This window comes from Oncorhynchus gorbuscha, linkage group LG06 (genome assembly GCF_021184085.1).
Source record: "Oncorhynchus gorbuscha isolate QuinsamMale2020 ecotype Even-year linkage group LG06, OgorEven_v1.0, whole genome shotgun sequence".
NCBI lineage: Eukaryota > Metazoa > Chordata > Actinopteri > Salmoniformes > Salmonidae > Oncorhynchus > Oncorhynchus gorbuscha.
In genome coordinates, this window is record NC_060178.1 from 15,678,532 (window position 1) to 15,750,620 (window position 72,089).

Here is a 72,089-nt window from a genome sequence, read left to right on the forward strand (position 1 = left end):
GTGGCTGTATTGTCTCTCATGAGTTTCACAAACACTAAACGAAATGGACCGGTCATAGCTGGTATCTTCCCCAACCATGTACACCTTCTCCAAAACATGTACATTGTTCAGTTCTCAAGTTTTATGCTGGAGAAGAAGTTCTTTTGTTCTCCTGTGAAACATTTTATCTCTATATACCGTCTTGCCATGAGGAAGAGAGTCTCCTCCAGGAATTTACGACCTGAGATAACAGCTGCCTGGGTGTAGGCGAGAGAGGGAGGGGGAAGGCACGCTATACCCAAAGAGGGCCATGTCATGACACCTTTTATTTATTGATTGATTTGCTGACACCTACTTTATTGAGGGAAAATGTACTTGCTAAGGCTGTGATATGTAGTTGACTCACCCAGCTACACTACATGACCAAAAGTATGTGGACATCTGCTAGTTGAACATCTCATTCCAAAATCATGGGCAATAATACAGAGTTGGTCCCCCCTTTGCAGTTATAACAGCCTCTGCTCTTCTGGGAAGGCTTTCCACTAGATGTTGGAAAATTGCTGCATTGCTTCCATTCAGCCACAAGAGCATTAGTGAGGTTGGGCACTGATGTTGGCGTTACAATTCATCCCAAAAGTGTTTGATGGAGTTGAGGTCAGGGCTCTGTGAAGGCCAGTCAAGCTCTACCACACCAATCCCGACAAACCATTTCTGTATGGACCTCACTTTGTGCACGGGGGCATTGTCATGCTGAAACAGGAAAGGGCCTTCCCCAAACTGTTGCCACAAAGTTGGAGGCACAGAATCGCCTAGAATGTCATTGTAAGTTGTAGAGTTAAAATGTCCCTTCACTGGAACTAAGGGCCCTAGCCCGAACCATGTAAAACAGCCCCAGGCCATTATTCATCCTCCACCAAACTTTACAGTTGGCACTATGCAATGGGGCATGTTGTGTTCTCCTGGGATCCATCAGACAGCCAAATGGTGAAGTGGGATTCATCACTCCAGAGAATGCATTTCCACTGCTCCAGAGTCAACGATATTTACGCTCTACACGCTTCAGCACTCGGCAGTCCCGTTCTTCGAGCTTGTGTGGCCTACCACTTCGCGGCTGATCCGTTATTGCTCCTAGATGTTTCCATTTCAAATGAACAGCACTTACAGTTGACCAGGATACCTTTAGCAGGTCAGAAATTTGACTAACTGACTTGTTGGAAAGGTGGCATTCTATGACGGTGCCACGTTGAAAGTCACTGAGATGTTCAGTAAGGCCATTCTACTGCCAATGTTTGTCTATGGGGATTGCATGGCTGTGTGCACGATTTTGTCAGCAACGGGTGTGGCTGAAATGACCGAATCCACTCATTTGAATGGGTGTTAACATACTGTTGTATATATATAGTGTCTAAAGATAAATGCAATACTTGTAATTCGCTCTGGATAAGAGCGCCTGCTAAATGACTAAAATGTTATTTATTTCATCATATTGAACTTCCACACCTTTCTGTTCTTGTCGGTCTGTTCATATAGTCAGCCATAAATCAATTATCTAAGTTATTAACTGTCAGGAGGCATAGATAGGGTCATTCTCTGTTCTTTGTACTGTATGGTCAATGCCTACTAGGCTAGCCTGATCCTATGCCTGCGAGATCAGGATTGGCTTGCGAGATCAGGTTTGGCTTATGCAACTTCAAAATGGATGTACAATTTCATGATTTAATTTATTATATTAAATCATATGAAAGATACTGTAAAATAGAATCTGAATGGATATTTGTGTAAAGATTCCCCCCTCCCCCCGGGTGTGTCCACCTCTGAATGCTTGGCTATGAAAAGCCAACTGACATTTAGTCCTGAGGTGCTAACCTGTTGCACTCTCTAGAACCACTGTGATATTCTTTTGACCATACTGGTCATCTACTGTATGAACGGATGAACATCTTGAAGAATGAGTTGCCCTTAAAAGGCCATGTACTCTAATAATCTCCACCCGGCAGAGCCAGAAGACCATTTGCCACCCCTCAGAGCACGGTTCCTCTCTAGGTTCTTTCCTAGGTTCCTGCCTTTCTAAGGAGTTTTCCTAGCTTCTGCATCCGCATTGCTCTCTGGGGTTTAAGGCTGGTTCTGTATAAGCACTTTGTGACAACTGCTGATGTAAAAAGGACTTTAAAAATCTATTTGATTGATTTATTTGCTAATAACTACTTTATTGAGGGAAAATGTACTTGCTATGATTGTGATATGTGGTTGTCTTACCCAGTTATCTCAAGATAAATGCAATATTTGTATTTCGCTCTGGATAAGAACGCCCGTAAAATGACTAAAATGTTAATTATTACATCACACCTTTACGGTCTTGTCTGTCTTATAAATTATTGAGCCATAATTCTTATCAATTTTCTAAGTTATTAACTGTCAGGTGGCATAGGGTCATTCTCTGTGCTTTGTACTGTATGATCAAAGACTATTATGCTAGCCTGATCCACATGTAAGTTTGAGAGATCAGGTGGTTCGTACGAAGCTTAAAGACTACAATAGCTATAAGCAATATACTATTTTAAAATGCTACATTTGGCTCTTTTTTCATTAGTGATGTGCAATTGTATTAATCCTCCCAGCTTGGTTGGCTTGACTTCCACTTCTGCATAAAATCACATCTCCTTCCAACAGTTCATGTTACCTTGAAAGCCTTGTGCAAAATACAAGTCAATTTACTCAGCTATGGTCAGTTTTTAAACATATTAACCACTATATCCTTGAATGTTGATCCCCAATTCACCACATGTAAATAGGTGATTGGTCATTGAATTACTGATGTAGAAGACTCACTCACTCAGTTACTTAGGTATACCCCTTTTTGTCCTTCGCAGGTCATGAGTCACAGCATAAACACATTACCTTAACACATGGTGACACACCTTTAACTCTGTTAGGCGAGGGAACATCACCTCCAAAGCCAAATTTGTCATTGAGGTGTGATGAAAGATGAACAAGGGATGAAGAAAGTGTCATTTCCTGCTAGACCTGTTTGTTGACCTGTCAAGGCTGCACATATTTAATACAAAGATGAACTCTTGAATAATAATTTCAGGATTATTTCAACCCTAAATGGAAATTTAAAAGGATTCCAATTAGTGTGGAATGGACAGAAAAATACCCCTAGGATGAAAGATGAACATGTCAGAGATGTAGTAACTAAGAGAAAGTGGTCGTTCCCTCTCTTCAGATCCTTTTTGAGAGTTTTCCAAATATGCATTGAAACAAAACTATTTGAGAAAAAGTGAATTATGTTGGTTTCCAGGGTTATCCTTTAATTCAAGGACACCGCAAAAGCCAAACACGGATACAAACGACAACCCTTCCCACACAATAACACAAAACGACTCATTTCTCAAAAGTAGATCGGTATCTAATGCTATGCATCATTAGCCAGTGTACAAGCCTGGGGATTAAAGGTTATAAATGTGGAGTGAGGTTACTATTTAACAGCCCACTAAGGAACTAGCTACAGATGAAGCTGTGTGTTAAAGAGATAGGAATGTTTTATCGTGTCTGTTTCTGTGACAACAGCACAGGGAAAAGGAGTCAAGAGTTCAAAAGAACCCAAGCTGCTTCCTCAGGCCTCTTCAAAGGTGAAATTTAACAGGTGATAATTATCAGTAAAAAAATGTGTTTTGTTATGCAGAGACATGCACATCAAGTCAGCAGACACCTGGAAAACATTGAAATGACATCAGGTCTATACATATACACAGAGGTCTCAATGAGAATGCTCATTATCTCAAGAAAGGAAAAAGATTATGCTCTCAGCACGGTCTAGAATCTAGATGCTGCTTCAAGCTATTATTTGCTTCAGATCAGTGTGTCTTAACATTGACTATTTTGAACACAAGGACCTCAAATGGGAATATCTATAACAGTCCATTCCCTATAATTTCCTGAATGTTCATCTGATCAATATGTGTTTAATATTTTCTAAAGCTTCCAACAATAATTTCACAGGGCCAAATCCTTAATTGATATACACAACTTAGACTTCTGAGTAAAGCATATGAGGATGTGATTTATTGACATTTGAACGAAAAGTTACACGTAGAGGAGGTAGCATTTCACCCACAGTAATAAATGGTTCATCAGTGGAGCAGGCACAGTATGGTGTTTATAATCACACATATATAAATATCACCGTTTTCAGAGATAACACATACAATGGCTTCAGAAAGTATTCACACCCCTGGACTTTTTCCACATTTTGCTCTTACAATGTGGGATTCAAATGGATTTGTCATTTTTGTCAACAATCTATGTATAAGAAATACTCTCATGTCAAAGTGGAAGAAAAATTCTAACATTAGTAAAAAATGTATTTATATTTTTGTTGTTGTTGTACTCTTACCCCCACTTTCTTGATATTCAAATTGGTAGTTACAGTCTTGTCCCGTCGCTGCAATTCCCCTACGGCGTCAGGAGAGGTGAAGGTTGAGAGCCATGCGTCCTCTGAAACATTGCTTCTTGACACACGGCTCACTTAACCCCGAAACCAACCGCACCAATGTATCGGAGGAAACACCCTCCAGCTGGTGACCAAAGTCAGGTTGCAGGCGCCTGGCCCACCACAAGGAGTCACTAGAGCACGATGGGACAAGGAAATCCCGGCCGGCCAAACCCTCCCCTAACCCAGACGACTCTGGGCCAATATTGTACCGCCTCAAAGGTCTCCCAATCACAGCCGGCTGTGACACAGCCTGGGATCAAACCCGGGTCTGTAGTTAGGCCTCAAGTACTGCAATGTAGCGCCTTAGACCTCTGCGCCACTCAGGAAGCCGCACTAATAGCTCTTGATTAGATAGTATTCAACCCCCTGAGGAAATACATGTCAGAATCCCCTTTAGCAGTGATTACAGCTGTGAGTCTTTCTGGGTCTGTCTCTAAGCACTTTACACACCTGTAATAAGGCAGCCTCCCGCACATTTCAGTTGAAGGCATTCAGTTGTACAACTGACTAGGTATCCCCCTTTCCCTATTGTGAAACATTTGCCCATTATTTTTTAAATTATTCAAAATCTGTCAAATTGGTTGTCAGTCAATGCTAGATTGCCATAGATTTTCAAGCAGATTTAAGTCAAAACTGTAATTGTGGACACTGCGGAACATTCACCATCTTCTTGTGTAGATTTCACTTTGTGTTTTAGGATTATTGTCTTGCTTAAATGTGAAATCCTCTCCCAATGTTTGGGGATAGCAGATTGAACCAGGTTTTCATCTAGGATTTAGCCTGTGCTTAGCTCCATTTAGGTTATTTTTTATCCTGAAAATCTCCCCAGTCCTTAACGTTTACAAGCATACACATAACATGATGCAGCCACTGCTATGCTTGAAAATATGGAGAGTGGTACTCAGTAATGTGTTGTATTGGATTTGCCCCAAACATAACACTTTGTACTTGGAACAAAAGGTTATTGCTTTGTCATATATTTTGCAATATTACTTTAGTACCTTGTTGCAAACAGGATACATGTATTTTTATTCTGTACAGGCTTCCTTCTTTTCACACGGTCAATTAGGTTAGTAGTGTGGAGTTAAAAATACAAATTTAACCAGGCAAGTCAATTAAGAACAAATTCTTATTTACAATGATGGCCTACAGGGGAACAGTGTGTTAACTGCCTTGTTCAGGGGCAGAACAATAGATTTTTACCTTGTCAGCTCGGGGTTTCGATCCAGCAACCTTTCGGTTACTGGCCCAATGCTCTAGCCACTAGGCTACCTGCCACCGCTGAGTAACTACAATGTTGTTGATCACAGCCGTTAAACTCTGTAACTGTTTTAAAGTCACCATTGGCCTCATGATGAAATACCTGAGTGGTTTCCTTCCTCTCTGGCAACTGAGAGGAAGGACACAGATAGTCATAGGTGTGAGGTACAGAGATGAGGTAGTCATTCAAAAATGATGTTAAACAATATTATGCAACTAATTATGTGCAAATTTGCAATAACAAAGGGGCTGAATAATTATTGACTCAAGACATTTCAGCTTGACTTTTAAAAATTAACTAGTAAATGATTATGTTTTGTAACATCGAAAAACAATTCAATTTTGTCCTTTTGGGATATTGTGTGTAGGCCAGTGACAAAACATCTAAATGTAATCCATTTTAACTTCAGGCTATAGCACAGAGAAATGTGGAAAACGTCAGGGGGTATGAATACTTTCTGAAGGCACTGTACATTACTACACACAGGTCTCACATTCTCTCTCAAGGCCTCACTCTGGGCATGCCCAGTGACAGACCGTTAAACAATAAAGATTTATGGCTGGCCAGGTAGACAGGATAAGAGAGCGGTGAGCGCCTGAAGAAATGCCTTTAGTCAATTCAACACTCACCAGAGATTACTAAGCTGTTCGACATGATGAAGAGGTTTCTGAGAGCTGTCTGGAACTACCACAATCTCCTCATCATCATACTCACCCCTGTGCTGCTGCTGCCTCTCCCACTGGTCATCCAAGGAAAGGTGAGGGAGAGCATACCCTTCTCTCACACACACACACACACACACGCACACATTTAACATTTACATTTTAGTCATTTAGCAGACGCTCTTATCCAGAGTGCCTTACAGTTAGTGCATTCATCTTAAGATAGCTAGGTGAGACAACACATCACAATCGTATCAAGTACAATTTCTCTCAAAGTATTTATCAGCAAAGTCAGTGCTAGTAGGCAAAGACAAATGAATTGTTTTATATTTTTTGGGGGGGGTGTGTGTCTGTGGGAGTTGTCTAAGATACTCTTCAAAAAGGTAGGATTTCAGACACAACACATACCCAGAACCGGACACTCAGGACAGGACTGACCATTGATACACCCACACAAAAAAAACTTTTAGGTACAAATGTTGTTACATACTGTAGTCACAACACATTATCATACTGTAACACTGACACATCCACAAACAAATGAATGAATACATGCTGTGGTACAGAACATGTGAAGTTCATCACAATTTATTGGCTTATCTTTGTTTGTACTTGTATACGCAATCCAGGTTTTAGCTGCCATGTATAAAAGATAAAAAATAAACATTGAAAACCAACCCCACAAACATAATCATTTAATTTGAATGCATCTATTAAAAGTCTGTATTTTACAACGATTTGAACAAAAAAACAGATTGAGTTTTCACGTTATGTCTCGTTAGAAACAACAGCCCAGAGAAATGCGATATCATTCATTTTAGACATTTAATGAGGTATTTAAAAAATAAAATCTGGATTGTACAGTAGCAACCAAAAACACAGTCCAGGACATTTGTCTCAGGGGCACTGAATGGTATTGACAGATCTGCATTTCCAAATGAACAATTTCCAGGATATGGCTTGACCTGAACTGCTATATCCTCAGCCTCTCTCTCCCACTTATCACATGATATGTCAGGGCATTTCTTGATTCATATAGCCTAGCCTACAGTATATACACACTGAGTATAGCAAACATAGGTTTAGCTGGTCATTCCATGACATAGCTTTCAGCTGGATTCACCAGGTCTGTCTATCATCCCTTATTGATGTCACCTGTTAACTACAATCAGTGTAGATGAAGGGGAGGAGACAGGTTAAAGATTGAGATATGAATTGCGTATGTGTGCCATTCAGATGGTGAATGGGCAAGACAAAATATTTGTGCCTTTGAATTGGGTATGGTAGTTTGAGTGTGTCAAGAACTGCTACGCTGCTGGGTTTTTCACGCTCAACAGATTCCTGTGTCTATTAAGAACGGTCCACCACCCAAAGGACATCCAGGCCAACTTGACAACTGTGGGAAGCATTGGAGTCAACATGGGCCAGCATTCCCGTGGAACGCTTTCGACACCTTGTAGAGTCCATGCCCTGATGAATTGAGGCTGTTGAGTGCAAAAGGGGGTGCAACTAATATTAAGTTTCCTAATGTTTTGTACAGTCAGTGATAAAGATGAAGCCTAGGCTACTCACAGGTGATGGCCAATGTGCTCATGCCAATAGCCTATCTCAAAATAAGCTACTTTGTAAAACATTGCTGTTCACTCAGAAGAGCAAAACAAATGTTGAGGATGCTTTGGAGGGGCTTCTACAAAGATATTAGTCTTCTCTTTTCATCAGTAGGCATTTGCTTTCCAAATGGTATGCCTATGTTTTTCTTGGAATTGTATTTCTCAGGATTGTATTTTGAAATTTGCAAAAGGCAAATTGACAGCCGCAACCAACCATATCAATATAATGCATAGATGGCAGTTCCTATTCAAGTCAGCACTGGCAGTCAAAGTGCTTAACAGTCAAAGTGCTTGGGTTAGAGGTTCCAAATTCCTTCTATGGGTTATATGTCTATGGCCACAATTTGTTCTTATTTGGCATGCTCGCTGCCCAAATTGCGGCCTTCATGATTAAGTGCATGTAATACAACTTAATCTACAGCACATTTTTTGAATCTATTGATTCTCTGTGACTAAATTATGCTCCCTGGTGTAGTATTTTGAATTACGTCTGTTCAGACATGAGTAATATAATTTTGGGAATTTAAATTAATAATAATGTCGGTATAATAAACCTGTAAAATGTGTTTAATTCTTTCTACTTATCAGGGGCTGCTGCAGCACACCTACTTTACTATTATTTATTTTTTTAACCTCCCAATTATCCAATTCCGTTCTGGTGTCATCCCTGCAATTCCCCAACGGGCTCGTGAGAGGCGAAGGTCGAGTCATGTGTCCTCAGAAATATGACCAGCCAAACCACGCTCCTTAACAACCGCCAGAAAGTCAACCGCACTAATGTGTCGGAGGAAACACTGTTCAACTGATGACCGAAGTCAGCCTGTAGGCGCCCGGCTCACTACAAGGAGTCGCTAGAGCGCAATGAGCCAAGTAAAGCCCCCCACTGGCCAAACCCTCCCGTAAACTGGACCACACTGGGCCAATTATGCGCCGACCTATGCAAATCAAATCAAATTTTATTTGTCACATACACATGGTTAGCAGATGTTAATGCGAGTGTAGCCAAATGCTTGTGCTGTAACGTCGTTCTTCGTTTGTAGAAAGAGAGTCGGACCGAAATGCAGCGTGGTGGTTACTCATGTCTTTAATGAAGAAAGCAATACATGAAATAACTATTACAAAATACAAAACAACAAACGGAACGTGAAATCTAATTACAGCCTATCTGGTGAAACTACACAGAGACAGGAACAATCACCCACGAAATACACAGTGAAACCCCGGCTACCTAAATACAGTTCCCAATCAGAGACAACGAGAATCGCCTGACTCTGATTGAGAACCGCCTCAGGCAGCCAAGCCTATACAACACCCCTACTCAGCCGCGATCCCAAATACTACAAACCCCAATACGAAAATACAATAACCCCAAGTCACACCCTGGCCTGAACAAATAATTAAAGAAAACACAAAATACTAAGACCAAGGCGTGACATGTGCTTCTAGTTCCGACAATGCAGTAATAACCAACGAGTAATCTAACTAACAATTCCAAAACTACTACCTTATACACACAAGTGTAAAGCATAAAGAATATGTACATAAAGATATATGAATGAGTGATGGTACAGAGCGGCATAGGCAAGATGCAGCAGATGGTATCGAGTACAGTATATACATATGAGATGAGTATGTAAACAAAGTGGCATAGTTTAAAGTGGCCAGTGATACATGTATTACATAAAGATGCAGTAGATGATATAGAGTACAGTATATACGTAGATATATGAGATGAATAATGTAGGGTATGTAAACATTATATTAAGTAGCATTGTTTAAAGTGGCTAGTGATATATTTTACATCAATTCCCATTATTAAAGTGGCTGGAGTTGAGTCAGTGTGTAGGCAGCAGTCACTCAATGTTAGTGGTGGCTGTTTAACAGTCTGATGGCCTTGAGATAGAAGCTGTTTTTTTAGTCTCTCGGTCCCAGCTTTGATGCCCAGCTTTGATGCACCTGTACTGACCTCGCCTTCTGGATGATAGCGGGGTGAACAGGCAGTGGCTCGGGTGGTTGTTCTTCTTGATGATCTTTATGGCCTTCCTGTGACATCGGGTGGTGTAGGTGTCCTGGAGGGCAGGTAGTTTGCCCCCGGTGATGCGTTGTGCAGACCTCACTACTCTCTGGAGAGCCTTACGGTTGTGGGCGGAGCAGTTGCCGTACCAGGCGATGATACAGCCCGACAGGATGCTCTCGATTGTGCATCTGTAGAAGTTTGTGAGTGCTTTTGGTGACAAGCCGAATTTCTTCAGCCTCCTGAGGTTGAAGAGGCACTGCTGCGCCTTCTTCACGATGCTGTCTGTGTGGGTGGATCAATTCAGTTTGTCTGTGATGTGTACGCCAAGGAACTTAAAACTTACTACCCTCTCCACTACTGTTCCGGCGATGTGGATAGAGGGGTGTTCCCTCTGCTGTTTCCTGAAGTCCACAAGCATCACCTTAGTTTTGTTGAGTGTGAGGTTATTTTCCTGACACCACACTCCGAGGGCCCTCACCTCCTCCCTGTAGGCCGTCTCGTCATTGTTGGTAATCAAGCCTACAACTGTTGTGTCGTCCGCAAACTTGATGATTGAGTTGGAGGCGTGCGTGGCCACGCAGTCGTGGGTGAACAGGGAGTACAGGAGAGGGCTCAGAACGCACCCTTGTGGGGCCCCAGTGTTGAGGATCAGCGGGGTGGAGATGTTGTTGCCTACCCTCACCACCTGGGGGCGGCCCGTCAGGAAGTCCAGTACCCAGTTGCACAGGGCGGGGTCGAGACCCAGGGTCTCCAGCTTGATGACGAGTTTGGAGGATACCATGGTGTTAAATGCTGAGCTGTAGTCGATGAACAGCATTCTCACATAGGTATTCCTCTTGTCCAGATGGGTTAGGGCAGTGTGCAGTGTGGTTGAGATTGCATCGTCTGTGGACCTATTTGGGCGGTAAGCAAATTGGAGTGGGTCTAGGGTGTCAGGTAGGGTGGAGGTGATATGGTCCTTGACTAGTCTCTCAAAGCACTTCATGATGACTGAAGTGAGTGCTACGGGGCGGTAGTCGTTTAGCTCAGTTACCTTAGCTTTCTTGGGAACAGGAACAATGGTGGCCCTCTTGAAGCATGTGGGAACAGCAGACTGGGATAGGGATTGATTGAATATGTCCGTAAACACACCAGCCAGCTGGTCTGCGCATGCTCTGAGGGCACGGCTGGGGGATGCCGTCTGGGCCTGCAGCCTTGAGAGGGTTAACACGTTTAAATGTTTTACTCACCTCGGCTGCAGTGAAGGAGAGTCTGCATGTTTTGGTTGCAGGCCATGCCAGTGGCACTGTATTGTCCTCAAAGCGGGCAAAAAAATTATTTAGTCTGCCTTGGAGCAAGACATCCTGGTCCGTGACTGGGCTAGTTTTCTTTTTGTAATCTGTGATTGACTGTAGACCCTGCCACATACCTCTTGTGTCTGAGCCGTTGAATTGCGTTTCTACTTTGTCTCTATATTGACGCTTATCTTGTTTGATTGCCTTGCAGAGAGAATAGCTACACTGTTTGTATTCGGTCATGTTTCCGGTCACCTTGCCCTGGGAATGAACCAGTGGTCTGTAGTGACGCCTCAAGCACTGCAATGCAGTTCCTTAGACCGCTGTGCCACTTGGGAGGCCAGCACACCTACTTTTTGAAGCTATGAATTCTATTCATTTTGCCATAGGTCGGAGAGACATTTTTGCAGTTTTGAAGGCAATTTCCTGCAATTCTACAAATCTTGCCATGACTTAATAGGACATCTGAGTGGCAAAATCAAAATGGGGGCCTCCTGGAGGTCAGGGCTCCTGGGCATTTGCCCTGCATGCCCGGTCAGTAATTCATCGATGACTACAAATTTAGATAGCTGACTAGACTAATTTACCTATATATATATAATATATTTTTTATCAACAATAACTAAAACAATACTTGTCAACAACCATATTATTCCTGACAAAATGTATGGCTTGTATCCCAATCGACAAGGACACAGCCTTTTGAGGCAACATTTCTAGGCAGGACATCAAAGTTGGCATGTCCCAATCCCAAGGTACACTCCAATAGTGCAGTGTAGTTCGCTTTACATTAAAGATTCTGACTTTTCATGTTAATACCTCTTAAACGTAATGTGTAAGAATGATATACATACTCCAAATCTGCAGATGATAGCGAGCAAGTGACACCCCTTGTTTTTGCAATTAGGTGTCATATTTTATTTTTGGAGTCAAAATGTAGCTAAAACGTTGCTCTCCTCTTCTGAGGGTTAAGGGACCATCATAAAACTGCAACACTTCGCAACCACATGACATATGGTTCACATAATACTTCCTTAAAATGTCAATAGCTTGCACCCCAAAGGATTTAAAATAAGACAACCAACTGTTGCTAGTTCAGGGACATCGCCTGTCCAATCAACGGTAATTACTTTAGAATTTTTTACTTTGGCTATTTCTTTTAATTTAATTTAATTATATGTCAAAAATACTTGCTTAAATCTTCAATAACTTCGACCCCCTAAGGACTTTCATGAATAAAACCAACTTATTAGTTCAGGGACCTTGTCTGTATCTTGTCTCTTCAGCAAATACTTTAGTATTTTTTCATACCACCTTTAATTATTAGTTATCAACGAATACAAAACTATGTTATCCTGAAAATGCAGGTGTGATAGTTATATTATGCCAGCAGCATACCACCCTGCATACCACTGCTGGCTTGCTTCTGAAGCTAAGCATGGTTGGTCCTGGTCAGTCCCTGGATGGGAGACCAGATGCTGCTGGAAGTGGTGTTGGAGGGCCAGTAGGAGGACCTCTTTTCTCTGGTCTAAAAAAAAATGTCCCAATGTCCCATGGCACTGCCATGTGTAGGGTGACGTCTTTCAGGTGGGATGTTAAATGGGTGTCCTGACTCTCTGAGGTCATTAAAGAGCCCATGGCACTTATCGTAAGAGTAGGGGTGTTAACCCCGGTGTCCTGGATAAATTCCCAATCTGGCCCTCAAACCATCACGGTCACCTAATAATCCCCAGTTTACAATTGGCTCATTCATCCTCCTCCTCTGCCCTGTAACTATTTCCCCAGGTCGTTGCTGCAAATGAGAACGTGTTCACAGTCAACTTAACTGGTAAAATAACGGATAAATAAATTAATAAATATTAATTAATCACAATGTAAGCCTACTCTGTCATGTTTGTCATTTATTATCATGTCTTGTCCCTGTGCTCCCCATTCTATTCGTTTCCCTCTGCTGGTCTTATTAGGTTCTTTCCCTCTTTCTATCCCTCTCTCTCCCCCTCCCTCTCTCACTCTCTCGCTCTCTCTTCTCTCTATCGTTCCGTTCCTGCTCCCAGCTGTTCCTATTCCCCTAATCATCATTTAGTCTTCCCACACCTGTTCCCGATCCTTTCCCCTGATTAGAGTCCCTATTTCTTCCTTTGTGTTCCGTTCCTGTCCCGTCGGTTCCTTGTTTAGAATTCACCGTGCTGTGATTGTGTATCGCCCTGTCCTGTCGTGTTTTTGCCTTCATCAGATGCTGCGTGTGAGCAGGTGTCTCTGTCAGCTACGGCCTGCGCCTACCCGAAGCGACCTGCAGTCTGTGGCCGCTTCTCCTGTTATTCCCCTCTACAGACTAGAGGATTTCTGTTATTCCCTGTTTGGACATTTCCTGTTAAGGATTCAGGATTTGTCGTTTTCTGTTTGGACTTGAATAAACTCTGTTTCTGTTAAGTCGCTTTTGGGTCCTCTTTCACCTGCATGACATACTCATACAAAAAACATTGGCACCTCCAATGCAAGATTAGCTTCACAGTGAAACACCACTATTCTGGCTATTAATCATTTTTAAAAAGTCAGTAAAATTGCTTATTTAGCCATCTCAAAAAACATATTCTGTATCATGCATGCAAGTCTGTCCACAACGATGGAGCAGCAGACCAAGCAATATGCTTCGAGGAGGACCCTATACCGTAGAATAACTATTCTGGTCGGTGTCAACTTAATTCATGAATAGGTCCTGAGATCGATTCTGTTACTTGTTATTCATGTCAGATATTTCCATTTTGGGATAGTTGTTCACTAAATTGCTAGCACTAGTTGCTCAAGCTGCTACAGTGGCTACAATGTAAACAAACGTCTTGTGGTCAGTGTAACGCGAGTGTCTTCTCATGTGATGCTGCCTTCGAATCCCGTCCCAAATTGCAGTTGCCAACTGGAGTGCTACCTAGTAAGGTAGTTGCCTTTGGAAGCAGGTAGGCAGCTGAATTTGGATTGGGGGACACACACACACAGCCTATGATGATAACGAGATGCCCTTATGCCAAAATTATGCCCTGATGCCAAAATTATGACTATTACAAATTTCTTTTCATTTCCGCTGACGAAAATGGGAAAAGACAATAATTCCACGTGAGACTAATGGACCTTTGACTTGACATGAAGCTCATTTTCATATTTTTTCCCAATCTGAAGCATGTTGTTTCTTTCCTTTTGGCCTCTTCTAGGTGTCAGAATGTGCGTTCGTATTGTGTGTCATGGCAGTGTACTGGCTGACAGAAGCCCTGCCACTGGCAGCCACCGCTCTGTTCCCAGCCTTGCTCTTCCCTTTCTTTGGCATCATGAAGTCCTCTCAGGTGAACATTGCACAATTTTATTGCATTCAAGTGTGTGTGTGTGCAACTATTTTAAATTATAATAAAAATCTGCAGAAATGTTGAATGTATTTTCCAGGAAGCCGACGTTATCTCACTTTCATGTTTGATAGAACATATGACAAAACTCCTCTGGTTTGATTAATTCATCCATAAATCTATAAAAGCAGGAGCATTTATTACATTATTATCATATCACAGTCAGCTTCTAACTCCTTATGCCCCGCTCACGTTATGTAGGAAACTCAAAAAATGTCCAACTTGCTAACTTAGTTGGATCCTGAGTTTTCCACTTGGGAGGTACCAGAATCAACCAATAGGAAGCTCTATGCAAATAATTAACATAACATTCATTTTAATTTGGAGCACCTGAGTTTCAGACATGACGTGAATGTAGCATTAGTCTGTAATAATCTGTTTATGATCTATTTTTTTACTAACAATCTCAGTGCCCGGCACTGTATGGTTTTATTGGCTTGGCAAAATGACATAGAAGATGTAATGTTCTTTCCATCCTTACTAGACTAATTAAAAGTCAGTATTATTTTTGAAATGTCCTCTTAACATTTTGATAGATGTCAAAATGGACTGCTTATCATGAAATGTCAAATCTTCCACCGCTCTTTTTTGCTGCTGTTCTCCCTCCTGCCCTCTCTCAGGTGGCTGGGGTGTACTTCAAAGACTTCCACCTGCTGTTGATCGGAGTCATCTGTCTGGCAACGTCTATAGAGAAGTGGGGTCTCCACCGGAGGATAGCACTTAGTCTGGTCACTCTGGTCGGTGTCAATCCTGGATGGTGAGAACTTTCTCTCTGCCGGCCACTCTCTCATCGTCTGTTCCAGACCTCAGTTGCAGACGTGTGGCTACATTGACAGGCGATACGCACAGAACGCATCAGGAGGGAGATCGGTTTGTTGTTTTTAAAGTCTCTGAAAAAGTGTTCTATTGAAAACGTTATTAGCTACCTATTGAATTTGGATCCAGCAAAATGGTTAGCCTCAGTTGTGGGGACTGCTACTATCCATCCAGTAATCCTGCCAACCAAAAGTCTGAAGAGCTGCTTGGAGTAGCAGGTAGCTTAGCTGCTAACTAGCCATCAAGCCAGGAAGGTTTCCAGGAAGGTTGAACCCAGCCTGCGATGCGATTAGTTCTTTTGGCAGGGACCACGATTTGTCCCGGGTTGTGGCTGTCTAAATCCCTACTGTTTGTTGTCGTTTCCATCTGCCCTGCAACCTGCCCTGTTTGGAACTGTGTGGAGTGCTAGCATTAGCCTACACTGCCACCATGACATCCAAAACTAAATCCAGTGGGAGTAATGGAGAAGACAGTGTTTCTCTATCACAGGTGAAGGATCTTTTTAAAAGGGTTCAACAAGCAGTTGTTATAACAAAATGAAAATACCTTCAAGAGCTTTGTCCAAATACTAATGGATTTAACTAACAATAGAATACACGATCTGGCCAGAGAGGTCCAGGATCTTAAGAACATTTTGCAGAGGTGGATGTCCTGAAAGAGACTTACAGTTTGTTGTTATATTGCTGCAAGTCACGCAAGATGACATCAGCACAGTCGGTGAATCATTATTAACCTCTGCGCACCAAACCCGTTAGCGGGATGAAATTCGACAACATACGGTGATCGCTACATAAATAGTAATATTAAACATTCATGAAAATACAAGTGTCTCACATGTTTCGAAAGCCTAGAATCTTGCTAATCCAACTGCGTTGTCAGATTTAAAAAATGATTTACTGCGAAAGAATACGATGCGATTATCTGAGGATGGAGCCCTATAAAAAACAACTTTCAACCAGCACAGGCGTAACAAAATCACAAACTGCAATAAAATAAATAATTTACCTTTGACGATCTTCCTCTGTTTGCAATCCCAATGCTCACGGTTACACAATGAATGGTATTTTGTTTGATAAAATCTATTTTTAATAGCCTAACAAGAAACATTTTGTGAACCGCTTGTGTCGTGAATTACGTCTCATTCCATTTTCAACGACACATTCGATGTAAATACACACACTAAACGTGACTTTTCCAGTCATGTTTGGTTTCATTGCAATCATAACACTACCAAACCTGATGGGTCATTTTGCAGGATGTATTGACTGAAAGAAACCGATTTGAAGACAACAAGTAATGACATCATTGTGCACCAATGATATGACCGCTGTTTCGTTGATTGACTGTATTTTAACCAAATGACCAGTGATCATCTTGAAATCTAGCTGGGTAGATAGCTAATGAGCTGAGGTAAACGGCAATATGTAATGTTTATGTGTTGGAAGACCAACCCATGTAGTAAACTCCGGCGTAAAGAGGTTCATTCGCCATTGAAGATTCATACTGGAAGGACCCACGCATGTTACGCACAGCAGTGTTTTGGTAAAGCGCATCTTCAGCTGTTTATATATCAATCGGACTAAGTCAGGTAAAGCTAAATCTAAAGCTAAAGTCTAGATATACAGATGTACACAATTTTAGAAATTGATCGGGAAAGTGAGAGAGATTGGAGGACGATTCATTTAGCGATTCCCAAATCGAGGAATATTCTTTGAACGGAGAGGACATCGTTTTTGGACTGGTAAGTTTTTCTCATGCCAATGCCGTTGTTTGAAATTAATAATATAAAATATTATTTGTGAAATTAAATATCTAGTTGAGGCTGTTGAGGGGAGGGCAGGCCCACAACAATGGCCAAAGTGAAATGGAGACAGCAGATACAGCTGGTCTGTTGTAATATAATAAAGACAGTAGATCTAGCTGGTCTGTCATAATATAAAATAGACAGTAGATCTAGCTGGTCTGTCATAATATAAAATAGACAGTAGATCTAGCTGGTCTGTAATAATATATATGAGACAGTAGATCAAGCAGGTCTATAATAATATATTCAACCTTATGTTCCCTGTACTCTATATATATCTGTTTATTATACCTCTTGATACAGGGCTCATATGTGAAATTATTCTAACTGAACATTTTCTTTCACAGTGACACTGACTCCAAATGGGAGCCCCCAGTGCCAAGGTGTCCATCCCCCACTGAAGCTGGTTCATCCAGCTCCTGCCACAAGTGGTGTTCATCTGCCCAAATGTATTTCTGCAGGCATGGATGTGCCTCAGGGCCAAAAGGGCACAGCATGGAGACATCGCTGTGTTCTTTGCAAAATGAAGTCCCCCATCACCTGCACCACATGCTTGGTGACCCTCTGCTTTACAGCAGAAAGAGACTGCTATGGCACCTGGCATCAGCAGCACAATATTGTGTAGAGGACTGAGGGTCTTCCAAATATTGAAAGTGTTATTTTATAAATGTATATATTTTTTTCATGTTTCTTCTCCATTTTTTGGATGGGTGTGTTAGAATACCATTTTAGTATTTTGTATATAGTTATTCCATTCACCAATTTGGCCACTTGGGTACATTTGGGCTACTTGTTTGGGACACCTGGGTGACTTCATGATACATGTCATGTCGCACACTCATTTTGGAAGTTATCATTCTGAAACTTTGCACAAGTACTGTTGCCCTCTTATATTTTTTCACTGAAATTGTACGCATCATCCTATCTGAATGTTTGGTTTGTCTTGTTCATTTTAAAGATGATGACGCAACAATAAAAAATGTATGGTGTTTTCATTGTATTATCTAAACCAGATCTATTGTGTTATATTCTCCTACATTCAATTCACATTTACACAAACTTCAGAGTGTTTTCTTTCAAATGAAACCAAGAATATGCATATCCTTGGTCAAATCAAATCAAATTTTTATTTGTCGCATACACATGGTTAGCAGATGTTAATGCGAGTGTAGCGAAATGCTTGTGCTTCTAGTTCCGACAATGCAGTGATAACCAACAAGTAATCTAACTTGTTGGTTATCACTGGGCCTGAGCTACAGGCAGTTAGATTTGGGTATGTCTTCAGGCGGAAATTAAAAAGAAGTAGGGCGGTAGCTGTAAGAGATTTAACCTCTCAACATTGTCATCTCAGATTTTCAAAATATGCTTTTCAACCATAGCAAAACAAGCATTTGTGTAAGAGTATTGATAGCTAGCATAGCATTAAGCCTAGCATTCAGCAGGCAACATTTTCACAAAAACAAGAAAAGCATTCAAATAAAATCATTTACCTTTGAAGAATTTCTGATGTTTTCAATGAGGAGACTCTCAGTTAGATAGCAAATTTTCAGTTTTTCCAAAAAGATGATTTGTGTCGGAGTAATCACTCCGTTTTGTTCATCACGTTTGGCTATGAAAAAACAAAACAAAATTCAGTCATCAAAACGCCAAACTTTTTCCAAATTAACTCCATAATATCGACAGAAACATGGCAAACGTTGTTTAGAATCAATCCTCAAGGCGTTTTTCACATATCTATTCGATGATAAGATTACGCACCAATTTCGACGGAGGACACCAGGCGGACACCTGGTAAATGTAGTCTTTTATGGTCAATCTTCCAATGATATGCCTTCAAATACGTCACAATGCTGCAGACACCTTGGGGAAACGACAGAAAGTGTAGACTCGTTCCTGGCGCATTCACAGCCATATAAGGAGACATTGGAACACAGCGCCTCAAATCTGTCTCACTTCCTGTTTGAAGTTTCATCTTGGTTTCGCCTGTGGGATTAGTTCTGTGGCACTCACAGACAATATCTTTGCAGTTTTGGAAACATCTGAGTGTTTTCTTTCCAAAGCTGTCAATTATATGCATAGTCGAGCATGTTTTCGTGACAAAATATCTTCTTTAAAACGGGAACGTTTTTCATCCAAAAATGAAATACTGCCCCCAGAGGTTCAAGAGGTTAATGACATCCTCTTCAACAAGGACGACTCGGAAGCTGTGTGCCAGATGCAGAATGAAAGCTGCCAGAGAGCATGGGGACATTGCTTACATCCACTATGAAAGGCTCACTGGCTGTGTCCGAATACCCACACTAAGTGTGCTACATACTTAAACTGCAAACTATTTACTCATCACTATGCCACAGCTGCAATGCAGTAGCGGCTCCTGATTGTCTGAGTAGGTGGCGAGGGGGCCGAGTGCGTGTAGATTTGCATCACATTAACCAGTCTGATAATAGCAAATTTACAATTTGATTCATTTCTTTAAACGCTAAATAGAATAGAAACAAAGAGATCTTCTGTTGAATCTGACAATTAATCTTAATGGTTGTACAGTCGTCTCAAATAAAACTGTGAAGGACCTCGGCGTTACTCTGGACCCTGATCTCTCTTTTGAAGAACATATCAAGACCATTTCGAGGACAGCTTTTTTCCATCTACGTAACATTGCAAAAATCAGAAACTTTCTGTCCAAAAATGATGCAGAAAAATTAATCCATGCTTTTGTCACTTCTAGGTTAGACTACTGCAATGCTCTATTTTCCGGCTACCCGGATAAAGCACTAAATAAACTTCAGTTAGTGCTAAATACGGCTGCTAGAATCCTGACTAGAACCAAAAAATTTGATCATATTACTCCAGTGCTAGCCTCTCTACACTGGCTTCCTGTCAAAGCAAGGGCTGATTTCAAGGTTTTACTGCTAACCTACAAAGCATTACATGGGCTTGCTCCTACCTACCTCTCTGATTTGGTCCTGCCGTACATACCTATACGTACGCTACGGTCACAAGACGCAGGCCTCCTAATTGTCCCTAGAATTTCTAAGCAAACAGCTGGAGGCAGGGCTTTCTCCTATAGAGCTCCATTTTTATGGAACGGTCTGCCTACCCATGTCAGAGACGCAAACTCGGTCTCAACCTTTAAGTCTTTACTGAAGACTCATCTCTTCAGTGGGTCATATGATTGAGTGTAGTCTGGCCCAGGAGTGGGAAGGTGAACGGAAAGGCTCTGGAGCAACGAACCGCCCTTGCTGTCTCTGCCTGGCCGGTTCCCCGTTTTCCACTGGGATTCTCTGCCTCTAACCCTGTTACGGGGCTGAGTCACTGGCTTGCTGGGGCTCTCTCGTGCCGTCCCTGGGGGGGATGCGTCACCTGGGTGGGTTGATTCACTGTTGTGGTCGGCCTGTCTGGGTTCCCCCACCCCTTGGGTTGTACCGTGTCGGAGATCTTTGTGGGCTATACTCGGCCTTGTCTCAGGATGGTAAGTTGGTGGTTGAAGATTTCCCTCTAGTGGTGTGGGGGCTGTGCTTTGGCAAAGTGGGTGGGGTTATATCCTTCCTGTTTGGCCCTGTCCGGGGGTGTCCTCGGATGGGGCCACAGTGTCTCCTGACCCCTCCTGTCTCAGCCTCCAGTATTTATGCTGCAGTAGTTTATGTGTCGGGGGGCTAGGGTCAGTTTGTTTATCTGGAGTACTTCTCCTGTCCTATTCGGTGTCCTGTGTAAATCTAAGTGTGCGTTCTCTAATTCTCTCCTTCTCTCTTTCTTTCTCTCTCTCGGAGGACCTGAGCCCTAGAACCATGCCCCAGGACTACCTGACATGATGACTCCTTGCTGTCCCCAGTCCACCTGGCCATGCTGCTGCTCCAGTTTCAACTGGCCTGGGCCCTAGGACCATGTCCCAGGACTACCTGACATGAGGACTCCTTGCTGTCCCCAGTCCACCTGGCCATGCTCCTGCTCCAGTTTCAACTGTTCTGCCTTACTATTATTCAACCATGCTGGTCATTTATGAACATTTGAACATCTTGGCCACGTTCTGTTATAATCTCCACCTGGCACAGCCAGAAGAGGACTGGCCACCCCACATATGCTCTCTCTAATTCTCTCTTTCTTTCTCTCTCTCGGAGGACCTGAGCCCTAGGACCGTGCCCCAGGACTACCTGACATGATGGCTCCTTGCTGTCCCCAGTCCATCTGACTGTGCTGCTGCTCCAGTTTCAACTGTTCTGCCTTATTATTATTTGACCATGCTGGTCATTTATGAACATTTGAACATCTTGGTCATGTTCTGTTATAATCTCTACCCGGCACAGCCAGAAGAGGACTGGCCACCCCACATAGCCCGGTTCCTCTCTAGGTTTCTTCCTAGGTTTTGGCCTTTCTAGGGAGTTTTTCCTAGCCACCGTGCTTTTACACCTGCATTGTTTGCTGTTTGGGGTTTTAGGCTGGGTTTCTGTACAGCACTTTGAGATATCAGCTGATGTACGAAGGGCTATATAAATAAATTTGATTTGATTTGATTTGATTTGAATAGGAATTGAGTTACAGGCATACTCAGGCTAGTTATAGGCAGACTATCACATTCAACCTATACTGAGTGCTTAATTTGAGCCGGATTCTGCCGGAACAGAATCTGGCACCTCTCCGTTTAGGACTGTTTCATCCGGAACCTAAACTCAGCAAAAAAAGAAACGTCCCTTTTTCAGGACCCTGTCTTTCAAAGATAATTCAAATAACTTCAGATCTTCATTGTAAATGGCTTGAACACTGTTTTCCATGCTTGTTCAATGAACCGTAAACAATGAATGAACATGCACCTGTGGAAGAGTCTTTAAGACACTAACAGCTTACAGAGGGTAGGCAATTAAGGTCACCGTTATGAAAACTTAGGACACCAAAGAGGCCTTTCTACTGACTCTGAAAAACACCAAGAGAAAGATGCCCAGGGTCCCTGCTCATCTGCGTGAACGTGCCTTAGGCATGCTGCATGGAGGCATGAGGCCTGCAGATGTGGCCAGGGCAATAAATTGCAATGTGACAGGATGGACAGCTGATCGTCCTCGCAGTGGCAGACCATGTGTAACACCTGCACAGGATCGGTACATCCGAACATCACACCTGCGGGACAGGTACAGGATGGCAACAACAACTGCCCGAGTTACACCAGGAACGCACAATCCCTCCTGTCAGTGCTCAGACTGTCCACAATAGGCTGAGAGATGCTGGACTGAGAGCTTGTAGGCCTGTTGTAAGGCCTCTTGTAGGCCTGTTGTAAGGCACAAACCCACCATCGCTGGACCGGACAGGATTGGAAAAAAGTGCTCTTCACTGACGAGTCGCAGTATTGTCTCACCAGGGGTGATGGTTGGATTCGCGTTTATCATTGACGGAATGAGCGTTACACCGAGGCCTGCACTCTGGAGCGGGATAGAATTGAAGGTGGAGTGTCCATCATGGTCTGGGGCAGTGTAACAAAACAAATGGCACTGTGATAGATATTTGGATGCAGTCTGAGGAGAGTGTTGGAGGCTATATTGTAAATGACATCGCCGAAGTCAAGGATCGGTAGGATAGTCAGTTTTATTAGGGTATGTTTGGCAGCATGAGTTTTGGATTGGAGTTGCTTAATGTGAGTCTGGAAGGAGAGTTTACAGTCTACAATACTTATTTTCCACCATAATTAAATTAAATTAAATAATAATTAAATATCCTACAATGTGATTGTCTGGATTTTTGTTTTCTCATTTTTTCAGTCATATTGTAAAGTGACTGTTCTACTGGATGTCATAAGGTGAATGCACCAATTTGTAAGTCGCTCTGGATAAGAGCGTCTGCTAAACGACTTAAATGTAAATGTAAATAGTTGAAGTGTACCTATGATGACAATTACAGGCCTCTCTCAACACATCTTATCTATTGATTTACTATCAATACACACCCTCATATACATTTATATTCCAGACTCTGCCATTGGTCATCGTAATATTTCTAAATTCCTTTGTTTTTATTGGATTTGTGTGTGTGTGTGGGGGGGGGTTGCCTGTATTGTCAGGTATTACTGTACTGACGGTGATAGGAGCATAAGCATTCCACTAGACCCGTGATAGCATCTGTAAAATGTGTACGTGACCAATACAATTTTATTTGAATTTGATAATGTCTAAACTGTCAGTCAAAACATATTGATTCAATGGTTGTAAAGATGCGGGGAGGTCCGTCTGTGATAAAGAGATCCTTTGCATTTAAACCACACTCTACAAAGCAATTACTGCAGGCTCTAGTTTTATCTTATCTTCAGTATCACCCAGTCATATGGTCAGGTGCTGCAAAGGACATTGAAAAACTGCAGCTGGCCCAGAACAGAGAATCCCTACTTGCTCTTCACTGTAATCAGAGGGCTAATATCAATACTATGGAGGCCAGACTCTCTTGGCTAAATGTAGAATAAAGACTGACTGCATCACTTGTTCATTTATAAGAAAATTGCAAATTGTTTGCATAGTCGGCTTACACACAGCTCTTACACACATTTTACCCACCAGACATGCCACCAAGGGTCTTTTCACAGTCCCCAAATACAGAACAAATTCAAAGAAATGTACAGTATTTTATAGAGCCATGATTGTATGGAACTCTTCCATCTCAGATTGCTCAACAGCCAACCTGGTTTAAAAAAAAACAGATAAAGCAACACCTCACGGCACAACGCCCCGATTTGATCTAGATATTTTGTGTGTATGTAGGCTGTGTGACTTTGTGATTTTAAATTTACGTACATCTGCCCTTGAGCTTTTCTTGTCTGTTAATGTTCTGCATTATGTCATATTTCACATTGTGTTTGGACCCCAGAAAGAGTACCTGCTGCTTTCGCAACAGCTAATTGGGATCCTAATAAAATACCTAAAATACCAACTGTGTCACCATCTTGGAGGACCATGTGTTTTAAAAGGTATTAACACTAACACAGCAGAAGAGCTATATCTCAAGGTCTAATAGAATGCTCTGAATCACCAATTAGGAGAAGAAAAAAAAATCTGAATTGGGCGGCCTGTGTAAACACAGCCTAAGGGTAATTTGGCGAACCAGCCATTTTCATTGGTTAGTGCCCCTGTGGATGTCTCTTTGCAGGCTGATGTTGGGCTTCATGAACAGCTGTGCCTTCCTATCCATGTGGGTCCAAAACACATCCGCTGTTGCCATGGTGATGCCCATCGTTGAGGCGATCATTCAGCAAATCTTGAATGCAGAGGGAGAAGGTGAGCAGAGGCAGCGAACAATGACAGGCACCAGCAACCTTGGCCTAGAACTGGAAGGTGAGAAAGCACAATAATCATCCATACATTGTTTACCCACAGAACTTAGTTATTGGTAGGAATTTAAGATTTGGAAGATTCAGAATGCGACATTATTCCTACAGAGACTGAGGGACCGTGTGAGAAAAATGAAGAGCCAATAAGGTAATTTGGAGTTCCTCTGCATATATTTAACCTTCTTAAAAGGATCCCCCAAATCACTTCAAAATGTCTTTCCCTTTAAAAGCAGTCAATGGAGAAGGAGAGACAACAATCCAAGATGTGGATTTGTTTACACTGTCAACAACGTAAACATTTTCATTCGCATTGTATCAATTGTCCTCATACCTGGTCTTGCTTTAATTTCACGTAAGTCATTATTTATTTATTTTTAATCTCTGGTAGAAAAAATAAGGAACCAGATGAAATGGAGTACACTATTCCAGAGGAAGCACCCTCTCAGACCAATGTAAGTTGTACAGGTACAGTGGCTTGCGAAAGTATTCACCCCACTTGGCATTTTTCCTATTTTGTTGCCTAACAACCTGGAATTAAAATTACTTTTGGGTGGGTTTATATAATTTGATTTACACAACATGCCTACCACTTTGAATACGCAAAATAGTTTTTATTGTGAAACAATCAAGAAAGACAAAAAACTTGAGCATGCATAACTATTCACCCCCCCCCCCCCCAAGTCAATGCTTTTAGGCAATTACAGCTGCAAGTCTCTTGCAGTATGTTGCTATATACTTGGCACATCCAGCCACTGGAGTTTTTGCCCATTCTTCGAGGCAAAACTGCTCCAGCTCCTTCAAGTTGGATGGGTTCCACTGGTGTACAGCAATCTTTAAGTCATACCCCAGATTCTCAATTGGATTGAGGTCTGGGCTTTGACTATACCATTCCAAGACATTTAAATATTTCCCCTTAAACCACTCGAGTGTTGCTTTAGCAGTATGCTTAGAGTCATTGTCCTGCTGGAAGGTGAACCTCTTTCAGAGATTTGAGACTGGGACATACTGAAACAGGTTTCCTTTAAGAATTTCCCTGTATTTAGCACCATCTATCATTCCTTCAATTCTGACAGGTTTCCCAGTCCCTGCCAATGAAAAACATGGGGGGTTTTCAGGGTGATGAGAGGTGTTGGTTTTGTACCAGACATAGAGTTTTCTTTGATGGCCAAAAAGCTACATTTTAGTCTCATCTGACCAGAGTACCGTCTTCCATATGTTTAGGGAGTCTCCCACATGCCTTTTGGCAAACACCAAATGTGTTCGCTTATTTTTTTCTTTAAGCAATGGCTTTTTTTATGGCCAATCTTCCGTAAAGCCCAGCTCTGTGGAGTGTACGGCTTAAAGTGGTCCTATGGACAGATACTCCAATCTCCGCTGTGGAGCTTTGCAGCTCCTTCAGGGTTATTTTTGGTCTCTTTGTTGCCCCTCTGATTAATGCTGTTCTTGCTTGGTCGGTGAGTTTTGGTGGCCATTCCTCTCTTGGCAGGTTTGTTGTGGTGCCATATTCTTTCCATTTTTTAATGTAAAAATGTATTTATTTTTTATTTGGTGTTCTGTGGGATGTTCAAAATAAGAGGCTGTAATGCAACAAACTAGGACAAATGCCAAGGGGGATGAATACTTTTGCAAGGCACTGTAACTGCCAAAATAAAGGAACCATGAGCCACCAGAACAGCTTCAATGTGCCTTGGCATAGCATCTACGAGTGTCTGGAACTCTATTGGATGGATGCAACACCATTCTTCTAGAAGAAATTCCAGAATCTGTTGATGGTGATGGAAAATTCCGTCTCAGGCGTCACTCCAGATTCTCCCATGAGTGTTCAATTGGGTTGAGATCTTGTGACTGACACCCTCTCACTCTCTTTAAACCCCCTATGCTCTTTTGAGACCTCCCTTTCAAAAGTCACAGATCTCTTCTTCTAGCCATGGTAGCCAAGAATAATGGGGAACTGGGCATTTTTATACATGACCCTAAGCATGATGGGGTGTTAGTTATATCTTTTCTTTTAAGCAACAGCTTTCAACATACTTTGTAAGTGTTTCCTTTATTTTGGAAGTTACCTGTAGATAGCTCACAAATCAAAAGCTTATAACACTGCCATATCACAATGGGCTTCTAACATGGTCAAAACAGTTCATGACACACTACCATCTCTTTTTCTTCTTAAAGGTGATTGAGCAAAAGATAGAGGGCCGCTACCGGAGTAAGAGAGAGCACATGATGTGCAAGGGGCTGTGCCTAAGCATCACATACTCTTCCTCTATAGGAGGGATTGCCACCCTTCCTGGGACCTCCCCCAACCTCATCTTTTCCGAGTACATCCATCAGTGAGTTCTCCATCAGCTATATCTAGTGGTGGTCAGACTTTATATGCAGTGCATATCACAGGAGGCAGCTGAGGCTCATAATGTCTGGAACGGAGCAGATGGAATGGCATCAAACACCTGGAAACGATGTGTTTGATGTATTGATACCATTCCACTTTTTACGCTATAGTCATTACCACAAGACCGGTCTTCCCAATTAAGGTGCCACCTACCTCCTGCGACATATCCCTACACTGTAAGCAATAGAAATCTTTAGAATGCATCGTAACAGAGGAATACAAGTGCCTTGGTCAATGATACATAGAGTATGCTAGAAAGGGCTGCACTCTGTATGGCGCAATACTACTGTATACTTGAACATGCTAAAATGTTTTTTCTATTCTACTGAGCTGTTTACTTCATGTTCATATTATATGTTATTGTTGTTGCATTGTCGAGAAGGAACCTGCAAGTAAGCATTTTGTTGGACGGTGTTTACCATGTATCCCGTACAGACTACTAATAAAACTTGAAACATCTCCATTCAACCCTATTCATTGACAGGTTTTACCCAGAATGCACCTCTGTAAACTTTGGAAACTGGATCGTCTTGTGTCTGCCAATCAGCATCATTGCTTTGCTGTTGTCATGGATATGGCTGCACTGGATGTTCATCGGCTCAGAGTGAGTAAACACCATTTCAAGGCGTTAATGAGCATTTCAACTTTTATTGACTCAACACTCCAGTTTCTCGCTTGTTTCATCAGATCACGATTGTCGTTAACCTAAATTGGCCTCATCCTTGACCCTAAGTATCACCTTATCCGTTCAGTGTTCTTTCCTCACCGTTCCTCCCTCCCATCACTCACTCTTTTATGTCTTGACTTCTCACTCAAACACCCTTTTACACCAGGGCTCTCTGCCTGTCACTGTAAATGTAACCACCAGTACCACAGGGCAGACTGGCCTGCATGAGTCATTTATTAACTGAAAGGCTTACTCATGATACAACAAGCGAGGATGGGTTAATCATCCATACAATACGTGTCAAACTCAAGAGCCCATTTAATCCTGGGCTTGGGTAAAAAAAGGTTTTGATTCATTTTTTAAATATTTTTTTATGTATTTAAAAAACTACCTACATTTACATTACATTTAAGTCATTTAGCAGACGCTCTTATCCAGAGCGACTTACAAATTGGTGCATTCACCTTATGACATCCAGTGGAACAGTCACTTTACAATAGTGCATCTAAATCTTAAAGGGGGGGGGGGGGTGAGAGGAATTACTTATCCTATCCTAGCTAGGTTACTTATCCTATCCTAGGTAGGTATTCCTTACCTCAAATCACCATTGAAATTACTAAAAACCAAATTGAAACCGTGCAGAAATGATAATGGACGTAGATGTATAGTTTCTTCACTCTGTGTAGCTTGCCAACAGTCATCGAAGCAAAGGCTAGAAATGTCAGGGAACATCGGAAATTGGTAACCATCATCTAAACAAAAGCTAGAAAATCAGGGAACGTAGAAAATTCCAAAAAGTGATGCATAATGAACAATGTTTTGCAAATTTTGAGGAAAGATAAAATTAATTAGGTGCGGCCTTCCGGACCTAGCCTCGTACAAACCATCCTCATCTCGCGAGCTCACATTCTGTTTCGCTAGGTCAGGATGAGGCTACTCCGGACCTTGGTCACAAACGAATGTGGCCCGTGGGAAAAATGAGTTTGACACCCCTGGTCTACAGAACTGGGGGAAACCCCATTAACGCTTAGCTGATGGTCATGTTAATTGTTCTGTTTGAAGCAGTTGTTTTCCCTGAATGGCACAACTATTTTTGAATGCTTTGAAAAAATGAAATGCATTGCAGGTATGTCTTCCATCAACAATGTCATGTGTTCAATAAACCCATGCAGCTTCAGGGTGCTGTTCCGTCCTAGTGGAGAGCGCTCTGAGAGAGAGACTGCAACAGCCAGAGTCATAGAGGAGGACTACAACACGCTGGGTCCTACAAGGTGACCCTTAAAGCTTCACCACCTTGTTTCCTCCATTTTTTTTTTATATCTGTGCTGATTAGAAAGTTCATGCAAACTTTTGTTTGAGAGTGTCTGTGTATTGCAAGACATCCGATCCGAACGGCCTGTTTCAGTCCCCAGGAGGTTGTGACCGCGTTCATCTTCATCCTGATGGTGGTGCTGTGGGTCTTCAGAGACCCTGGATTTATGCCAGGGTGGGCCTCAATCTTCCCCCCTGAGTGAGTTCAATACCCTCTTCTAAAATAATGTTTACAGAGCAGCGTCACTCCCCAGCAACACATGTACTTCAAAAGGTTTCGTGATATGTGACTAAAAGGCACATGTCCTCATTCTCTTCATGTAGATATGCGGGCTACATCAGTGACGCCACCGTGGCCCTACTGCTGGGGCTCATGTTCTTCATCATGCCAGCACACAAGCCTTCTGCAGATAAATACGGTATCAAATATGGTACGGTACCCCAAATAGCATTACACCTGGGCATACTCAGAGATGGTATCCCATAAGAAAGATGCATGACAACAGTGAAACGTTTCCCCTGCGCACCCACCATTTTCTTCTCGTCGTCGTATAAATTATTGCACAGTTTGTGTTTTTGTGGCAGCGTAACAGGCTTCATGAGGGTTCAACTTTCGGTTTCTCTGTTTCTAGAGGCCATGATCTCATGGAAAGAGTTCCAGGCCTGTATGCCATGGGAAGTCGCCCTACTTGTTGGTGGGGGCTTTGCACTTGCTGAGGGCACCCAGGTACAGTCTTGTCTAAAACCTTTACACTCCAGCCATATCATAACCAATGTGTCAAGGAAATTAGTCACCCCTGTGTTAAAAGTATTCCATGCTAAGGCTATTTATTTAACCCTTATTTACCAGGTAAGTCGACTGAGAACACATTCTCATTTACAGCAACAACCTGGGGAATAGTTACAGTGGAGAGGAGAGGAGATGAATAAGACAATTGTAAACTGGGGATTATTAGGTGACCGTGATGGTATGAGGACCAGATTGGGATTTTAGCCAGGACACCGGGGTTAACACTTCTACTCTTACGATAAGTGCCATGGGATCTTTAGTGACCACAGAGAGTCAGGGCACCCGTTTAACGTCCCATCCGAAAGATGGTATCCTACACAGGGCAATGTCCCTAATCACTGCCCTGGAGCATTGGGATATTATATATATCTTTTTTTTTTTTTTTGACAGGAAGAATAATTCTGATATGTTTTTAACCTAATTGGTCTTTTGACCTCTGAAAAACATCTGATGTGATTAGTTATAAAAAAAATATCAGAATTGGGCTGCCTGTCTAAACGCAGCCATATAGACCATGCCCTTCTTATACAGCCAAAAGTTTGTAGCTATCGCACTGATGTCTGACGCTACGGTCACATTTTATTGTGTCATTTGTATGAATATAGAATGAATGTATATTAGGAAGGATAGACACCCACATGTTCCTAAAAAGGACATTTCCCATGATGCTTGCTAACAATAAAACATGTCTACAGCATTCCTACAGTCTGTCTGTCTTTCTGTAGGTGTCTGGTCTGTCCTCCTGGGTGGCAAACTTGCTATCTCCTCTGGGGAGCCTCCCCATCATAGCAACAGTCACCATTGCCTGTGTCCTTGTCACCTCAGTCACAGAGCTGGCCAGCAATGCAGCCACCATCACCATCTTCCTCCCCATCCTTGCCCCTCTGGTGCGTTCATAGATCTTTCCCGCTGACTTATGAATTATTTGTTTGCTATAATGATTTTTTCCCCCCCTATTTATCCCACTGTAAATTGTCTGCTAAATGACAAAATGTTATGCAATATAATTTCTCAGTGGCTAACAAACGTTAATGGAATGAATACGGCAGTAGGGGGGGATCATTAGCTACAATATGAACATGATACAGAATAACTACATCTGCTACTTTAATAGACATACAGAAATGGAGCGGTCATAAAAAAATAGAAACTCTTCTTTTGACGTGCATCTGAATGCCTCTTCCTTCCCATTCTCCATGAATGGCAGGCCGAAGCTATCCATGTGAACCCACTCTACATATTGATACCCACTACCCTCTGCACATGCTTCGCCTTCCTGCTTCCTTCATCCAACCCTTCCAATGCCATTGTGTTTGGCTACGGCCACCTCACCACCACGGACATGGTGAGTGCACATCGCCTCAAAGTAAATGCACTACACATAGGCCAGTTTTAAAATACCCATGTTGAATGAATCCAGAAGGGCTAGTTCTGGTTTAGCTGACCCGGTATACGAAAATAACCTTCATTAGTACACAGGTCAAAGCCTGTTGATGTACCACTAGGTCTGGTTCCCAGGCTAATGAATGCTAACAATGGATTTTTTCTTGTCTAATGCTGCTTGAGTTTTGTCATTTCAGGTGAAGGCGGGGATTGGTGTGAATGTAATCAGTGTCCTTGCAGTATTATTGGCTGTGACAACATGGGGGATTCCACTGTTTGACCTGGATACCTACCCTGATTGGGCACCTACTCCAACCACGTCAAATGTCACTGGATGGTGAAATCAGTCAGGAAACCACTAAATACGGGGCCATAGAGTGTTTGTCTAATGCTGGGTTCATGCACTCTTCAAAAGTTGGACACAGTACCATCTGACTAGAAAAGTAAAAGGTACAACCATATTACCACAATGTTCCCCAATTGAATTTCCAACATGGAAGCTGATAAGTAATGTAGTTTTGAGTTCAGGAGCTTTCTAGGGGAAATCACTCCATATGCAATAACTGATGATAACAGCATCACTGTCAGGAAAATACTTAAATGGTCAATAGCAGAATGTATCCTTCAGTTGCACTTCTAACCCTCACCTCAAGCTTAGAACCCAGGAGGACTGGTGGGGCTATGTTAGGAACCATTCTAATAGGGAGTTGGGGCTAAAAGGTGAGGATTCGCCATGTGCCAAAGTGTTTCATTTATTGGACATGTCACTGATCATTTAACACAATGGCAGGGGAAACCATTTACAAAGAAATCAACTTTGTCAGGAAATACTTACAATAAATGTAATTAATCAACATGTATCATTGTTTTTGTTCTGCAAATGGATTTTTGTATTATAAATACAGGACATTGTTGCTCCAAGGACAAATGTATTATTTCGGTTCATTTGTGCACAATGTCTTATTTTCAATGCTGAAGCGTGACAGAGATCGTGAGCTCCTGATTACCCCAACGACAGAGCAAGGCAGTGAAATACTATTTTTGACAACAATAACTAGGATTTCCAAGGCTCTGAATCAATGTTTGTTTAGTATTTTATTAGGATCCTCAATTAGCCGCATCCAAAACTCTTCCTGGGGTACAAACAAGAAACAAAACAAATAAAATACATAGTTATATAACAAGACTTAAGAAATCCCGCTATGCCCTCCGATGTACCATCAAACAGGCAAAGTGTCAATACAGGACTAAGATGGAATCGTACTACACCGGCTCTGAAGTTCATCAGGTGTGGCAGGGCTTGCAAACCATTACAGACTACAAAAAGGGAAGCACAGCCGAGAGCTGCCCAGTGACACGAGCCTACCAGACGAGCTAAACTACTTCTATGCTTGCTTCGAGGCAAATAACACATGCATACACATGAAATACACATGAGAGCACCAGCTGTTCCGAAAGACTGTGATCACGCTCTCAACAGCCGATGTAAGACCTTTAAACAGGTCAACATTCACAAGGCCAGATGGATTATCAGGATGTGTACTGAGAGCATGCGCTGACCAACTGGAAAGTGTCTTCACTGACATTTTCAACCTCTCCCTGTCCGAGTTTGTAATACCAACATGTTTCAAGCAGACCACCATAGTACCTGTGAACAAGAACACTAAGGTAACCTGCCTAACTGACCCATAGCACTCATGTCTGTAGCCATGAAGTGCTTTGAAAGGCTGGTCATGGCTCACAGCAACACCATCATCCCAGAAACCCTTGACCCATTCCAATTTGCATACAGTCCCAACAGATCCACAGATGATGCAATCTCTACTGCACTCCACACTGCCCTTTCACACCTGGACAAAAGGAACACCTATGTGAGAATGCTATTCATAGACTATAGATCAGCATTCAACAACATAGTGCCCTCAAAGCTCATCAATAAGCTAAGGACCCTGGGACTAAACAACTCGCTCTGCAACTGGATCCTGGACTTCCTGATGGGCCGCCCCCAGGTAGTAAGGGTAGGTAACAACACATCTGCCACACTGATCCTCAACACAGGGGCCCCTCATGGGTGTGTGCTCAGTCCCCTCCTGTACCCCAGGCATGACTCCAACACCATCAATACATTTGCAGATGACACAACAGTGGTAGGCCTGATCACCAACAAGACAGCCTATATGGAGGAGGTCAGATGACTACAGGAAAAAGAGGAATCCTCAGATCCTCAGAAAGTTCTACAGCTGCACCGTCGAGAGCATCCTGACTGGTTGCATCACTGCCCGGTATGGCAACTGCTCTGCCTCCGACTGCAAGGCACTACAGAGGGTAGTGCGTACCTCCCAGTACATCACCAGGGCCAAGCTTCCTGCCATCCAGGAACACTATACCAGGCAGTGTCAGAGGAAGGCCCTAAAAATTGTCAAAGACTCCAGCCACCCCAGTCAGACTGCTCTCTGCTACCGCTTGGCAAGTGGTACCGGAGTGTCAAGTCTAGGTCCAAGAGGCTTCAAAACAACTTCTACCCCCAAGCCATAAGACTCCTGAATATCTAGTCAAATGCCTACCCAGATTACTTGCATTGCCCTCCTGTTTACGCCACTGCTACTCTCTATTGTTGTCTATGCATAGCCACTTTAATAACTCTACCATCATGTACATACTACCTCAACTAACCGGCATCCCCGCACATCGACTCTGTATCAGTACCCTCTGTATATAGTCTCGCTATTGTTATTTTACTGCTGCTCTTTAAATACTTGTTACTTTTATCTCCAGAAACACGACCAATGGACATTAGACTGGTGTAAATCTGTCCTTTGGTCTGATGAGACCAAATTTGAGATTTTTGGTCCCAACCGCTGTGTCTTGGTGAGTCGCAGATTAGGTGAACGGATGATCTCCGCATGTGTGGTTTACACTATGAAGCATGGAGGAGGCGTGATGGTGCTTTGCTGGTGAAACTGTCAGTGATTTATTTAGAATTCAAGGCACACTTAACCAGCATGGCTGCCTCAGCATTCTGCAGTGGTACGCCATCCCATCTGGTTTGCGTTTTGTGGGACTATCATTTGTTTTTCAACAGGACAATTACCCAACAGACCTCCAGGCTCTATAGGGGCAATTTGACCAAGGAGAGTGATGGAGTGCTGCATCAGATTTTTTAAATTTAACTAGGCAATTCAGTTAAGACAAATTCTTATTTTCAACGTTGGCCTAGGAACAGTGGGTTAACTGCCTTGTCCAGGGGAAGAACAACATAGTTTTACCTTGTCAGCTTGGGGATTCGATCTTGCAACCTTTCGGTTACTGGCCCAATGCTCTAACCACTTGGCTCCTGTCGCCCCATGACCTGTCCTCCTCAGTCACCCGGCCTCAACCCAATTGAGATGGTTTGGGATGATTTGGACTGCAGATGTAAGGAAAAGCAGCCAACAAGTGCTCAGCGTTGAGAGAATGCCAAAGCTGTGTACAAAGCTGTCATCAAGGCAAAGGTTGGCTACTTTGAAGAATCTCAAATATAAAATATATTTAGAATTGTTTAACACTTTTTTGGTTACATGATTCCATATGTGTTATGTCAGAGTTGTGAAGTCCTTATTATTCTACAATCTAGATAATAGTAAAAATAAAGAAAAACCCTGGAATGAGTAGGTGTGTCCAAACTTTTGACCGGTACTGTATACAGTGTGACTATTTTTATAGCCAACAATGTTTGTTTACCTGAAACAATAGATAGGCGTTGCATATAGGATAGGTTGGGGCGTGGGCTGCTATGTCTTTGAAATGAAACAGCTTGCAAAAAGCATATTTTGTAAGTTATGTTTGTGCATTTACTTTAGCTTCCTCATTGAAGGCCAGAATTAATTGGATTTAATAAACAAAACATATTGTTTCATAATTTGACTGAGGTAACGCACAATTATTCTTCCAGCCCACATTATGGGAACATCAAACTCATGGTCACAGAGGTAGAACCCCATCTAGTGGCTGCAGTGTCACAATGGAATTTGGTGCAGTACAACAAAGGCTGTTTCCATGAAGCAAAGATGTTATTTCACTCAAAACTTGTCATTTAATAATCAGATTCTGTGCATGGCTCCTGCGCTATGGGTTATAAATATATTCAAACGTTTGAGAATTCTAATAGTAATACCTAATGATCCTCGTGTCCCAATACCACAAAATGTTTCATCAAAACATTAGAGCCATCTGATCATCTCTGACATTGCAGAGTACCCACCCACACAAATACATAGGTGCACGCAGACAGGCAGGCACACCATTTGGCTATAGAGGTAGCCTACTATTTAATTTGTGTTAGCATGTCCTTATTTGACGTAACCTAGCATTACGTGTTTTTACAAATGTCAGCCTTAATGTTGTAGACTACTATCAGTACCAAAAGGAGAAGAGACAAGCCTAATCAACATTAAGATAATGAAGTTAGCAAGGTCAGAGAACTAGCAGAGGAGGGCAGAGAACTGGCAGTGTGATGCCAGGACAACAACCTCTTCCTAACTGCGAGCAAGTCAAAGGAGCGGATTGTGAACTACAGGAACAGGCGGGCCCCATTAACATCAATGGGGCTGTAGTGGAGCGAGTCCAGAGTTAATTTCCTTGGTGTCCACATCATCAACAATCTATCATGGTCCAAACACACCAAGACAATCGTGAAGAGGGCACGACAAAACATTTTCCCCCTCAAGAGAGACTGAAAAGATGTGGCATGGGTCCCCAGATCCTCAAAAAGATCTACACCATCGAGAGCATACTGACCGGTTGCATCACCTCCCGGTATGGTAACTGCTCGGCATCTGACCATAAGGTGCTACAGAGGGTAGTGCGTACGGCCCAGTACGCCACTGGGGCCTAGCTTCCTGCCATCCAGGAACTATATAATAGGCGTGTCAGAGGAAAGCCCATAAAATTTTCAGAGACTCCAGTCACCCAAGTCAGACTGTTTTCTCTGCTAACGCACCGCATGCGGTAACAGAGCGCCAAGTCTAGGACCAAAAAGCTCCTCAACAGCTTCTACCCCCAGGCCATTAGACTGCTGAACAATTAATCAAATGGTCACCGGACTACTACATTGACCCCCCCCACCTCCATTTGTTTTGTATACTGCTGCTACTTGCTGTTTATTATCTATGCATAGTCACTTCACCTCTACCTACACGTACAAATTAACTCTAACCTGTACCCCCGCATACTGACTCTGTACTAGTACCCCCTGTTTATAGCCCCGTAATTGTGTTATGTTTTATTATTTTTTCCTTTAGTTTATTTGCTAAATATTTTCTTAACTCTTCTTGAACTGCACTGTTGGTTAAGGGCTTGTACGGTAAGGTCTACACTAGTTGTATTCGGCGCATGTGACAAAGTGTGATTCAATTCACACAGCCCGCATGTCGTGACAGCACTAACGCTATCAGTGATGTTGGTATGGATGTTGACACGACACTGAAAAAGCGCTGTATTTCTTACTCAGCTCCTGTGTTCCAAGTGTACTAGATACTATTCCACAGTTTACACAAACATGCTGCAAAACTAGCCATAGGGAATCTCAGCTAGTGCTGCATATCTGAAGGGCCTCACTATCACAAACGCTCAGCGAGGTTGGACATGCAGTGCTCAGCTTGTGACACTGATGTAACCGTGGCAACAGCAGGGCAGACTTCGTTAGGAGTGTATCGAGTTATTTCTTATGCATGGCCACCTCTTTCCACTCCAGGCCCCATTACAGTATGAACTGTTTTAATTGCATTGTCAGGCTACAACATGCAGAACTATGCAAAACCAAAACAATTGTTAAAAGCTACAATATTTCACTTTTGGGGTGACCCAACCAAATTCACATAGAAATGTGAGTTAAATGTATTTTATTCCCATTGAAAGCAAGTCTAAGAAGCAGTCGATCTGTTCTATTTCTATGCTTCCCGTTTGAAGTTTTGTTCTTGCATCTTCTACTTTTGTACACCAGCTTCAAACAGCTGAATATAAAATATTTTTGGTCATGGAAAATAGATTATACAGCAGTTTAGATGGTACAATGGTTATCTACAAAATGACTGCTTGGGATAATAAACTCAAGTTAGGCAAACTATTAGAATTTTAGCAACCAGGAAATGGTAGAGAGCGATTTCTGCGTAGTGCATCTTTAATTCACTCAATATTAGCCTGTTCTTGATAATGGTTTTCGTAAGACAGCTTCAAATAGAGGGTTGACATGGTATTAAAGTTCAGTAGCATAATGGCATCATTGTAACAGTGTTGACAATTGTGCTGAAATTAAACTTGAGGATCTAGGGTAGCCTACTACTTGTTAAAGGAGATCCTTACTGCCCTACATTTCTCCAGAAATTAAGGATAAGAGATTGTCTCGAAGAAACTGAATGTTGGTCGTGGGGGAGGCAGAAAAAGTGGACTGATATAAATTGCTGGAGATTCAACTCGTTTCATGTTCTAATCGGCAGCTATTGGCTATGGTTGAAGCGGTCCCCTACTAATTAGAGTAGAACTAATTTGATCAAGTGGTGCTCATGAATTTACATAAGATTTTATACGAGACTCCTCGAAGACAATATCACTTAATTGTCAATCTTTCATGGCTCTCAGTTACACTGACCCATGTTTCATGAGCTGAAATAAAAGATCCCAGAAATGTACCATATGCAGAAAAAGCATATTTCGCTCAAATTGTGCACACATTTGTTACATTCCTGTTTGTGAGCATTTATCCTTTGCCAAGATAATACATCCACCTAACAGGTGTGGCATATCAAGAAGATGATTAAACAACATAAGAATTACACAGGTGCACATTTACATTACATTTAAGTCCTTTAGCAGACGCTCTTAACCTTGTGCTGGGGACAATAAAAAGCCACTAAAATATGCAGTTGTCACGCAACAATGCCACGTCTCAAGTTGAGAGAGTGTGCAATTGGCATGCTGACTGCAGGACTGTCCACCAGAGCTGTTTTTATTTAATGTTCATTTATCTACCATAAGCCCCCTCCAACATCCTTTTAGATAATTTGACAGTATGTCCAACTGGCCTCACAACCGCAGACCACGTAAAACAAGCTTATACGCTGAGTTTACAAAACATTAGAAGCCCCTTCCTAACATTGAGTTGCACTCATTTTTGCACTCAGAACAGCCTCAATTCACCGGGGCATGAACTCTACAAGGGTTCCACAGGGATGCTGGACCATGTTCATGCCAATGCTTCCCACAGTTGTCTCAAGTTGGGTGGTGGAACATTCTTGATACACACAGGAAACTCAGCAGCATTGCAGTTCTTGACACACTCAAACTACCATACCCAATTCAAAGGCACAAATCTGTTGTCTTGCCCATTCAACCTCTGAAGGGCACACATACACAATCCATATCTCAATTGTCTCAAGGCTTAAAAACTAGAGTTCAACCGATTAATCGGCATGGCCGATTTCAAGTTTGGAAATCAGAATTTTTGGACGCCGATTATGTCCGATTACAATGCAATCCACAAGGAGACTGCGTGGCAGGCTGACCTCCTGTTACGCGAGTGCAGCAAGGAGCCAAGGTATGTTGCTAGCCAGCATTAAACTTATCTTATAAAAAACAATCAATCAATCTTCACTAGTTAACTGGACATGGTTGATGAATATACTAGTTTAACTAGCTGTCCTGCATTGCATTTAATCAATGCAGTGCCTGTTAATTTATCATCGAATCACAGCCTACTTCGCCAAACGGGTGATGATTTATCAAAAGCGCATTTGCAAAAAAAAGCACAATCATTGCACCAATGTACCCAACCATAAACATCAATGCCTTTCTTAAAATCAATACACAAGTATATGTTTTTAAACCTGCATATTTAGTAAAGAAATTCATGTTAGCAAGCAATATTACCTAGGGAAATTGTGTCACTTCTCTTGCGTTCAGTGAAAGCAGAGTCAGGGTATATGCAGCAGTTTGGGCCGCCTGGCTCGTTGCGAACTGTGTGAAGACCATTTCTTAATAACTAAGACTGTAATTAATTTGCAAGAATTTTACATAATTATGACATAACATTGAAGGTGGTGCAATGTAACAGCAATATTTAGACTTAGGGTTGCCTCCCATTCGATAAAATACGTAACGGTTCCGTATTTCACTGAAAGAATAAACATTTGTTTTCAAAATTATAGTTTACAGATTTGACCATATTCATGACCTAAGGCTCGTATTTCTATGTGTTTATTATAATTAAGTCTATGATTTGATAGAGCAGTCTGACTGTGTGGTGGTAGGCAGCAGCAGGCTCGTTCAAACAGCACTTTCCTGTGTTTGCCAGCAGCGCTTCAAAATGCTTGAAGCACAGGGCTGTTTATGACTTCAAGCCTATCAACTTCCGAGATTAGGCTGGCAATACTAGTGCCTATAAGAACATCTAATAGTCATAGGTATATGAAATACCATTAGTACAGAGATAAATAGTCCTATAATTCCTACAATCTAAAACTTCTTAATTGGGAATATTGAAGACTCATGTTAAAAGGAACCACCAGCTTTCATATGTTCTCATGTTCTGAGCAAGGAACTTAAACGTTAGCTTTTTTACATGGCACATACTGCACTTTTACTTTCTTCTCCAACATTGTATTTGCATTAATTAAACATGTTTCATTATTTATTTGAGACTAAATTGATTTTATTTATGGATTATATTAAGTAAAAATAAAAGTATTAATTCAGTACTGTTGTAATTGTCATTATTACACACATATATATATACACATATTAAAAATGTTATTTTTATTTTTTTAAAGTCAGATTAATCGGTATTGAAAACGTATAATTGGTCGACCTCTATTGAAAACCCTTCTTTAACTTGTCTCCTTCCCGTCATCTACACTGACTGAAGTGGATTTAATAGGTGACATCAATAAGGGATCACAGGATTCACCTGGTCAGTCTCATGGAGAGAGAAGGTGCTTCTCATGTTTTGTACACTGTACATTTTGGGTTCTGACAGTTGAACTAATCTCATGGAAGCAGTTATATTCTTCAAGAATCAATATATCATTAAAGGAATAGTTCACTATTTTACGACTTGATGTTACATGGTTTCTCACCATGATAGTAGTCTACTGGCCAGGATAAACTAATCCATGGTTCAGTTATTTAAACAGCTACTACAAACTTCAGCTACTGTAACTAGCCGCCCCATTACAATAGAAGTGATGGGGGCATATGAGCATATTTTTATTTATTTATGGCCAAATCAGCTTTAACTAACATCAAACCAAATATGGAGATGATTTTAAATTGGTTTCAGGTGATTTGGACATTATTTTTTAAAACATGCTCAAATCTCTTCCATTGATTGTTAGCTAGCTTGTGGTGGGTAAGGTTAGCTGAATTTTGTAGTGGCCTTCAAAGAAAAACGAACTATGATTATAGTCGTGGCCAAAGGTTTTGAGAATAACACAAATATAAATTTTCAATGTCTGATGGCAATTTGCATATACTCCAGAATGTTATGAAGAGTGATCAGATGAATTGCAATTAATTGCAAAGTCCCTCTTTGCCATGCAAATGAACCGAATCGCCAAAAAACATTTCCACTGCATTTCAGCTGTGCCACAAAAGGACCAGCTGACATCATGTCTGTGATTCTCTCGTTAACACAGGCATGAGTGTTGACGAGGACAAGGCTGGAGATTCCTTTGTCATGCTGATTGAGTTTGAATAACATACTGGAAGCTTCAAAAGGAGGGTGGTGCTTGGAATCATTGTTCTTCCTCCGTCAAACATGGTTACCTGCAAGGAAACACGTGCCGTCATCATTGCTTTGCACAAAAAGGCCTTCACAGGCAAGGATATTGCTGCCGGTAAGATTTCACCTAAATCAACTATTTATCGGATCATCAAGAACTTCAAGGAGAGTGGTTCAATTGTTGTGAAGAAGGCTTTAGGGCGCCCAAGAAAGTCCAGCAAGCACCAGGACCGTCTCCTAAATTTGATTCAGCTGTGGGATCGGGGCACCACCAGTACAGAGCTTGCTCAGGAATGGCAGCAGGCTGGTGTGAGTGCATCTGCACGCACAGTAAGGCAAAGACTTTTGGAGGATGGCCTGGTGTCAAGAAGGGCAGCAAAGAAGCCACTTCTCTACAGGAAAAACATCAGGGACAGACTGATATTCTGCAAAAGGAACGGAGATTAGACTGCTGAGGACTGGGGTAAAGTAATTTTTTCTGATGAATCCCCTTTCCGATTGTTTGGGGCATCCGGAAAAAAGCTTGTCAGGAGAAGACAAGGTGAGCGCTACCATCAGTCCTGTGTCATGCCAACAGTAAAGCATCCTGAGATTATTCATGTGTGGGGTTGCTTCTCAGCCAAGGGAGTGGGTTCACTCACAATTTAAAAAAAAAGAATGGTGCCAACACATCCTCCGAGAGCAACTTCTCCCAACCATCCAGGAACAGTTTGGTGACGAACAATGCCTTTTCCAGCATGATGGAGCACCTTGCCGTAAGACAAAAGTGATAACTAAGTGACTCGGGGGAACAAAACATTGATATTTAGGGTCCATGGCCAGGAAACTCCCCAGACCTTAATCCCATTGAGAACTTGTGGTCAATCCTCAAGAGGCGGGTGGACAAACAAACAAAAACAAAATTCTGACAAGCTCCAAGCATTGATTATGCAAGAATGGGCTGCCATCAGTCAGGATGTTGCCAGAAGTTAATTGACAGCATGCGAGGGCGGATTGCAGAGGTCTTGAAGAAGAAAGGTCAACACTGCAAATATTCACTCATTGCATCAACGTCATAATTGTCAATAAAAGCCCTTGACACTTATGAAATGCTTGTAATTATAGTTCAATATTCCATAGTAACATCTGACATATCTGAAGACACTGAGGCAGCAGACTGTGAAAATAAATATTTCTGTCATTCTCACCTTTTGGCCACGACTGTACATTCTCTTGGCCCATCACAGGAGGTTTGTGGCACCTTAATTGGGGGAGGGGGAAGGGGGGGCTCATGGTAATGGCTAGAGTGTAATATTATCAAATACATGGTTTCCATGTGTTTGATGCCATTCCATTTAGGCAGTTCCAGACATTTATGAGCTGTTCTCCCATAAACTACCCAGACCCATAGACTACTTTCAAGGTTGAGGAACCATCTAACAAAGTTGTAAAATACCGCTTTAAGTTAACAAAATGAATGTAACAACTAAGGAGTCTAGCTTTAAATTCATCAATGGCTAACCTAATGCAGAAACGGTCTTAAGCAGATATATAGCCTTTGCTGGAAACCAGATTTTGAATTACATTGAATTTTAAGTAGGGCACCATTTGCATTTGAGTCAGGAAAGTTTCCTCACAACCTCTACAAGCCAGAATGTTGAATACAATTATTTAATGTACTTTATCGATTGTCCGTGCAGTTGAAAGTATAATTCCATCCAACTTTTCAAAGTACTGGTAATGCAGTCATTTATATCACCTTATGCATACGTTTACATGGTTCTGCACATGCTTCAGGTGATATAAATTGTAACACAGCGCTTTGAAAAGTTTGTTATTATTCTTTCCTGTGAATGTTGAGTCACATTCCTACCGACAAAATTACCAACCGCATGGACAACCCGTAAAGTACATTACAATATAATTTTATTCAACATTCTTGGCATGTTGAGGTCATGAGGAAAGTTTTCTGACTAAAAACACTAATTTCTGCCAGACATAAAATTCACTGGAATTCAACGTAGGGTTTCCAGTAAATGGTTCAACAGCCTGTAGTACTATCTGATGTAATTCCATCAAGTGTTATTTGAAAATGTTACGGGATACGCAATTGTTTAAAGTTTTGGTGGCGACCCTTTGAGTGTGGCTTTAAGAGAAAGAAAGGCACCTCCCACATGTTGCTTTTCGTCCATGCTACAGGTTGTCCACCTGTACTGCTTGCTCTGACTGTATCGGCAGCCACACTGCTCGCACAGTCTTTTCAAAGGAGCAGAATAAACGAAAACCTCCGAGTTGCCTCGACTCACGTGCCCAAAAACTCCGCCCTCGCATTTATGTCAAGAAACATTTAACTCGAGTCGTCGTCACAGCTCCAAAAAACACCGGGGAATATAGGCAATTCAAGTGAAGCGGCGACCGCCACGTAGGCTACAGTGTGGGGGAAAGGAGTTTACCTTTGTTGTTGTAAAACATGTTAGACCCGTCCTCCAGCGAAGACTCGGGAGGAGAAATTGACGAGGACACTGAAGTTCCAAAAGACTCCCCCAAAAAGCCTTTGACTTCCTCGGGGCAAGGAGGTAAACATAAACGACCACCTGCGGACCAACCACAAGCCGAAAGTCCTTCTGCCGGAGACGAGCAGAAAAATGAGAAAGAACGACTTCAGAAAGAGGAAGCTGAGCGGAAAAGTAAACTACAGATTTATGTATTTGTGTTGCGATGTATAGCATACCCTTTCAATGCCAAACAACCCACGGATATGGCACGCAGGCAACAGAAGGTGAGTGATCGCAAATAAACGCACGGTCACATCGAACACCTTTCAAAGTAGCCAATTGAATCACAAGCACCTGCTTTCTTTTCAAGTTTTGCGCTCCACTGCCAGCCAGGCGAGGTGAAACCGTTTCACCCAACTTGATGCAAATTTAAAGCGTCAATTGGTAGTTGAAACATGTAATCCTCGACATTGTAATGTTAAAAAGCTGAGTGGGGGCTGGAGAAATGGAACCACTCAAATGCATAGACAGTTATGGATGCAAGGACTGACATATAAACATTATACATTTAATATTGTTTTAAGGCTATACAATGTTTGTTTACATTCCTTTACAAACATTTGTGTAAAACAAGTTTATATTTTGTGTTCTGATGGGGTTCGACAGTTGAACTAAGCTCATGAGACAAATTATTCTTGAAGTATTTCATTTATAAATAAGTCCCGAAATGGGTGTAGCTACACAAATTGCCCATTTTAACCCATGTATGCAAATAACATCAGAAGATCTGCAACTCATAGCTTTTTCCAAAATGATTGAATACACGTAAGCCTAAAAGTTATGAGGGAGCGTTGTACTTTTTTAAATCTTCAAATGCCTTCATTTGTTGTGACAGGGCTGAGTGCAGGTGTCATCTCCATCCTTTGCTCCCGAACATAAACTGAATGAATGATTGATGTTTAATATGGTAAATATTAGAGGCCTACATTGGCTATTGAACATTTCTTGAGTGCTTAAAAACAGATTAAATTTATTTGCAGACAAATGTAGTATTTTAGATATGGCCATTGACTCCTAAACTTTGGTTTGACGCCATGCCCAAGCGCTCAACAAAGCTCACAATCTATTTTTAAAGAATTCACTCACCGGCTCTGCGATATTCTTCTTGGAGCCGGGCCAGCAACTGTTTATTTTCTACGCAAGTAATTCTGATATGCACCTGCCGTCACATTAGTGGAAATGCCCATTAGGGCATGTATTTCACACCTTGGTCACACCCAGAGAGCGATAGAGGTGTCTGCTTGACTTAGAAGGGGGGAAAAAATAGGTCTTATTTGCGCTCAAACGAAGGCAAAAAAATACTGCTTCTCACAGCGCTCATGCATAAACCCCCCAGGATCGTAATTCATTGAGCGAAGTGGAACCGCTGGAGCGCTTGTATTGATTTTGGTGTTGTATTATGAAAACACCTCAAATCCCATGAGCCAATGGAAAGAGGCAACTGGTGGAGACATTGTGTTATAGGGAAGGGCCAGTGTTGGGATTGAGTCCAAATTAGCACATGGAGGAATCCTCCGAGAGATTAGAGAAGTAGGTTCACTTGGTTTGCATAGTCTTCTGCTGCTGCTGCATTCCTATTCTATGTCCATCTTCCTTACAGTAAACACATTTCACCCTGGCTCACTTGATGGACAGAATTATTTTAAGTCACTGACCATGACAAATGTGTGTGTGTGTGTGTGTGTGTGTGTGTGTGTGTGTGTGTGTGTGTGTGTGTGTGTGTGGTGTGTGTGTGCTTGCAGGGCCACGACACTACTTGTATCCAACTCGTTTTTTCACTGCCATCCCAGCTGACCAGTGAATTGGTGCTCTCTTTGCCGCAGTGGGGCGGCAGGTAGCTTAGTGGTTAGAGTGTTGGACTAGTGACCGAAAGTTTGCGAGATTGAATCCCTGAGTTGACAAGGTAAAAATCTATCGTTCTGCCCCTGAACAAGGGAGTTAGCCCACTGTTCCTAGGCCGCCATAGAAAATAAGAATTTGTTGCCTAGTTAAATAAAGGTAAAATAAAAAAGTTGTCTAGCTTCCATGGTTTAATGATAATTGAGCCATCAAACCCACAGGGCCATTTGATTACATGTTCAGGAGTCTTATGGCTTCGGGGTAAAAATTGTTGAGACACCTTTTTGTCCTTGATTTGGCTCTCCGGTACTGCTTGCCATGCGGTAGTAGAGAGAACAGTATATGACTGGGGTGGCTGGGGTCTTTGACAATTTTTAGGACCTTCCTCTGACACCGCCTGGTGTAGAGGTCCTGGATGGCAGGTAGCTTCACCCCAGTGATGTACTGGGCTGTACACACTACCCTCTAGTGCCTTGCGGTCAGAGGTAGAGAAATTGCCGTACCAGGCAGTGATGCAAACAGTCAGGATGCTCTCGATGTTGCAGCTGTAGAACCTTTTGAGGATCTCAGGACCCAAGCCAAATCTTTTTAGTTTCCTGAGGGGGGATAGGCTTTGTCGTGCCCTCTTCATGACTGTCTTGGTGTGTTTGGACCATTCTAGTTTTGTTGTTGATGTGGACACCGAGGAACTTGAACCTCTCAACCTGTTCTACTACAGCCCCATCGGGGGCGTGCCCGGTCCTCTTTTTCCTGATCAGGCCTACCACTGTTGTGTCATCTGCAAACTTAATGATGGTGTTGGAGTCGTGAGATTGGGATTTATAACTTTGTGGCTGTGGTAACTAGTGACGATCCTATTGCTGTCCCTCACTAGCCCCCATGTCTTGTCTCCAGAGAGATTTTTAGACACAATCAAACCCTGGTCTTGGCAATGGAGATAAACTGACTCTCCTACATCGTTGTTGTTCAAAGAAAACGTCATGTCCAATGATATCAATCAAAAGCCTTCTGTGGATCATCTTTTTTTCTGGAACCATTGTATAATTCCTGGGGATATTGCAGGTTTGATAAGTTTACCGTAACTGGAGAAACCAGCTCTACTGCGTCAGTCTCCTCCTTATTTGCGTAGTTGACTGGTTGTAAGTGGGACTGAAGTAGTCACGTGCTGACTAGCCATCTCAGTATCTCTATCTGACTCTTGTCTCAGGTACTGTAACTGTCTTATGACGAACCATAGGATCAAACAGAACATTCATTGTCAATACAGTGTATCATAGTATAACCACAAACTGGCTCCGTCAATGTATTGGCAACTGCTTCAGAAAGGCTTAGGATGCTTTTATACAGGCAGCTCAATTCTGCTCTTTTGACACCAATTGGTCTTTTGCCCAATCACATAAGATCTTTTCACATGACATATTTTTCAGAGCTGATCTAATTGGTCAAATTTAGAGGGGGGGGGGGGGGAGATCCGAATTTTGCTTCCTGTGTGAACGCAGCCTTATTTGCTTTCCCTCCTCCAGACTAGAGGTTGACCGATTATGATTTTTCAACGCCGATACCGATTATTGGAGGACCAAAAAAGTCGATACTGATTAATCAGCAGATTTAAAAATAAAAAAATGTATTATTTATTTTTTACTTGTAATAATGACAATTACAACAATACTGAATTAACACTTATTTTAACTTAATATAAAACATCAATAAAATCAATTAAGCCTCAAATAAATAATGAACCCTGTTCTATTTGGTTTAAATAATGCAAAAACAAAGTGTTGGAGAAGAAAGTAATATGTGCCATGTAAGAAAGCTAACGTTTAAGTTCCTTGTTCAGAACATGTGAACATATGAAAGCTGGTGGTTCCTTTTAACATGAGACTTCAATATTCCAAGGTAAGAGGTTTTAGGTTGTAGTTAATTTACTATTTATAGGACTATTTCTCTCTATACCATTTGTATTTCATATGCCTTTGACTATTGGATGTTCTTATAGGCACTTTAGTATTGCCAGTGTAACAGTATAGCTTCCGTCCTCCTCCTCGCCCCTACCTGGGCTCGAACCAGGAACACATCGACAACACCCACACTCGAAGCATCGTTACCCATCGCTCCACAAAAGCCGCGGCCCTTGCAGCGCAAGGGGAATAACTACTCCAAATCTAAACGCGAGTGACGTTTGAAACAGTATTAGTGCACACCCAGCTAACTAGCTAGCCATTTCACATTGGTTACACCAGCCATTAGGCTGATAGGCTTGAAGTCATAAACAGCGCTGTGCTTGTGAAGAGCTGCTGGCAAAACCCATGAAAGTGCTGTTTGAATGAATGATTACGGGCCTGCTGCTGCTCAGTCAGACTGCTCTATCAAATCAGACTTAATTATAACATAACACACAGAACTATGAGCCTTTGGTCATTAATATGATCAAATCCGGAAACTATCATTTCGAAAACAAAATGTTTATTATTTCAGTGAAATATGGAACCGTTCGGTATTTTATCTAACGAGTGGCATCCCTAAGTCTAAATATTCTTGTTACATTGCACAACCTTCAATGTATGTCATAATTACGTAAAATTCTGGCAAATTAGTTCGCATTGAGCCATACAGCCCAAACTGTTGCATATACCCTGACTCTGCGTGCAATGAACGCAAGAGAAATGACACAATTTCACCTGGTTAATATGGCCTGCTAAACTGGATTAGTAGTTATAACTAGTGATTGATTGTTTTTTATAAGATAAGTTTAATGCTAGCTAGCAATTTACATTGGCTTCTACTGCATTCGCGTAACGGGCAGCCTAGTCTTGGAGTGCAATGGTTAGATCGTTGGACTAGTTAACTGTGTGGTTGCAAGATTGGAACCCCTGAGCTGTCAAGGTGAAAATCTGTCGTTCTGCCCCTGAACAAGGCAGTTAACCCACAGTTCCTAGGCAGTCATTGAAAATAAGAATGTTCTTAACTGACTTGCCTAGTTAAATAAAAGGTATAAGAAAAATAATATTAATAATCGGAAATCGACGCCCAAAAATACCGATTTCCGATTGTTATGAAAACTTGAAATTGGCCCTAATTAATCGGAATGGCCGATTTTAATCGGTCGACCTCTACTCCAGACCTCTGATTGTAAGATCCCAGAGGACCATAGATCAGGGCCATAGACCACTAACGGATTTGTCCATCAGTACAAAAAGTAAAATTGACTGAAGCTAGATGATGGCTAATGCAACAGTGTGCCTAGCAGATTTATTGAAGAATGGATTGAGAGGACACACACATTTTATTTTTCACTGAACCCACATTTTTCATTTTTAAATCACAGAATACATTTACATTTTAACGAGTTTACTAGAAATCACGCTTTTTCCTAACACTTTGATGCCAAAGTGATTCTGCTTGTGTCAATGACTTCTTTCTGTTGCCTTACTTGTGACCGCTTCTACTGCACTGTCAAATTCCTCCTTTGCATTGGACTGCAAATCGGGCCACAGCATTGGTCTGTTTTTTTATAAAGGAGGAGAGAGTAGCTACTGTCCACGAGGAGCTGAATCAAACTTTCTCTCCCATAAGGCTTGCCTTCTCCTCTTTCCACAAAATGTTGGCTCTTTCAGTGCAAGTCCTTGAGGGTTGTCTGCCTTGAGGGTTGTCTGCCTTGAGGGTTGTCTGCCTTGAGGGTTGTCTGCCTTGAGGGTTGTCTGCCTTGAGGGTTGTCTCACTTTCTTATTTTCTGTCTTTAATCTCAATGTTAATTTATTAAATTGTTTTTGTACTTTTTATTCCTTTTTTCCCCAATTGGTAGTTAGTCTGGTCCCATTGCTGCAATTCCCGTACAGACTCGGGAAAGGCGAAGGTTGAGAGCCATGTGTCCTCTGAAACACAACCCTGCCAAGCCACACTGCTCGCTTACCCTGGAAGCTAGTCACACCAATTGTGTCAGAGGAAACACTGTACTACTGGAGACCGAAGTCGGCGTGCATGTGCCTGGCACATCACAAAGAGTCGCTAGATCGTGATGGGTTAAGAACATCCCGGCCGGCCAAACCCTCCTGTAACCTGGACGACCCTGGGCCAATTGTGCGCAGCCTCATGGGTCTCCCGATCGCGGCTGGCTGCAACACAGCCTGGGATCAAACCTGCGATGCAGTGCCTTAGACCGCTGCGCCACTCGGGTGGCTCCCTTTCTTTATTTAACACAATGGAAACATGTAGTTTAGCTGCCATGATTAGTGTGTAATAATATTGAGGATTTCAATTAACTTACATGAGAATGGCAGTAACAGTAAAAATACATTTGATAATATTCTCTCCGGTCTCTCTTGACAATCCTCATAGTAACCGGAGAGAAACCATAAGCTGTTAGTCTCCCCTACTCACTTTTTGTCTCCAGGCATGCATGACAGCTAAGGACCGCCTCAGGAACACCTCTCCCATGCATCCTTCCTTCCACATGTCTAATCATCTGGCTATTTTTTTTGTGCTTCACAATTTGATGTTAAAGGATAAGTCTCCCTGTGTAGCTCTGTGGACTGGTGGGTGAAATTGGTGGCCCATAAGGTTTCTTCAGGCATACTTCCGTCCTGTTTTTCCCTTGACAATTTCCCTCTGTGGATCTTCCCAGGGGCTTATGTAACTCACTTCCTCCTCACCCTCCACTGTCAACAAGTGACTGGACAGTTCAGTGGGGCTTTCTGAGTAGAGACTCTGCGTGGAGAGTTGTAGACTCGGAGAAACCCTGAGGGCAGAGCTAGCCCTATAACCCCATTATGTGTCTTGTTGCTACCCTGGTTTAGAGTCCAGATCTGGAGGGGATACCATGGTACCTGGGTTCTTCACTCTGTAAATGTCCTTACGTATCTTGAAAGGTGCAAATAAAATGTGTTATTATTCTAGCCCATAGTTTTTTGGCGGTCAATGTAGCAGGACAAGATGATGCCAATATAGCTCTTGGTTGCTTAAATGAGGTCGATGATAGCTAATAGTTGTTGCAAAAGTTGACATGCTTGGCATTGCCTGGAGTGACAGGCTTTGGAATAGATTGTGTTAGGATGTCTCTCAGGTAGGCCTACAATATTATTGATCATCTTTGGAGAAGAGACTAATGTTTGATGCTACAGAACAGTGTAAGGAAATAAGAATCCAAGGCTTTGTATTGTTTCATGAACAAAAAGGTTGGAAAACACCCAATTGTCTTGCACACAATTGTTTTGGAAACTGCATTTTGATACATTCCAATTTGCAGTAACGGGCAGTAAGGTTTTAAAGCAAATAAAGGCCTTTCTAATGATGTTTTTTCCCATGTGTTGTTGTAGGCTTGTTTGGTCAGCCACTTTGCTGTTGAATTTCTTCTGCCACACGGTCATGCTCATGCCAATGGAAATCATGATATTGTGGCCACCTCAGAGGACACTTTGGCCTATAACCTACATTTCAATGGGCTTTTTTCCCAAATTACCCTTTGTGTCCCTCATTGAGAAACGGCACAATGTTTTCTTTGTCCCCTCGAGCAATGTATCTTCTCACATTTTTATCTCTTTTGTTTACAGAGAGTTCTCGTGATGCTATCTCAAGAATTGACTGTTGGCTTAATTTGTAACACCCTTGAGGACACTGGTGTCGTTGTTTTTCTGTATGTTTGTAAATGCTTTTATTAAATATCTGGGGTCATCTCTCTAAACAGTGCCAGTAGGGGCCTATGCCAGCAGATCCGGTCTGTGGGTCTGCTTGCTAATGAAGTCCCTGGGGACTGATCCAGTACTACTCAATATGTTGCGCATGTGTGTTCAGGAGATCATTTGTGCTCCCAGAAGCTCTGGGGAGGTTCTCTGAGGCACTCATTTGGCCATTTGCACATTTTATGTTTTTGTCAGACTATAGACAAAATGACGTTTTGGAGCGGGCTTGTACTTGTAGTAACATTTTGGGTTAAATTTCCAGAAATCCTCCACTGCAGCAAAGTTGAACCTTTTTATTTGGAATGCCAATGTTTTTTTTCTCTATTGACCTTCATCCATCCTTTTGAATCACTTTTTATTTCCAACGCACTGGCTTTTTTAATGCGATGACATTTAATTTGGTATTTCTGAGTTCAAACATCAGGGGCAAATCCTTTTCAGTTCTACCTCTAGCAAACACTGACAAGTTGGGAACTTCCCAAAGATGCAACTACCTCACAAAATATTGGTCACAGGTTTGATCCTCTCTCCCCTCTTAATTCCTTAACAGCCATGGTTTGACAGTGAGCATTTTATGATACAGTAGCAACAGATTTGAATGAATATGTGCTAGTACATATCATGTAAAAAAAACATGTCCCTTGGTAACCTAGTATATTACAATGATTGCCTACTTTTATGCCACAAGCAACTTACATTTTCCATAGTTCTTGAACTGGCTGACAATGACACCTGGAGAAAAATGATGAAAAGCAATACCATTTGTGTATTCATACCAAAGTTAGCCAAATATATCTCAACTCCACCATACCACATCCTCGGAGTTGAGTGCAGACGAGAGTTTTTGAAGGGAACTTCTGACTCCTTCAAGTCGCTGTGCAATCAATCATTTTTTTGAAGTATATTCTTACACCCTTAGCGTGTACCGATGTTTGTCCTCTGTTGCGTGCCTTTCTTTGTTTACTGAAATCCATAATTTTAATTAAAACAATAAGTACAACCGCCGACCTGTTGCTGTGCCGATTTGAATCTCAACAAGGAAACGGTCTGTGGTTTGTATTTGATTAATGTTTTATTAAAAAGTATGGATTTCAACAAACAAAGGCACGCAACAACAGAGGACAAACATAGGTAAACGGTAAGGAGGTAACCTTTTTGAAGTATCGATTTCACATTGAGTCAGAGGTTCACTCAAACTCTTGTCTGCATTAACTCCAGATGTGGTATCGTGGAGTTGAGATGTACTGGCTGGCTCTACCAAAGTAGGCCTAATGGTCTTAAAACGAGAATTAGCACACCACTCAATTATCTGCCTCATTGAATTGGTTCCTTCTGATGAGCTGTGTGTGTGACACATGAGCACAGTTTGCTTCCTCACAGGGTATTGATTGAGCAAACACAATGCGCAATGCTTTTGGAGGTTTGCGTCTGAAATTGAAAATGACACGTTGTATAAGCAATCAGTCTGTCTTTCATGCCCTGTCCTTCAGGCTAAAGTCACTTCTGATAGAATCTTATCTGAGGGCTGTGGTGACAGATTGGCAAAAGAGACTTATCCATCATACACCTTTTAATTACGTCTCTCTCCGTCAGTCATGAGAAGATCTTCCATTGTTCTCAACATCTGTTATTTTCTTCACTCTCAATGACTATGGGAGAATCTCAATTGCATACTCACGTCCTCTCGCCTCATTGTCAAAACCCATTGGAGGAGAAGGTCAGAGGGGAGGTTCTCCCTATGTTACAACATTTCTCAAGAGTCTAATTACATCTTTTGTGTTCGTTTCCTGCTTTTAGATGCGTTGTTTTCCTCCTGCGTATAATTTCCTGGTTTTTACTATGCTCTGTGAGCTGAATAAAGCTCATTTCAACTGATTTGGTAGAAATTCTAATTCTGCTCCCAACTCTGTATATTCAACTGCTTTGTGATTCCAAAAAAATAAATTCCTGGCCATGCATTTGCATTGAATGCCCTGTGGCATTTTCTCTGGTCTTAAAACCAGCTTTTGGCTGAATCATAATTCCACCCCTCCTAAACACTTTTTTTCTCCAGTAAAGATACGTTTGGAAAATGTAAACCTGCTCAGATGAAAGTTTTGGAGCTATTAATGTACTTTTTTAATCAAAAGGATTCTGAAGTTAAACTTGGTCAAACTGGAAAAAATCTGTAGAATAAGGAAAATATCCCCAGCCCATTGCCTTTGGCAGCCTTGTTATCGGATCATATTCCTTCCACTTGTGGAAACTGGAAGGCTCTGTCTTCAAAAGAGACGCAGTTGGCAGAATGTCGGCATGACAGAAGAGGCGACACTAGAGAGGGGGAGATGGGGAGAGATGGAATATGAAAACGAAGGCTTACTGGGACTTGAGTGAAGCTGCCCCCAGGTTTGTCACGACTCATTCCGCCCCTCAGCGCCTAGCTGTTCTCAGCTGATAAAGACACACGCGCAGACTGCACACTGGTCTAGCCCCTTGTCTTCTCATGTGATGAGAGGACCAGAGTCTTGTTACAGTAGGTGTGTATTAATAACTCAGCTGTGATTGACAGTATCACCATCCACTAACTCGCTGTGTGACAACATCCTGTTCCCTATACTACTTCATATTCCTGTTGCTGTGTTGGTTTCTCCATTTGAGTTGGTGTTATGATGGTACACAACTGTAAGTAAGTGGATGTCCTTTCTGGTGAACAGGCATGTTTCCAACTCCCTTCTGAGGTAATGCCAGAGAAGCACTCGGGTGCCATTCTCTGTGATTATGTATACAGTTACATATTAAATGCATGTACGTATAGGATACAGCAACTCATTTGAGGTCATGGTGCTCTGATGAAGGAGCTTTCTCAGACTATTGCGAGACTGTTGAAGGGATGCTATCCCACTGTTTTGAGGAGTTTAGTTTGCCTCTCATCTTCATCTAGCATTAGAACCTCACGATGCTTGAGTCATTTTCCCTCCTTGAACGTGGACAGAGGCACTTTCTTGTAGGCACTTTCTCCAACTTTCACAACTCGGAAATTATGCATTTGACGCTGGCACACTAAGTAGCCCACCCCCAGCTTTATTTTAGCTTCTTCTTTCTCTCCCTCACTCATTTCCAAGTCCCTTTCTTCTCTCGTCCCCCTGTCGGAAATGGGAGACTGGACAAGACAGGTGCTGTAATCTCTCGTTTGATCTCCTTTGATCTCTGTGCTGTCAACCCCAATGTTGTTGTTTTTTCTGACTGTTTTCCATGTTATTTGGTTAGTTCTCTTAGGCATCCTCATAGATAATTATGTTATCATGGGACTGCCCATATTTCCCTCTGGCCAACGCCAATTGGCGGCCAAACGTTTGCCTTAGGACGCAAAGGTGCGTCATGAGTCAGGGAAATGTTCTTAGTGGGGGAATGTTTTAGTGGGTGGAATATTAGGACAATTGACAAAGTTGCAGCTAAACAATGTAAGTTATTATGGTACAGATGTATGGACACTTAATCATCATGGTGCTTTTAATGGGATTATTTTAAATGTATGCTGTAGGACTAAAAACAGATCTGGCTATATAATCAATAAAATAATGGCCAACACTTTTTTGAATATAGATAGATAAATAATAGAGATCTGAGCTCATAAGCAACAAAATAATATTTTATTATGGTGAGAGATTATATTACTGTTTTAAGTACCTCAATGGATCGGAAAGGAAATCATTCCACAAACTATCATCCTCAAGCTCTTTAGGAGATTACAAAGATCATGGATACATTAGAACTAGTGGATATATGGAGGTTGAAAACCCTGACCTACTGAGATATACATGGAGGCTTAATCAAGCTTGATTACTTCCTAGTCTCGTTCTTGCTGGCATCAAAAGTTAAAAATAACATTTTAAAAAGTATTAATAGGAGACATGTTTTCTTTTGTCTCCTCCATTTCCACTGAATGATGTTAACTGTAAGGATTTCTTTCCTAATAAAAATTATAATAATAATGTAACATTTAGAAATTTACGGAAATACTGGTGTGAAGGTGAACTTACAGACTGAAATTTTTCATTCTGGAAAACACCAGGGCTTGACGATATACCAGTAGAGGTATATCAGATCTTTTTTTTATGTAATAAAGATCCATTATTAGCATATTTGAATTACTCTTATATAAATGGTAGACTTCCAGGTACTCAACAACGTCTGATTTCATTACTTCTAAAACAAGACCCAGGTGGTAAGTATAAAGATCCAGTCCATTTAACAACTGGAGGCCTCTAACATTTCATTGTTGTGATGTTATAATCCTGGCGAAATGCATAGCATATAGAATTAAAAGGTTATACCAGATATGGTTCATTCTGATCAGACAGGTTTTTACATGGACGATATATAGGACATAATATAAGACAATTACTTAAAACAATTGAACATTGTGAAACATTGAAGATACCAGGTCTGTTCTTCATAGCACATTTAAAAAAGGCATTTTGATAAAGTACAATTAGAATGTATATATAAATGCCTAGAATAGTTACATTTTGGTGAATCTCTTATACAATGGGTTAAAGTTATGTACAGCAACCCCAGATGTAAAATAGTAAACAGTGGTTTCTTCTCAAAGTATTGAGCTTTTCGAGGAGTAAAACAAGGCTGTCCATTGTCTCCATATTTATTATGGCCATGCTAGATATTAAAATTAGATCCAACAAGAACATCAAGGTGTTAGAAATCCAGGGGATAAAAACAAATGTGTCAATGTGCTGATGACCTTAGTTTTTTCTTAAGTCTGCAATCTGGATCCCTGCCCAGTCTCTCTCATTGAATATCTTGATCACTTTTCTAGCCTCTATGGATTAAAACCTAATCATGACAAGTGTACCATATGTATTGGATCGCTAAAAAAAATAGTGTTTACACTACCTTGTAGTTTACCAATAAAATGGGCAGATGGTGAAGTAGAGATATTGGTATTCGCATCTCAAAAAATATAAATGAATTTACCACAATTAATTTCAATAGAAAGTTAGCAAAACTAGATAAGATTCTGCAACCATGGAGAAGTAAATAGTTGTCTATTTATGGAAGAATCACATTAATTAACTATTTGGTTCTGTCACAGTTTACTACTTACTTACTAATGGCACTGCCTACTCCAGATTATTCGTTTAAAAAATCATATGAGCAAAAAATATTTCATTTTATTTGGAATGCTAAGCCAGACAAAATTAAACGTGCCTATTTATATAATGAATATGAGTTTGGGGGGCTACAAAAAACCACAAGGGTAACATTAAAGTATTAGAACATGAAGGTCAAACAATACAGCATCAAGACACTATCAAACATGTATCAGTCTTTCCACAACAGAGCCATCCTTGTGTGAGGGTGCGTGTGCATGATAGTGATATAAAATGCATGTCATAGATTCCTTTTTCATGACCACAATCTTGTGAAACTCGAACCCTCGAAGATCCCTCCCCCACAGTTCCCCAATAGCTGTCCCTCAACCATTCAAGACCCCTTCCACAGTCCCCCATCCCACAAGAACCCTCCCAATGCACCAACAACCAAGAGAATGAACTAAAGAGAAAAAGGAAAGACAGAAGAAAACGGCAAACAACAATGCACATTTGACAAATTTTTAAATAATACATTCAAAACAAAAGGACATCAAGGACAACGGAAATCATAACAGCAATGCCTTCTTTATGTTTCTGTGCATGTCTGGCACTATTACATGTATGTGTGTGTTCTCGTATGTGTTTATTTGATTGAAAGTGTGTGTATATGCATGTGTACAAACACCTGCACGGCGTCAGCCTCGGGAAAACCGGCATTAGTTGTAGAAACACTGCCACTTAGTGTCATTCAAATGTACTTTTATGTTTTATTTGGACTTTTCCCCCTTTTTTATCTTTTGACCATCATTCTCTCTCACACAGCAACTCCACTCCCAATTGTCTCCAATTCCACATACCAACCCTCAGCTTCCCACAGCCCATCCCATCTATCTCTGCTGGCCACCCGCTTCGTGTTTCTACTCAACACATATCTTTCAACTATGCTATGATGTTTAACGTACAATTTCAATCTATCAAATCAAATCTAATTTTATTTGTCACATACACATGGTTAGCAGATGTTAATGCGAGTGTAGCGAAATGCTTGTGCTTCTAGTTCCGACAATGCAGTAATAACCAAGTAATCTAACAATTCCAAAATTACTGTCTTATACACAGTGTAAGGGGATAAATAATATGTACATAAAGAATGAGTGATGGTACAGAGCAGCATAGGCAAGATACAGTAATGGTATCGAGTACAGTTTATACATATGAGATGAGTATGTAAACGAAGTGGCATATTTAAAGTGGCTAGTGATACATGTATTACATAAGGATGCAGTAGATGATATAGAGTACAGTATATATATACATATGAGATGAATAATGTAGGGTATGTAAACATTATACTAGGTAGCATTGTTTAAAGTGGCTAGTGATATATTTGACATAATTTCCCATCAATTCCCATTATTAAAGTGGCTGGAGTTGGGTCAGTGTCAATGACAGTGTGTTGGCAGCAGCCACTCAGTGTTAGTGGTGGCTGTTTAACAGTCTGATGGCCTTGAGATAGAAGCTGTTTTTCAGTCTCTCGGTCCCAGCTTTGATGCACCTGTACTGACCTCGCCTTCTGGATGATAGCGGGGTGAACAGGCAGTGGCTCGGGTGGTTGTCCTTGATGATCTTTATGGCCTTCCTGTAACATCGGGTGGTGTAGGTGTCCTGGAGGGCAGGTAGTTTGCCCCCGGTGATGCATTGTGCAGACCTCACTACCCTCTGGAGGGCCTTACGGTTGTGGGCGGAGCAGTTGCCGTACCAGGCGGTGATACAGCCCGCCAGGATGAAGTTTCTAACAATGTTTGAATGATGTCTGTGAGTATAACATAACTCATATGACAAGCAAAAACTTGAGAAAAAATCCAACCCGGAAGTGGGAAATCTGAGGTTTGTAGGTCTTCAATTCTTTGCTTATCCAAGCTACAGTGGAAATGGGGTAATGTTGCACTTCCTAAGGCTTCCACTAGATGTCAACAGTCTTTAGAACCTTGTTTCATGCTTCTACTATGAAGTGGGGCCCGAATGAGAGGGGAATGAGTCAGGTGTCTGGCAGAGAGCCACAAGCTCGTGACGCGCGTTCTTGTGAAAGTTACCTCGCGTTCCATTGCTTTTCTACAGACAAAGGAATTCTCCGGTTGGAACATTATTGAAGATTTATGTTAAACACATCCTAAAGATTGATTCTATACATCGTTTGACATGTTTCTACGGACTGTAACGGAACTTTTTGGACTTTTCGTCCGTACTTTGCGCTGGACTTGCACGCATAAGAAAGCTGTAAGAAAAACTAAGATAGTTGTGGGGGGGGGGGTGTTCAAAAAAACTTAAACTATAATTCAATACAACTAATGCATAATGGGAGAGGTTGGTGGTTGTGTGTGGGGGTTAGGGGTGGACTGAAGTAGATTATATTGTTCATTTGCATGGTCCACATTGCACCTTGCCCAGCCACTCTAATAAAGCACTCTTGTATTGGACTTGTTAGGAATTGTTGTGACAGATAGGGCCTGTCATAGTATCCAGCTATGTGAACCCCTGAGATTGTCTCTGTGCCCGACCTTGTCAGTGGAAATGCAATGTACTTGTTGATAAAGGATTATGAATTTAGTGGAATTGAATGGTTTTACTGAGGCGGGTGCTTAGATTGGCAAATGTAATAAGACTTCTCTGCCACAGTGATGATCAACTGATTTCAAATGGCCTGCACAGACTGCTCTATCCAGCTTCCCATGTTCTATTTATATTCAGTCACTTGTGAAGTCACTGTTGCCATCTCCCATAGAGCTGGGACGACAAACCAATAAAACGACATCGAACGCACCGATCACTTATCGCAGGCATTTTGCTGGTATTGGTCATTACCATAAGTAGCCTATACTAGAGAAATGTGAAGTTTGAAGTGAAATAATTTGCTAATATGGGTCATGGATAATGTTACAATTGACCGCTACAACCATAAACTAGTAGTAGTAGTTTTAAAGGATAATACAATTTTTAAAAACGGTGTTGCACTTTCATGTTTTATTAATTTTATTGTAATTGTCATCGTGATATGGCTTTTTGTCCATATGACCCAGCTCTACTCTTCCCTTTTCTCCATCATCTCCGGTTCTATCTCCTCTTGTTCTCCTCCCGTGTCTTTTCCTTTCCTCTACCTCAATTGTCATCCGTTTCCTTCTTCCTCTCGTCCTCCCCCTTCTTGGCCTCTTATCCATTTCCTGCTGTGGCTTAGGGGAGTGCTATTCTGCCTCATTGGCTTCGCCTATCAGCGACTGTTAAAAGGAACCATCTCCCTCCGATTCCATCACATGTCTTTCTCAAACCATTACTCTTTCCCTCTAACCTTTTTCTTTCTGTTATCCTTTCCTCCCTAACTTCCTCTCTCACACCCCAGATCTCCCTATAAGGTTCTTTCCTCACATATTTTCACCTTTCTTTTCACCACCTAACTCCTTCCATTAACTCTCCTATTAAATGTCTTCGCCTGTTCCCTTCCTCCTCAACTCCCCCTCTTTCCCCTCCTATCTTCAGGATGTTACTTTCTCACAGGCTGTGGGTGGGTGTGTTAAGTAAATCAATGTTAGCAAATGGCTGGGAAAGCATGGCAATCCAGATGCGTTCCTTCCCCTTGACATACTTGGTTGTATTCCTCTAAATTTGGAGTCGTTTACTTCAACACTTTAGTGAAATCAGGTGCTTCAGGCTCTTGGACATGTTAGTTGAAGTGCACTGCTATCCTGATTTCATATCATTATAAGGATGATATAATTACTGTCATAAAATATCTGACTGCTGTCCTTTCAGGAATTACAGCTGACATACTGCTTTCATGACTCACAAAGCATCATTCAAAGTTTGACCGTCATGGCAGTGTTTTGTCAGTTGATTTAGATTCCTGTTGGATTAATAGGGTATCAGAATTTTGTGCCAAACAGATTTTAGTACACTGATTTCCATCTTCCTGATTTTTATTTTATTTGTCTTTTTAAAGTGGGAAACCCATTAAAGTGGTGTTATTACAGACCTGTGTTATTGAACACACAGGTCTACAGGTGGTTACTGTAACCATTGTCTTCGTTATTTGGAGAACTTCCTTTGATTTCATAAGAGCTGGTCCATAAGCATTGTGAAGAGACCATGAGGTCAAGGCAATATACTCTTCCTTCTAGCCTCTATATTGTTGGTCATATACCCATGTGGGAAAAAAAACTCATTTTGAAAAGGAAATGAGCGAGAACCTGTCAGATCAATGTATTTTAAACTCAACCGTTTGCTTCGTTTCCAAAAAGTATGTGGACACCCCTTCAAATTAGTGGATTCGGCTATTTCAGCCACACCCATTGCTGATAGGTGTATAAAATCGAGCACACTGCCATGCAATCTCCATAGACAAACATTGGCAAAAGAATGGCCTGTACTGAAGAGCTCAGTGACTTTCAACGTGGCACCATAGGATGCTCCTTTCCAACAAGTCAGTTTGTCACATTTCTGCCCTGCTAGAGCTGCCCCGGGCAACTAAGTGCTGTTATTGTGAAGTGGAAACGTCTAGGAGCAATAACGACTCAGCTGCAAAGTGGTAGGCAACAGAAGCTCACAAAATGAGACTGCCAAGTGTTGTAGTGTGTAAAAAAAAAAATGCCGGTCCTCGGTTGCAACACTCACTACCATGTTCCAAACTACCGATAGAAGCAACTTCAGCACAATAACTGTTTGTCGGCAGCTTCGATAAATGGGTTTTCATGGCCGAGGAGCCGCCAGCAAGCCTAAGATCACCATGCACAATGCCAAGCGTCGACTGGCGTGGTGTAAAGCTCGCCTTCATTGGACTCTAGAGCGGTGGAAATGCGTTCTTTGGGGTGATGAATCACGCTTCACCCCCTCACAGTCCGACGGACAAATCTGGATTTGGGGGATGCCAGGAGAACGCTTCCTGTTCGAATGCATAGTGTTTACTGTAAAGTTTGGTGGAGGAGGAATAATGGTCTGGTGCTGTTTTTTTCATGGTTTGTGCTAGGCCCCTTAGTTCCAGTGAAGGGAAATCTTTACGCTACAGCATACAAAGACTTTCTTGACGATTCTGTGTTTACAACTTTGGAAGCAGTTTGGGGAAGACCCTTTCCTGTTTCAGCATGACAACGCCCCCGTGCACAAAGTGAGGTCCAAACAGAAATGGTTTGTTGAGAATGGTGTGGAAGAGCTTGACTGGCTTGCACAGAGCCCTGACCTCGTCCCTATCAAACACCTTTGGGATGAATTGGAACGCCGACTGTGAGCCAGGCCTAATCGCCCGACCTCACTAATGCTCTTGTGGCTGAATGGAAGCAAGTCCCTGCAGCAATGTTCCAACATCTAGTGGAAAGCCTTCCCAGAAGAGTGGAGGCTGTTACTGCAGCAAAGGGGGGACCAACTCTATTTTAATGCCCATAATTTTGTAATGAGAGGTTCGAGCAGGTGTCCACATACACTACATGGCTACAAAAGTAGCCAGTTAGCTGCTGTTTTCCCCTCAGGTAAATGGGATGTTACTCTTCTGTCATAGCCCTTATTCAAACGATACATAGTTATTGAGAACTCACTTCAAGGTTTGGTTATGATGTCCTCGACCTGAGACAACCTTGCATTGACTGGAACATGACTGGAACATGACATCTTAATGTCCATAGTTGTAGAATACAAAACATATTGAAACCCCATTAAACCAGCAGACATGACTTCATCAACACGAAACGAAGAAGACAACAGTGCCGCAAACGAGAGACAAATTCTATCTGTATATGGTTGTATGTTTTACATAAGTGTACATTGAAGAGCTATGGAATTTGAAATACAGCCCCTGCCACTATGCTGCTGGAGAAGAGAAAACAATGAAGGTGCTTAAAGTGACGCTCCAAAGATTTTGTTTAATTTCACCTAGGATTGCCACGGTACCAGTATTGCGATATTACCATACCTGATTTTTTTTTTCCATGGCAAAAAGGAAAACACAAAGCAGACTTAAATATTTTGTATGTAACATGGCTTGGAAAGGAAATGTGTGATTCTGGGTGATAGCATCAGGCTGTTTGTCTCCAATGTTAGAACTGTTTTCCTCTAAATTAAGTCTGCTTCATGTTTTGTTTCCTTACCACGATACCGCTGAGTATGGTGATACTGGTATCGTCACAACCCTAATTTCAGCTAGTAGTTTTGAAAGTAGTGCTCACGAGCAGAAATGGGTCCCTGAAAATTGTGCACAATTGTTTGCTATGTTATCGATGTCATATATGTTACGTCCTGCAAAAGGAAGAGAAGGGAAGAAAGAAACCTGAAGATATCGATACAAATTTGTAAGTGCTTAAGATCCTATACCGCATTTTGTTGGTCCTCTGTAGCTCAGTTGGTAGGGCCTGGCGCTTGTAACGCCAGGATAGAGGGTTCAATGGCCGGGACCACCCATATGTAAAGATGTATGGAAGTGTGACCTATGTTGCTTTGGATAAAAGCGTCTGCTAAAAGGCATATGTTCGTCTGAATGGCTTTGCTCTTGAGACTCTTTCAGCAAGCCCCTCCACATGAGAAAGGCAGGGATACATGGCTAACAAGGGTCTCTCTCTCACACTTATTACACATTTTTTTTGTTTCAGCCTGAATTCAAAATGGATTATATACAGTACCAGTCAAAGGGTTGTACACACCTACTCATTAAAGTGTTTATTTTTTTATTTAGACTATTTACTACATTGTAAAGACATCAACTATGAAATAACACATGGAATCATGTAGGAAGCAAAAAAGTGTTAAACAAATCAAAATATATTTTGTATTTGAGATTCTTCAAACTAGCCACCCTTTGCCGTGACAGTTTTTCACACTTTTGGCATTCTCTCAACCAGCTTCATGAGGTAGCCACCTGGAATGCATTTAAATTAACAGGTGTGCCTTAAGTTAATTTATGGAATTTCTTTCCTTAATGCAATTCTTTCCTTAATGCATTTTCGCCAATCAGTTGTTGTGACGAGGTAGGGGTGGAATACAGAAGATAGCCCTATTTGGTAAAAGACCAAGTCCATATTAGGGCACGAACAGCTCAAATAAGCAAAGAGAAACAGTCCATCATTACTTTAAGACATGGTCAGTCAATCTGGAAAAACCATCAAGTGCTATGATGAAGCTGGCTCTCATGAGGACCACTACAGGAAAGGAAACCCCATAGTTACCTCTGCTGCTGAGGATAAGTTCATTAGTTACCAGCCTCAAGATTGCAGCCCAAATAAATGTTTTTTACTGAGTTCAAGTATCAGACACATCTCAACATCAACTGTTCAGAGGAGACTGCGTGAAAAAGGCCATGGTCGAATTGCTGCAAAGAAACCACTACTAAGGGTCACCAATAAGAAGAGACTTGCTTGGGTCAAAAAGCAATGGACATTAGACCGGTGGAAATCTGTTCTTTGGTCTGATGAGTCCAAATTTGATTCCAACTGCCGTGAGACGCAGAGTAGGTGAACAGCTGATCTCCGTATGTGTGGTTCCCACCGTGAAACATGGAAGAGGGGGTGTGGGGGTGCTTTGCTGGTGACTCTGTTTGTGATTTATTTAGAATTCAAAACACACTTAACCAGCAAGGCTACCCACAATAATAGTCCCACCATTTTTTCCCCACCAGAACAATGTTCCAAAAGACCTCCAGGCTGTGTAAAGGCTATTTGACCAATAAGGAGAGTGATGGAGTGCTGCATCAGATGACCTGGTCACCACAATCACCTGACCTCAACTCATTTAAGATGGTTTGGAATGAGTTGGACTGCAGAGTGAAGGAGGGAACCTCCTTCAAGACAGTTGGAAAAGGTTTCCAGGTGAAGCTAGTATAGAGAATGCCAAGAGCTTACAAAGCTGTCATCAAATAAAATGTTTTGTCACATGTGCCAAATACAACGGGTATGTATAGATAGATCTTACAGTAAAATGCTTACTTACAAGCCCTTAACCAACAATGCAGTTTTAAGAAAATCCCCCCCAAAAAGTAAGCAATAAGAATAACAAATAATAAAGAGCAGCATTAAATGATAATAGCGGAGCTATATACTGGGGGTACCGGTACATAGTCAAGTTTAGACGCTTCTTTGACCTAGACTTTGTTCTCCGGGTACCGCTTGTTGTGCGGTAGCAAAGAGAACAGTCAGCCACAAGGGTGTCAGCCACAAGGGTGGCTGAAGTCTTTGACAATTATTAGGGCCTTCATCGCACACTGCCTGGTATAGAGGTCCTGTATGGCAGGATGTTTGGCCCATGTGATGTACTGGGCCAAACACACTATCCCCTGTAGTGCTTTGCGGTCGGAGACCGAGCAGTTACCATACCAGGCAGTGATGCAACCCGCCAGGATGCTCTTGATGGTGCGGCTGTAAAACCTTTTTGAGGATCTGAGGACCCATGCTTAATCTTTTCAGTCTCCTGAGGGGGAATAGGTTTTGTCGTGCCCTCTCAACGTCTGGCTTGGTGTGCGTGGACCATGTTAATTTGTTGGTGATGTGGACGCCAAGGAATTTGAAGCTCTCAATCTGCTCCACTACTGCCCCGTCGATGAGAATGGGGCGTGCTCGGTCCTCCTTTTCCTGTAGTCCACAATCAACTCCTTTGTCTTCATTACGATGAGGGAGAGGTTGTTGTCCTTGCACCACATGGTCAGTTCTCTGAACTCCCTATAGGCTGTCTCATCCTTGTCAGTGATCAGGCCTACCGCTGTTGACATCGGCAAACTTAATGATGGTGTCATGCCTGACCGTGCAATCATGAGTGAATAAGGGAGTACAGGATGGGACTGAGCACGCAACCATGAGAGGCCCCTGTGTTGAGGATCAGTGTGGCAGATGTGTTACCTACCCTTACTACCTGGGGGTGGCCCGTCAGGATGTCCAGGATCCAGTTGCAGAGGGAGGTGTTTAGTCCCAGGGTCCTTAGCTTAATGATGAGCTTTGAGGGCACTATGGTGTTGAACGCTGAGCTGTAGTCAATGAATAGCATTCACACACAGGTGTTCCTTTTGTCTATGTGGGGATTGCAGTAGAGATTGCATCTATTGATCTGTTGATGCGGTATGCAAATTGGAGTGGGTCTAGGGTTTCTGGGATAATGGTGTTGCAATGAGCCATGACCAGCCTTTCAAAGCATTTCATTGCTACGGGTCGGTAGTCATTTTAGGCGGGTTACCTTCGTGTTCTTGGGCACAGGGACTATGGTGGCCGGCTTGAAATATGTTGTTATTACACACTCAGACAGAGAGGTTGAAAATGTGAGTGAAGACACTTGCCAGTTGGTCAGCGCATGCTCGGAGTACACATCCTGGTAATCTGTCTGGCTCAGCTGCCTTGTGAATATTAACCTGTTTTGAAGGTTTTACACACATTGGCCGCGGAGAGCGTGATCCCACTGTCGTCCTGAACAGCTGATGCTCTCATGCATGTTTCAGTGTTACTTGCCTCGAAGCGAGCAAAGAAGTTATTTAGCTCGTCTGGTAGGCTCGTGTCACTGGGCAGCTCTCGGCTGTGCTTCCCTTTTTAGTCTGTAATAGTTTGCAAGCCCTGCCACATCCGAGCGTCGGAGCCAGGGTAGTACAATTCGATCTTAGTCCTGTATTGAAGCTTTGCCTGTTTGATGGTTCATCGGAGGGTAGAGCGGGATTTCTTATAAGCTTCCGGGTTAGTGTCCCACTCCTTGAAAGCGGCAGCTCTACCGCTTAGCTCAGTCCGAATGTTGCTTGTAATCCATGGATTCTGGTTGTGGTTTGTACATAGTCACTATGGGCATGACGTCCTCGATGCACTTATTGATGAAGCCGTTGAATAGTACAACGTAGGCAAAGGGTGGCTACTTTGAAGAATCTCAAAATTGTTTAACACTTTTTTGTTTACTACATGATTCCATATATGTTATTTCCTGAGTGGGTGTATCAAAGTTTGACTGGTACTGTATATATATTTTTTCACCCATCTACACACAATACCCCATAATGCAAAGTGATAACATGTTTGAATTTCTAAGTCTAAGAGCTTTGCACACCTGGATTGTACAATATTTGCACAAATCTTCCAGCTCTGTCAACTTGGTTGTCGATCATTGCTAGACAGCCATTTGCAAGTCTTGCCATAGATTTTCAAGATAGTTCAATGTCTTGGAAAGCAACTCCAGTGTATATTTGGTGTTATGTTTTAGGTTATTGTCATGGATGCTGTAGCTTTGTAGTGACCGGATGTATTGATACTCCATCCAAAGTGTTATTAATAACTTTCAACATGTTCAAAGGGATATTAAATGACCTACAGTGGTTCCTCCTTTAAAAGTTGCAAGCTTGCACTGCCGGACTTTGAGGTACCCAGCGTCACTGCTTCATTGCTCCAGACTACCACAAGAGGGAGTTGGAGCACTCGTTATGCATTTGGGTCCCAAGGTTTTTATATGACCAATCATATCGTGTGGTTCCAATGATGAATTTTGACGCAAGCTACTCTTGCGTTCTTCAACAAAGATGGCTGACAAAACATTACGGTGGAACCAAATGTAAGTTATAACATAACAAGTCTAGCAAAAACTGTACACTTGAGAGGAATATGTTAGTTAATGTAGAGACAAACGTTTGTGCATTTTTTGTTGTTGTCAAAGTTAACTTGCTAAATAGCGATTTTCGTAAGTGATCTGACTAGCTAACATTAGCCAGCTAGCTAGTGTTAGGAGAATGAATTTGTAATTCCTGTTTTAATGTTTTAGGGACTCCTGAGGAAACAAGCAAACCAGGCTGTCTTGTGAAACAGTGGATGTAAAGAATCTAGCTAGCTAAAGCATTTACTTCAAATTGAATGTACAACTGTGTAAACTTGCCTTGCAATGCAGCTGAAGTAACATAGCTAGCTAACTATTTACTTGCTTATTGTGTAGTGGAGGATAACAAATAACTATGCCTATGGATGTGTAGCTGGCTACAGGTATGTAGCCGATCTGTGTATGGACCCTAAAACGTTACGTTCTAAAATAATATTCATACCAATCTATGAACCTCCCCTATCATAGTTGTTGTATCAAATTCAAGTCCGAATGGCATTAATGAAGCCTATGGATAGAGTAGAATATAATGACTTTATTGTGCCAATTATGCAAGTCCTATATACACATGTACTGTAGTTATTACCAGGCATGAGATACCCATATTGTAGCCTGTACATTGAATATATTCACTGATCATGTCCTCTTCCTTGGCAAATAAAGGTGTGGTTCAGGTATGAATCTCTGAGACATGACTGAAAAAGAATATCAAACTCCATTATTTGAATGATGCTGTGTATGCATTTATGTATTATAATTTTACACTTCAACAGTGTTTACTGCTCCCGGGACATCAATGATTATACTTTGTAACTACGCAATGGACTATAAACATGATTGATTTGTAATTCATATATACAGAAAAAAACTATGCATATCTAACTCTCTTCAGCTGCATTAATCTGAGGACACAGGATAGTATTTCAATGTATTTTACCACTACAATCTGTTCCTCGGACGAACAACTTGTGTAGAAAGTAAACATCCGCACCTCGATGGTGTCAACTGTGCTTATGTCTACGTAATGAAAAAGTAGGGAAAAATAAACTTCGGACTATTTCTGGTCTAGCGATCGATCGTCAAACGAGCTCGCTGCCCAGACTTACATAATTACAAAGAGGAGATTCTCCTGATTTTAAAATGGTACCCGTGTAACAGTTTTGCTTTCGTCCCTCTCCTCGCCCCTACCTGGGCCCGAACCAGGGACCCTCTGCACACATAGACAACAGCCTCCGTCGAAGCATCGTTACCCATCGCGCAACAAAAGCCTACTTTCTACACGGTATTTCAGAGCACTCAGTATACCAGAGCGCAGAAAAATTACTTTACGAGCGCTCAACACCCGTTGAATATGGCCTGTGTCAGTAAACGTCGGGAAAAAAACGTAATTTATATTGTTTCCAGCAGGACGTTTACAGTCACCAACGCTCTGGTTAACACTAAAACTGCCTTACTAGCACTGCTAGGGTGAGAAATGGTTTGGTCTCATTTGTGTCTGGAAGTAGCTAGCCAACATTAGCTTGGGTGCTTGACTGCCGTTGCAAGGTCAAAACGCTCAAATCAACCCTACTCCTCAGCCCGAACGTCCAGTGTGCTCTCCAAGAGCAAAACGGTCTGAATTTACAAACGGACAATTTCTCTGAATGGAAACACCATAATATTAAGCCAAATTTTCTAAAATCAATCCCATATACTATGTTATTACAAAAAAGTTTTTAATACCAATAGGGTGTACTATCAAATGTTTCTCAAATATGCTGGTGGTCAAACTAGCAATAACTTGCATTAACAGAAGAAATGGCTAAGAATGGAATGACGTGCCACAGAATGCTGCAGCAGCACGCAGGGTGTCCCGCAGTATGACGCAACTTTTAAAGGAGAAACCACTACCAATAGGCGCCCTTCTTTGTCAGGCTTTGGAAAACATTTGTAGAACCTTACAGATAACTGTATGTGTGGTACAGAGATGAGGTAGGTAGTCATTCAAAAACATGTTAGACTCACTCTGTGTGCAGTAATAGTGTTTATGTAAATGATTGTGACTTGTTAAGCACATATTTACTCCTTAACTTATTTAGGCTTGCCCATATCATAGGGGTTGAATACCTATTGACTCAAGACATTTCAGTGTTTTATTTAATCTGTAAAATGTTCAAACCATTAATTCCACCTTGACATTATGGGATATTGTGTGTAGGCCCATTTTAAATTCACCTGTAAACACAATAAAATGTGGAAAAAGTCCAGGGGTTTGAATACTTTCTGAAAGCACTGTAACTCTCAGATCAGCTGTTTGCTCAGAGTTTGGGGGAGGTTCACACGTGTGTGTGTTAGCCTTCAAGTCTCTAGATGGGTGATCTAGTATTCAAAGTGCATTGGAATACTGAACTTCATGAATGCATTTGAATGATGCTTAACAATGTCAATGTCAATACTTGTTCTATTTAGAATGTATTCTGAAATAGCTAAAGGCGCATTAGGCCTAAGTGCGTTTTCAAAAGCAGATTGTCAGTTAGTCTTAGTAGTTTGATTTGCAAAGCAGGTGGAAGGTGTATTTAACTATAGGGTGTGTTCTTTCCTAAGGCCACAGGTGTCATCTTTCTGGCAGGATTTTGTATCTTGTTCACCAGGATTTACTACATCTTGAATGCTTGTTTTCCTTCATACAGCATCTCCCCTATCTGGTGGCAGTCTGTCAGACTGTCAGTGTTATTTCCCTGCTGAAAGGGAAAATCCTTGGTGTGGATTGACTGATTTCAGGGATTGGAACTGTCTGACTTGAGTGCTTCCAACACAAGGCTACTGCAGATTGTCTGGTATGATTATTGTATGTAGGAGATTTGTGTGTGCTTGTGCAGTGTAATACCTAAAGACATACCGAAAGCAGAAGTTGGGGGATTTGCAGCGCTTGAAGGCTCTTTTGTATCAATGTTGTATTACATCTGTGCGCATACAGTGTGTGTCACTAAGCGAGAGAATGTCTACTGTAGTTCTCACCTGTATGATTGTTGACATATGGAGAAAATATGCATTACTCCCAATAAGCAGCGGTTAGCTCTCTGGTCTAGAGAAGCCGATACTTGTCATGCGGTGGAACTGATGTTGCCATGACGATGCCGGGAGACGTCACGCTCTAAATGTGGTGCAGTCAACACGCTGTCACCAAGAGAGGGGTGGAGAAGAGTGTGTGTGTGTGTGTGTGTGTGTGTGTGTGTGTGTGTGTGTGTGTGTGTGTGTGTGTGTGTGTGTGTGTGTGTGTGTGTGTGTGTGTGTGTGTGAGAGTTAGGCAACCTTCTTGAATATTGTTCCATTTTGAGACATTCAGTTACATAGCATTGTTTAAGTCCTTCTGTAGCTCAGTTGGTAGAGCATGGCGCTTGTAACGCCAGGGTAGTGGGTTCGATTCCCGGGACCACCCATACGTAGAATGTATGCACACATGACTGTAAGTCGCTTTGGATAAAAGCGTCTGCTAAATGGCATATATTATTATATATATAAGTATTCCGGATGTAATGTTAATGGAGACTAACATGGCTGCCATAGAATGTTGAAGTGTCATGCAAAATGCATAATAATGCAGAAAACACATTTATTACTCTTTCGGACATCAATATGGCAGCCACTCCGGTTGAGAATACTCAGAAAACTGTTGTGACGTAGGTGCAATCCATGAACAGAGCAATTGTTTTGCCTGGTTCTCAATGGTTTTAGTGGAGCTGGGGGTCTCCTTGTCCCCCGACTCCGCTAAGACCATTGGGAACCATGTCCCGTTTTCAAGGCACAGCTTGGAATATTCCAGAAAATTATGTCATGGCTTTAGAAGCTTCTCAAATCAAATCAAAGTTTGTGTCACGTGCGCCGAATACAACGTGTAACCCTTACAGTGAAATGCTTACTTACAGGCTCTAACCAATGGTGCCAAAAAAAGATTGTGTGTAGGTAAGTAAAGGAATAAAACGACAGTAGAAAGACATTTGAAAAAAGAGTAGCAAGGCTATATACAGACACTGGTTAGTCAGGTTTATTGAGGTAGTATGTACATGTAGGTATCGTTAAAGTGACTATGCATATATGATGAACAGAGAGTAGCAGAAGCATAAAAAGAGGGGGTGGTGGGTGGTGGGACACAATGCAGATAGTCCGTGTAACCGTTGGTTACCTGTTCGGGAGTCTTATTGCTTGGTGGTAAAAACTGTTGAGAAGCCTTTTTGTCCTAGACTTGGCACTCTGGTACCGCTTGCCATGCAGTAGTAGAGAGAACAGTCTATGACTGGGGTGGCTGGGGTCTTTGAAAGGGCCTTCCTCTGACACCGCCTGGTGTAGAGGTCCTGGATGGCAGGCAGCTTTACCCCAGTGATGTACTGGGCCATACGCACTACCCTATACGCACAATTGCCGTACCAGGCAGTGATGCAACCAGTCAGGATGCTCTCGATGTTGCAGCTGTAGAACCTTTTGAGGATCTCAGGACCCAAGCCAAGTCTTTTTAGTTTCCTGAGGGGGAATAGGCTTTGTCGTGCCCTCTTCACGGCTGTCATGGACCAATCTAGTTTGTTGTTGATGTGGACACCAAGGAATTTTAAGCGCTCAACCTGCTCCACTACAGCCCTGTCGATGAGAATGGGGACGTGCTCCTTTTCCTGTAGTCCACAATCATCTCCTTAGTCTTGGTTACATTGAGGGATAGGTTGTTATTCTGTCAACACCCGGCCAGGTCTCTGACCTCCCTATAGGCTGTCTCATCATTGTCGGTGATCAGGCCTTCCACTGTTGTGTCGTCAGCAAACTTATCCTTTTGCGTGTAGGGGGCAGTATTTTTGTTTTTGGCTAAAAAAACATACCCATTTGAAATGGCCTATTTCTCAGCCCCAGAAACTAGAATATGCATATAATTGTCAGATCAGGATAGAAAACACTCTAAAGTTTCCAAAACTGTAAAAATATTGTCTGTGAGTATAACAGAACTGATATTGCAGGCGAAAGCCTGAAGAAAATCCAATCAGGAAGTGCCTCTTATTTTTGAAACCTCTGTTCCTATGCATGCCTATCCTCCATTTAAAGGGATATCAACCAGATTCCTTTTTCTATGGCTTCCCTTAGACATAGTTTCAGGCTTTTATTTAGAAAAATAAGCGTGAAGGATCACATTGTGTGAGTGGATAGGTGGGGGCTCTGAGTGAGTTTTGCGCAACTGAGTAAAGCGGCCATTGTTTCTCCCGCTGTTATTAAAAAAGCTACACACACTGATAAATTATTGAATATATATTTTAAAAACAACTTGAGGATTGATTATAAAAAACGTATGACATGTTTCTGTGGACATTGGATATTATTTGGAATATACATCTGCGTTGTCGTGACCGCTCTTTCCTGTGGATTTCTGAACATAACGTGACAAACAAACGGAGGTATTTTGGGTATAAAAATAATCTTTATGGAACAAAAGGAACATTTTGTTGTTTAACTGGGAGTCTCGTG

General features: G+C 41.8%; 2 protein-coding genes across 8 annotated transcripts in view; both read left to right on the plus strand.

Moving 5' to 3' along the window:
• The first annotated feature begins 6,325 nt into the window (after window positions 1-6,325).
• On the plus strand, window positions 6,326-32,002 carry slc13a1 (solute carrier family 13 member 1). The gene is made up of 15 exons (XM_046352459.1): window positions 6,326-6,492; window positions 14,502-14,630; window positions 15,308-15,444; window positions 24,424-24,608; window positions 24,713-24,752; window positions 24,993-25,056; window positions 26,777-26,934; window positions 27,478-27,597; window positions 28,833-28,931; window positions 29,066-29,170; window positions 29,296-29,402; window positions 29,604-29,698; window positions 30,487-30,648; window positions 30,969-31,106; window positions 31,342-32,002. The coding sequence occupies exons 1-15, from the start codon at window positions 6,388-6,390 to the stop codon at window positions 31,483-31,485; spliced, it is 1,788 nt and encodes a 595-aa protein (XP_046208415.1). The 5' UTR covers window positions 6,326-6,387; the 3' UTR covers window positions 31,486-32,002.
• Window positions 32,003-43,086: 11,084 nt separating this feature from the next.
• Window positions 43,087-72,089, plus strand: part of cadps2 (Ca++-dependent secretion activator 2) — a 325,603-nt gene continuing 296,600 nt past the window's right edge. For 2 of the 7 annotated variants that reach the window (XM_046352452.1, XM_046352455.1), the window contains exon 1: window positions 43,089-43,653. In XM_046352452.1, coding sequence (XP_046208408.1) covers window positions 43,345-43,653 — 309 coding nt within the window. In that variant the 5' untranslated portion in view covers window positions 43,089-43,344. Of the gene's footprint in view, window positions 43,654-72,089 lie in introns of all 7 variants that reach the window. The other 5 variants (XM_046352456.1, XM_046352454.1, XM_046352457.1 and 2 more) reach the window with 4 other exon arrangements.

Bases quoted from the DNA above. Each gene is read 5' to 3' on its own strand.
- slc13a1 (XM_046352459.1), top strand. From the start codon at position 6,388: ATGATGAAGAGGTTTCTGAGAGCTGTCTGGAACTACCACAATCTCCTC. The intron at 24,609-24,712 runs GTGAGAAAGCAC...TTATTCCTACAG, and splicing joins CCTTGGCCTAGAACTGGAAG to AGACTGAGGGACCGTGTGAG. The intron at 30,649-30,968 runs GTGCGTTCATAG...CATGAATGGCAG, and splicing joins TCCCCATCCTTGCCCCTCTG to GCCGAAGCTATCCATGTGAA.